We start from the raw sequence: 65,267 nt of genomic DNA on the forward strand, positions 1-65,267 counted from the left end.
ATTTATAAAATGATTCTTTGACCCGTTTTAATTCCGAAAAATGTTTAAAAATTCATAATAAATACCAGAAAAATCCTTGTGCCTTCAAACTTCTTTTGAAAAATATATTTTATTAAATATTTTATGCGATATGTGCTATGTGCTATCTAATTGACATGTTATGTGTCTACGTGATTGATATAAAATTGTTTTTGACATATCTTTTGATCCGTAAATCGGATTTGGGTGAAACGAAGGGTAGATAGAAGCTCGTTTCGAATGTAAGATGATGAGAATAGTATGAGATCACCTATTGATAATTAGTTGTGATGATTAGCAGAGAAGCGAGGCGTAATAAAAGGGAAAGCAAGTGGATATAGAATAGTATATCGAGCAGGAGCGATTGAAATTTGAAATCGTCAGTATAAGGCAAGTTTCCTTGATACTTTCCTCCAATTATATATATATGATCCTTGATGTGATTGCTTTGCGATCTATCTAATTCACTCATGACACTTATTGAGCCATATCATGAATTGTTTAATTCACCGATTCTTAAACCATCAACCAGATTCTTTGACTATCAATTGAACTATTCATTCATTAATTCTTGAGCCATTAACTTGATTCTTTGATATCTATTTTGGAAACCTTATTCAATTGTAAACCTTCAAACCTTGAGATTCTTGGATAACTACCATATAAACCTTATTTCAATGTTTTGACACACCTTTGATCTTCAAACCAATCGACTGGAAGTCAATCATACCTGGAATACCATACACCCCAAAATTTTTGTTCCTTTTCAATAACTTAATTTCTTTGGATTTGAAAATACCCTTTTTACCTATGAATTCTTTAATAAAACCAGAGACCTTCTTTCATACAAACCATGATTATTGTTCACTTGAAATCCAGATATGCTATATCTGATTCCTTGACTCGTGGAATTATTCCTGATTCTTATTTTGGAATATCCTTAAAATACTTCTGAAATGAATGCTGTTTCTGCTCCAAAATTTAATTATGTTCTTAATGATTCTGTTTATTGCATTATATTGTTATTCATCCTGATTTATAATAGAATTGGATAGTTTTTTTTTAAATGGACCAAATGAATGGTCAGACCAGATGAGTGGTCACTTTAGGCCAATGTGTGCCTTGGATCCAGTAAACGAGCATGGCGGGGCCTGCTCGGGGTTAGTGTCTGACTGATCAGCAGCCTAACCTTTGGTTTTAAAAAAATAAAATTTAATATCCAATTCTAATTGAAAATCTAAAAAGAAACTTGATATTGAGATTGATTCTCTTAAGTACTGATTTCCATCATCTTTTGATAAATGTTTAAATGGATATTGTTATACTTGCTGAGCTTGTTAGCTCACTCTTGCGAAACTCTATGTTCTTTCCAGTGAAAGCAGAGAAGGTTGGTAGCGATGACCCTCAGGCTAGTGGTAAGGCCAGGATTCCAGGCTGAGAGATGGATAGAGCTATCGGCAGCACTTGATGTTTATATATGTATTAGTTTGAGTTTCCAGATACGAATATTGTGTAAGCTTGTAAGAATTTAAGATTATATTTTGGGATTTGGGTTGTAATAATTAAAGTTGTGTTGTGGCTTGTTTTATACTTTAACCTGTTGCGATCCATGGACAGTTAAGGGTCACTGTATATATTATATTATTAATTACAGGTGGATGTTAAGGTGTGGACCCCAAACTTCTGACCCGGGTTTGGAGGGCGCCACAGTCTTCCTAAAAGGCGCCAAGTACGATGAGGTCTAATCATGGGCCTCGAAGCATGTTGATTGGCTCAGGGATTTTCGAATCTCACTCGGATTTGAATTCTCCCAAACTCAACGCAACCACCGCTACATGACGTACTCGAAATGCAAGGGCGTGTCTCTGCTCCTCAATGAGGACTACTCACCAGACTACAGAGATAGAGTCTTCCAAAATATTTTTCAAAAAGATTCCACAAGATTCCCGACGAGAACAACCCACTAGAATACAGAGCAAGACCTTCTCTAATCTTCATCCCCTGCTTCCCAATTAGAGTGACTCATTAGAATGCAAAGTAGGGTCTTCGAACATCAACGATAGATCCCATCCATACCTAAGGGTGTTCCCAGGTACAAGGTGTTCTCTATCGCCCTTCAAACTTGTTGATGATTCATTTTCTTTTTTGTGGGTGCACCCACCATCGACGGAGGGCGCATTCTTTTTCAAATCTTCCACGCTCGACCCAGATTATAATCCATTACAAGTCTTCACCCCTTCGTATCTTCGTAAAAGTCATTTCCATATTAAGCTCTCCAAATGTGTCTTATCTCCCATCAAGACGCGCCCTGATTGGAGGTCTTCCCTAGGGGCGTCAGATAAGTGAGCGCTGAGCAGTCCAATTTTGATCATGTCTCGACTCATTATCATATTTTCAATCTTTAAGTTTGCGTAGCACATCGGTCAAGCCCATGTTGAATTTGGGTATAACATTTAGCATATTTTGGAAAATACTACATCAAAAATAAGAATCGCATCAAAAAGATGGAAATCTAATTTTATTTTAATTTGAATTTTTTAGAAGTGACTATTATGAGCATCTCAGGCCCGGTCATCGGTCAATAGATGCAAGTTGTGTGTATATAAATTCACACGACGCATGCACAGTAAATAGAAAACTAGTCTTGTTATTGGTCCGAATTCCTGAAAATAGTTGCTTAATTCTGACCAAAAATATAAAAAAGCATATTATAGTAAATTTTCTTGAAATAAATGAGTTTCAACTAACCTATTTATTGGAATACCCATCTCACTGGTCCATCTCTGGATCTGAAACTGAAAGCAAGCACTTGCCCTGTTAAAGTCACAAAGTTGATGAAAATATAAATGGTAGTAGTGGCAGCCAGCCAACTTTCAACAAGATAAAAAGATAAAACCACATGTGCCTCATAATCCAAGTCATACCAGGCAATAAACATGGTTTCTTCTAAACAAGTTTCTCCATTCTTTCTCAACTTTCTTTTCTTATCTTTGTTCATGCTACATTCTCATTCTAGTCCAACCAATTTTACCAAAGTCAATGTCTCTCTCTACTATGAATCACTGTGTCCTTTCTGTGGAAACTTCATCGTGAATCAGCTCCGAAAAGTGTTTGAAACAGATCTCATTTCCATCGTCAATCTCAGGTTGATTCCCTGGGGGAATGCTCATCGCGTTAACAACAGCAGTTGGACATGCCAAGTACGTACCTGCCACCACCAATAATATTTCATTCAAATTCTTGTATGGCCCGTTTGAGAACTTGGATTTCATTTGAAATTCTGGATTTGATCAAATAACCTGTTTGGGAATTCGGATTTTCAAATATTAGTATAAACCTGAGTATTTGAAATTAGAACTCAAATCCTGTCATTTGAAATCCATCATTTCAAATGAAATGCATGTTTCTAAATGCCCTCTTATCTGCATTATATGCAAGTATAATTAATTTGCTTGATGTTTTTTTCTTCTTGTATGAACAATAAAATTTAAGCATGGCCCGAATGAGTGTTTGCTTAATACAGTGGAAGCCTGTGCCATTAGTCTCTGGCCTGATCCGGTGAGTTAACGTACAATTTTTTTGTGAGTGTGAGATATACTAGACAGACGGTCCTCTTAACCGCGTCTTGTTTTTGTTTACTGGCGAAGAAAGTTCATTACAAGTTGATTCAGTGCATAGAGCGACTGTCACTGGCTGGAAAACAGAATTTGTGGCCTTCTTGTTTAGGCGAACAGCGTTTGAATCAACCACACATGGACCAGTGCTACAAATCTGCAACTGGAAACGATGTTAGTAATCTTGCATTGTCAGTAGTGAAATTTCTTCATATGTCTAAATTGACTTTCCAATAAGCAATTATATGACTGTCAATTTTAAATGCAGCTACAACGAAGAGATGCTTATGAGACTGAGCGTCTTCAACCGCCTCATAAATTTGTACCATGGGTGATTGTCAATAACAAAACTCTAGAACAAGTCGGTATTCACTGTCCTTGTCCGCTCACTCTCTGTCTTTATGCCCTTTTTTCTACCTCTTAATTATCATTTAGCACAAGTTCTTCATATGTCCAGGATTACCAGAACTACGTTACTCATATCTGCAAGGCGTATACTGGCCCCAACAGACCTGAAGCTTGCAGTCGGCCACCGGAGATCATTCCATCTAATATTGAAAATTCAGACCCTCAAGTTTGTTATGCATGGAAGACTGAATATCATTGACACCTGATCAAATAAAAAATTTGGGGAGGAGATAAATTCAGGAACTGATAAGCGATAACTCATTGGCCCTTCTGATGGATTCTCAAACTAGCTAAAAAGTAGTGAATCTTTGTAACATGAGATATTAAGCATTAAGCACATGGCAAGCATATGATAAGTGCTCATATCGAAATTGAATTATAAGATTGCAACAATTTATATTCAGTCCAGGAAATTTCTTGGCATTGTATCTTAAGATCCTTCAGAGTTTGCTTCTCTTCTTGACAGGGTGCCCCCTTTGATGTTCTGGATTAGTGTTATGAACTTGTGGATGTTGAGACATGTTTATCAATCAGAAGCAATTAGGCGTGAACTAAAGAACCAACAAGCATCAAGCACGATATTGGTTACTTGTCTAAGTCCTTCTATTAGCAAATACTGTTTCTGCTGCATATTAAATAATATTTCTCTTTTGACAAATATGACTTATAGCCTTACAAGTAAATACCTGTTCTAACAAATTCTCGGAGTGAGTCTCGGAGTGAGTCATGGTCGAACCCAAGATCTGAGACTTAACCACTTGAGCTATGTCAAAATAAAATAAAATATTTTTCTCAAAATCTGATAAACGTTACGACAAGGCACTAGCTTCGGATCACTGAAACCAGTATTCTTATGGTACCATGAAAATCATACATTTGGGTACAAATATTCATGGAATATTCTTTTTCTGCACAATTAACATACAGATATTTTACCCAGAACTAACTTGTTTGCGGTTAATGGTTGTGGAGTTAGCCACCTGCAAAGTTGATCACATTAATTTTTGGCTTGTTCACCTGGAGCCGTTAAAAGTAGGAATGTTTACGAATCAATTCTGTACGTTTCAACTCGGCCGATTTAATCATTTCGTTATTAAATATGTCCGTTCATAAACATATTTCTAAATTTCAAGGACTAAAAGCTCAGTAAGACTGTTCACAAAATAAAGAGAAAATATTGATCAGTCTTTTAATGAAATGAAAGTTTACTTCAAAACTAGAGATATAATTTTTTTTTACCTTGAATGCAGGCTTATTTACAATTCTTTAATCCATAATTTTGATACGGTATTTTTTTTTTTTTGGCCAAATGATACGGTAATTTTTAAATGTAAAACACTGACATCTCTTCTTTTTAACAAATAAAAAACTAATGCTACGTCCACATAAAGCGCTGCAGAAAAGAGTCACAGAATGATCTGGCAGCATGAGGTGGACGGAGCATTCAATGCCTTGTCTACCACTTACCTAATTATCACTTGTATCCCCTTGTATATTTCATACACTTTATGTTATCTTTTATTTGTGCTATCTTCTAATATTTTATTTTTTGAGTAATTGCTAATTTCATATATTAAAATTTCAAATTTATACATATTATTTTAGATTTATTATTTAAATAACCCTTATTTACATAAACATATGTATTTGTATAATATAATTAATGAAAATGAAGAGTTTACTTTAAATATAACACATGTGATTTTTTCAAAAAACTAAAACAATTTCAAAAGAATTTAATTAATATGAATTATACTTTCATTTTCTATTCTATTTACTTCCTTATGTATTTACCTTTTAACGTTTATTGTCTTTTTTTAATTATTTGTCAGTTATTTTAACTGTATGATATTTTGATGTAAATTGATAACTTTTTATATATATATATATATATATATATATATATATATATATATATATAATAATAATATTTAAGGGGTTTTTTAGTTATTTTTTTTTGCTTTTTATATGTAATCACCTTTATAGTTTTTGTTACTCTATTTTTCAATGTTGTCAGTTATATTTTTCAATTATTTGTAATATTTATGTTTTGATTAAAATTAATAATTTAAATATATTGTATTCATAAAATTAGTGACAGAAATACATTAGAAAAAAAAGTAATAAAAACTAAAAAGAAGATTGCATAGAAACAAATAAAAAAATAACTAAAAAGTAAAAAGTAAAAGAATAATAAAAAACTCTCATATATTATATATATATTACGAGTCTATATTAAAGTCCTCAGTTTACATCAATATATTATACAATTAAAATAAATGACATAAGTAATTAAAAAAGAAAAGGCTATAAAATTAAAAGGTGAAATACATAAAGAAGAAAATAAAATAAAAACTGAAAATATAATTCACTTGAATTAAATTTTTTTGAAATTATTTTAGTTATTTGAAAAAATTACATGTGAAATGTTTAAATTAGACTCTTCATTTTCATTAATTATATTATAAAATTCATATGCTTGTGTATTATTCGATTAAGAAATTTGAAATAATATGTATAAATTTGAAATTTTAATTTATGAAATTAGCAAATACTCAAAAAATAAAATATTAGAAGATAGCACAAATATAAGATAACATAAAGTGTTGGAAAATAAAAGAGGATGCAGGTGATAATTAGGTAAGTAAAGCATTCATCCACCTCATAGTGCCTAGTCATTCTCTCTGTCTGTAGAGTTTTCTATAGGGGTGATCGCGGTGCGGGCGGTGCGGTTTTTCGCTAAAACCGCGAACCAAACCGCGTATGCGGTTTGGTTGAAAACTCAAACCGCAACCGCACTAGGGGTGAGCAAAAAACCGAATGAATCCGAAACCGAATCCGAAACCGCTAAAAACCGCTAAAAACCGAACCGCATAAAACCGAACCGAAACCGAAACCAAAAACTTAAAAACCAAAACCGAAACCGATTGTTCGGTTCCGGTTATAACTAGGAACCGATCCGAAAAAAACCGAACCGATCCGATTTTAAAATAAATATTATATATATTATATTTATAATATATATGTATATATATTATATTTATATGTACTGAAATGAATGCTTCTGCCAAACTGTTTATGAATAAAAGAGAAACAGGATCAGTTGGTTATAATATGTGTGTCTAAAAAAGAACAGAATGCTTATGCTTCTTCTAAGTCTGCTGCAATTGCTAATTCATAGTGCAATTATGTGTATGGTTTCTATTGCTTTTGGTACCATAATTTATTTCACAGTGGTGTCTCCAGTGAGGAGGTTTTGTGCATATATATTCCTGATATTAGCTGCCTACATTAATATCTCGAGCTGACTAATATTATGTGATTATGTTTGTAATTGCACGATGGTATATGTACTGAAATGAATGCTTCTGCCAAACTGTTTATGAATAAAAGAGAAACAAGATCAGGTTGTTATATTATGTGTGTCTAAAAAGGAACAGAATGTTTATGCTTTTGCTTCTTCTAAGTCTGCTGCAATTGCTAATTCATAGTGCAATTATGTGTCCGGTTTTTATTGCTTTTGGTACCATAATTTATTTCACAGTGGTGTCTCCAGTGAGGAGGTTCTATTCTGGACAGTGGATACATATGTGGCACAAACTAGCATTGCAGACTGGACCTGGCAGTGACAAATTCACAGTGCAGTGGATACAAATTAATGAGGCAGACCTGCAATCTTTTTGCCTTAAAATCATTAGCAGCTTATGCTTTCTGTAATTTCTTGTAGGAGACTTTTTGTATTGTATACATTCTATATTCCTACTGTATTAGAAATCTTGTATTTTTGTAATATCGGTTCCTCGTATTTTGAATGAATGAAGATTTTCATTTTTAATTTTTGTGTATGCGGTTTTGTAACCGAAACCGAAGTTTTTGTAACCGAACCGAGATATTTAAAACCGAAACCGAACCGAAACCAAACCGGCGGTTTCGGTTTTGATTTCTAAAAACCGAGGGTATGCGGTTCCGGTTGCGGTTTTATCTAAAAACCGCACCGAACCCGCATCCGCTCACTCCTAAACCGCACCACGCTAGCATAAAAATCGCGTAAACCGCACCACAAAAATGCGGTGCGGTTTGTGCGGTTTGTATGCTTAAGAATAAAAAATTTTGGTTGAAGTTCGAAATAAAATTTAAATATACAATAATTAAAATCTTTTCTTGTAATGAATTTATATGATATTTATCATTTTAAAATTACAACAACCACTAAAAAACACAAACAAAAGTGTAAATATGATAATAAATATGAGTACTAACTACAAAGAGACATATTATAATAATATAATCATTTCATACAAATTTGGTATAATAGTAATGCGAGATTGATTATATAATATTTAACTATTATTTGAAGAGATTTAACAAATACATATAACATAATTATAAATAATATATATATATATAATATAATTTTATTTGACAATCACTAATATATATATATATATATATATATAATAATATTGCGGTGCGGCGCGGTTTGAACCGCACTACTAATATGTTAAACCGCAACCCGCACCGCACCGCGCGGTTTGTGAAAAATTCAAACCGCAACCGCATCACGAAAATTAAAAACTACGTTTTGTGGTACGGTTTGGCGCGGTGCGGGCGGTTTATGCGGTTTGGGCGGTTTTCTGATCACTCCTAGTTTTCTATGTACATCTCGGGAGTGGATTACCACTTTCAATAAATGACAAAACTATTCAAAGCTGAAAAGATCTTTATATAAGAGAAGAAATCGAAGCATGTAAAGACGTCGATATGTCCGAGTGGTTAAGGAGACAGACTCGAAATCTGTTGGGTTCGCCTGCGCAGGTTCGAATCCTGCTGTCGACGATTTTTTCATTTTCAATTTACACACATCTCCATAGATTAATTTTTTTGTAAAATGATTAGGGAAAGAGGGTTGCTGTGTTGCTGAGGAGAGCTTGTTATGAGCAATCTGTTACTATGGTGCAAATGATTCATTGGGTTGTTTCATGTTTGTGCTTAGCAACAATGGGAGAAAAGAATGGTAGAGATACAATGGAGCTGATCATGTACATGAGGATTTGCACAGTGGATGGCCTTCTGTTTAAGTGGTATATACTTGTTGTCTTTTGTTTCAGTTTAATGTGAGATGTTGGTTTTTGTTACTTGCCTTGTGTTGCATTACCTTAGGTTTTTGGTATATTGTAATTCAATATAGCCTTGGGCTTCATTAGATGTTTGGGTACAAATTATTGTATTTTGTAGGATCTTTTTGGGAAATATACAAGCATGGCCAGTGGCCACTCATGGTTCTACGCTAGATATGTTGTGATATCTGTGATTTTTACGCGGCGTTTTAACTTTTTTCTCATCTGCAAATTTCTAATTTCTGAATCAAAAGTTACGCTATCTGCTTGTCTGCGTTTAAGTTGGAACAAAAGATTTCGTATTAATATGAAACATGTTTGTTTTTACATAGAAAAACCTTGTTCTTGCTGATGTCACAGGACTTTGCATGATCATGGATTATTGAATTTGTGGAATTCATCTAGCAACTCTTTTTTTCTCTCAGAGGATAAGGTGAATAATATTCATGCTCAACAATTATCTGCTTATTTCTTCTTCATCAATTGAACTGACCTTTCAATTTTTCAGGCAAATTTACATTCCAATGTTGTAGAGATTTGTGAATTTTTATCAGGTTTTACTTTAGTTAATCTATAGTGAGATTATTCGATTCTACCCTTCATAATTTTCAAGAGGCAGCTACAGATACCAAACTGCATTTTCTTTTGTTTGTAGAGTATCTAGCAAGTCTTGTCAATACTAGTATAGCAACTTTGCTTTTAATTAAACTACTCCGCTCCCCCATTTTTTAAATAGGCAGCACTTCGCTTTTAGAATTTATACACCGGCTCTTTCATATATTGAGATCTAAACTGTTATTGACTGCTTTTTACTGTTATTAAATGGTTTTGATAATGTTCACTACTTTCTTTTGTGTCTTTGTGACGAGGCGATAGGATTTATACGAGTAAGCGAGAAATAGGAACATTGTTATAACTCTACTCTGAAACACATGCATAGTCTTCCTCTATAGGCACCCTATACTAGTTACGTATGTTTTCTCTTGTACAATGTAGACGACATCTTATGATTCACAAGATACAACGTCAAACTATTTTAATCAAGCAATCAATTAAGTTGCTTATATTATTACCTTTGTGCTTGTTACCCCTAAATTTGAAATGGACTATTCCCGCAGACTTTTGTAGTCACTGCTGTCAGAATGAAAAAGGAACTTGAGTTCGATGATTATTGCTGTACACGTCAGCCTAAATTGCTTTCATCAATTTAAGGTGTGTTGCTGTTGGCCTTCACCTTTCCCAAGGATTCTGTTACCAAGTACTGGTACGCCAATCCCCTCTGCTCCAAGACATTTCCCCTCGCCCACTGCAATTCTCTTCTTTGGATCCAGATCACCTTTATATTGTTATGACATGTTCTATCTTACAAGCAGAGAGATACAACATTCTCATTCCTGACTGTTTTTAATCTCCTAGTAAGTTAGCCAACACTATTCACAAAGTTGTAGTCCCTGATTCCAGCTCGAGGAAAAGATGTAAAGATTTTCACTGATGAGAAATTCACTAGTCTTTCTGCAGATTTGTAGATGACAAGGACGTAAAGGGTCATGAAACTAGAAATCTGTGGGGAGAAGCTACCGCCAGGTTTAAAATGAATCCAATTCAGTTTGAGAAGGTTCGCCATATAGATGTCATTTTGTTTATTACACCTTGTCATTCTTTTCACGGAATTTATAAATATATGCATGTTTGGGTGGTATCAGTGGTAAGAAATTGAAAGTTGCAAGTTGTTGCAAATTTATCTGAAGTTGCAAATTGTTGACACTACCTTTCATTTGACTGCATGGTACCATGATCTGTTGTTATTAGACTCGCATATCGTACACAGGACCAATTATATCACAGGTAAAATTTTGAGAAACTGCTGCTAGCTGTTCTTTTAAAATTCTTATCTATACAATAAATATGAGAACCTTGGTTGTCATACTTAAAATTTGATCTTTCAGAGTTCACAATTTACTTGTATTTCTATTGTCTGTGAAAAGAAGAACACAAATTAACTACAAATATGAAAGCAATGGGTCAGTCTCTATGGAGTATATTATAAGATCATTTTTTTTGTGTAAAAATATCTGTTTGTGGAACCTGTACATCACATAATAAACACATGCTCTGTATGCCAAAATATACATCTCTATAACTCTATTCTTTCCTAATTAGTATGGTTTCCGCTATCTACATCCAGGTTGAAACTCTGAATAGTGGGCTTCCTCCCCATTCCAGAATCAATTCATTCTCATTCTGCCCCTCATTCCTAACAGCATATAAAGTGTCTCCTTCATTTATCATATCCTTCGCTTCCAGTAAGCTCTCTTGGCTCACTTTCAAACCTTGTAATCCAATAACCGACGCTGATACAGGGCCACTTTTCATCTCCTCCCACCTCTTAAAGCAGGAGGGGGAAGATACATAAGGGCCAAGGAAAAGGCTCTCCATAGCTAACCTTGCTTCTGCAAAATTATCTGGAAAATTACATTCCATGGACTCATAAAGTGCATGGTAGTGCCTCAGTCTGTCAGAGAAGAATGAACTGAATGTGGATGTATTTTTCATCATCTCCCCTTCTTCTCCATGTCCAAAAGTCAATATTCCTCTGTAGGTGGTGAAATTAACTAAAACTGCCTGTGCTACCCATAAAAACTTCATGATGTCATTCCTGCTTCTCCTACTCCCTAGGTGTGGAAGGTTAACCATACAATTAAAAGCTAACCATTCTCTTTTGTTTTCACTCTTTGAAATTTCTATATATTTCATCAAATCTTCCAATGTCATCTCCTCTATAATCAGCTTAATATTGTAAGATCTTGCGTACTCATGGAGCTGCCACTTGGTCTTCTCAAATTTCCAAATTGAGGATTCAGAAGCATAGTTATCTTCTGCTTTTACTGATGTCAATCTTAGCGTCTTATCTGTACTACCTATTGACTCAATAAGTGAAGGCCACTGAATTCCTGATCCCATTTCAAAGTCTACTATGTGTATGGTCTCAGCATCATCTGGCATAGCTTCAAGAATAGCCGAGTTAGCTGCAAAGTGAGAAAACCTCCCGTATGGAAAGATTTCGTAGAATGCTTTAAATGCTTCTTCAAGATTCTTGCTTGCTTCTTGTTTTATATAGCATCCTTGATTTTCGGTTGACTGGAATAGGTTGAATGCCACACGTTCCAGGGTCTTGCCAACCGGGCTTACCTTCTGATTTATGCGTGCAACTAAAGCATCTGCAAGTTGTATTTGTCCGTCATCCATAGCTTCTCCATAAGCTTGAAGCAGAGGACAAAGGCTTGATTGAATGTCAACTTCCATATCATCAGTGGGTAATATAAGTGACTCATTTCCTGGTTGAAGACACTCTGTTTCATTATAAGATTCTAATAAGAGATCCGGGCTCCATAAATCTTTTTCTTCCACAGAAGATTCGGTTAAGAGATCAGGACTCCATAAATCTTTTTCCTCCATTGAGAGTTGTGGCAAATTATAATCCTCACCTTCACTTGCATCTAACCAACCACATACTTTCCCAAACTCATGACTTGAAATAACCTCCAAACTCTCCATCGGGAGAATGTCTGGCATCTTATCATCTAATAATGTTTGATCAATAAACTCATCTGATAAAAAATACGGAACATACGAGTCTGAGGAATTTGTGTGTGAATTCTCACTGGTGGTGATAGCAGGTGAAAGCTGAGGATCGTAACTGCTAATTTGCATAGGTTGATCGAAAAATGAGCTGACGATGTTATGAAGTTCCCAGGAGGGCAGGGAAAGCTGATGTTCCATTTATTTTTCTGGTGATAACTTAAAAGTGCAAGTAGAGTCTTGATTTTGGGGATAGGTCTACTTGTTGCATATATATACACAAGAATACCGAATTTTTAAATGACTTAGACCAAAAGTTTGAACCAGTAAAACATATAATAGAAATACTAGGAATCTAGGAGGAAATTTACTCAGAACCCTTATTATGGCCTGTAGTGGATGGTATTTTCAGCATACATTTTCAGCAGCATTCCTCTGCAAGGTCGTAATCATTTCTTGGAGTTTTCTTGGAGGTTGGTAAGCTTTGCAGATTAACATGAATATATAAATAGCTATACATGTCTTTTCAGGTGTACCAATATTATTAAACTGGTAAATTTGATATCATGTCTTCCTGTGTATTGGTAAATCAATGTTGTTTTTCATGTGGAGTCGTAATATTTTGGCTTTTTCTTATCTAAAAATGACAGCTTGATCGGAGAATATCCTGATTATATATCTCTGATTATATTTCACCTACTATAGAAAAGACAAACACATATAGTTGCAGTAGTTGTCATAATTCTCACTTTTTTATTCAATTCTCAGGTAATCAATCTGAGAATTTGCACAGATTACTGTTAAATGTCTTAATAGTGTTTCTTGGTTTCTTCAGTTAATAAATAAAAAAATCTAAATGAGAATGTTAAATAACTTTACCTGGTTGCAGAAAACCTAATAGTTAAGGGCAGAAAATACTCTCAGAAGCCTAGTATAGTTTATTATGTGTATCTATCTATATATTTTGTTTGTTTTTATATAATGAAACAGTAAGAGAGTCGAGAATTACTTCAAATTTTCTAAGATTTGTGCCTGACGAGTTGAGCTGTTAAAGTGGTGTTCTTCGTAATTGACTAGAATTATTCTTATTTTGTTGGCAATTTAACTGCAATTCCAACATGCCTGTTGATTATCATCCATTTTTGTTGGAACATAGTACTCTTAAGCTACTGAATGTCAGTTAAAAGTCAAGTCCAGAAGGTAAGAGCTTGACGTAACTCTCTTGATTAAATTTGATTTTTAAAACCTTTCTGTCGTATAACTGTTGATTCATGTGTGTGTAGTTCGCATAGGAGGTGTCTTAAAGTCATTTTGCACGGCTTTGATTATGATATATTTGAAAATGCTGAACATATACATCTACCATGAGGTTGATGGAACTTAAGTACAAATATGAGTTTAATGGTTGATCGGAACTCTACTGATTTTGATTACAAAATTCTTTGCTATTTTAAATAACATCAACTAATAGACTATTTTGTTTGTTGATTGCCGTCTCAAGGCTCATTAAGATAAATACTTCTTATTTTTCTAATACTTTTCTGACAGCTGTTTAAACTTTGGATAGAATGTTTGATTTAATAAACATGTCCAGTGTTTTGTGACTTAACCTCTCTTTTTAAATATGTTATTGTTTTGTACCAGAATGTATGTGATGTAGATGTGAGTTTGTTGTTTAATGTTATCTATATCATATGTTTGATCTTATATTAAGTATTGTAAACCTGTACCTTCTTGGTTATCCTCTTTTTTGAGTTATATCTTATCTTTCTTTTAAGTTTTACTTCAACTTCTATGGTTACATGTGTTGACAAGTAAACATAATTTGTATGTTATGTGTTAGACTAAGCACGAAGAGTCTTCAAAATTCTATGCAGAGTATATGAGGACAAAGAAAACGTTGTGCTTGGCATGATATTCAAGTGCTTTTTTTTTTTGTTAATTGCCATCCGCTAGGTCGTGTGTTTGAACCCCAGCCCTTGTTTAGGAGGTGGAAACAATACTGTAGATAGTAATGGATAAGATAATGTTAATTGACTTGCTTGGCAATGTTTTCTTATCAGAAGATTCGTATAGATCATTGCAGGATTTGAAACTTGACTATATAATAAGGAGAGATTAGGCCTTCTATTATTTGGAGGGACCTTTAATTTATAGATTCTTTTGGGCAGAGTAGAGAAGATTCAGTGTTTTGTGTTTCTGATATGATAGTATAGACCAAATATTATACTGTATTGCTTTTGTTTCACACTGTCTTCAGACACGGTATATTATCAATGTTCTAGTGATATTCTTAAACAATTTTTTCGACCTAACCATCTAGAACTGTAAAAAGAATTAGAAATGTCTTCCAGTTTTCATATGTATTTGAAATTTTAAGTGTTCTGGACAGATTTCGTTGCTATCGGATTAGATCACTCATTCTGATTAATCATCTTCGCTATTGTAGTCGGTTAATCTCTGTTATATGGTTTCCCAGCCATAACGACACCTGATTTGTGTGTGCCTTGTTACGGAAGTAGACTCTTTCTTGACCTTTACAAGTATCCCATTCCTGTTTTATTATGTCAGGTGATGATCATCTGTTCAACTGGTACGTTGTACTTGTCGCAATTTCTAATGCTGTGATTGGATGCGAAATTAATATGTATTATGCATGTTTATTCTGCAACAGATAAGAAGATAAGATGTCTGAAGATAATGTTTACCAAATCACCTTGGTTATAAAATTGCCGAACAGTCTAGAAGAAAAGACAGTACTAGGGATAATCATAAATTAGTAAAACGCTATAGATATACAAATCTAATCATATCAGTTGTCCCTTGCTGTTAGTAGGTGCGCAGTACAGTATAATCAAACCTTTATATTTAATTAAGTACAATAATGCCCTGTTTGGAAGCATGGATTTCATTTGAAATTCTGTATTTGATGAAATAACTTGTTTGAGAATTTAGATTTGAATTTCATTTGAAATCCAGAGATTCAAATACTAGTATAAATCTGAGAATTTGAAATGATAACTCAAATCCTGTCATTTTAAATCCATCATTTGAAATGAAATGCTAGTTTCCAAACGGCCTCTTATATGATTTGCTGCACTTGTTTTCAGTTCCATTGAGCTTGTCCACAAATTGTGTTTATGCAGCTCTACGAGCATGACTTTCCATTCATAAGAACATCGTTTAATACAAGAACATTGTAAAAATTCATAGACTGCATTGCCTACATACTTGTTCTCTTTAAGGTTATTAAGATAGTACGCATCATAAAAGGTTTATGTGGTCATGATATGCTACTCTGTAAACTTACTAAGATAGTAGTCATCGTAAAAGGTTTATGTGGTCGTGATGTGTCATGTTACCTCTATTTTTCTTGATGACTCTGCATTTGTACAATAGGGCTATCATTCTGAAGATTCGGGTTAGTGTAACCCAAAGACCTTTTTTCTGAAGATTGTTAATTTTGAAATCACCACCAATAACTTTATATGCATGCTACAGAAATAAATACATATGGTCATCTAGATGAAATTGCTGAGGAGGATATCCGAATGAGATTCATATTGTTTAAGAAAGAACAGTTTTTCAGTTCAACTGAATTGCAAAAGCTTCACAATTCAAAGACTGGACTTATAAAACACAGAAGATTTTGAACTCTCGTTAAGAGACAGACCCGGATACCACAGAGCATTTGAAGATCAAAGTGCACTATGAAACTCTCTTTCTCCGGCTATGAAACTCTTGTTAAGAGACAAAACTTTTTTGTTATGTATAAGAGTATAATTATTTTACAGTTTGGACATAAGGGCATATGTAAACAAAAGGTTTCACCTTCTTCATCACATGATAATGAGATTACATAATATTGTTATTTGTTAGACTTCATGGTAGTTTTCCATGTAGGGATCAGCAGTGTCATGTTTATCACAGATCAGCTTGAACAGATTTTGAAGACTGAGATGGTATGTTACTCCTGAGGCACATAACATGCAAAAGTATTTGGTGGATGGTGAAACAAATTTTAAATTTGTTTACAAATTTCGCTTGATGGAGAAGAAAAAAGGAACCTCAGTTATTTCTTTTCCCATAAATGATCGGATTTCATTAAAATCTTAAATCATCCAACATTACACAACAAAAATTGGAGTGGACATCTCCCACCTCCAAAACAACCCGGTGGTTAAGGGTTTATCGTCTGTTGATACATGTCCTGAGTTTGACTCTGACTCACCTCGAGATTGTTTAAGATTATTTAAGAACAGATCCTCAATTATAAGACTATAAATCATATTAGTAAAAAAATTAAACAACTGTACCTCACTAAAATTTAAATCATCCGACATTATATAATAAAATTTGGAGTGAACATCTCCTACTCTCCAAAAAAGAGAGCTACTCTATCCGCGGACCATTTAACAAACCACAAACCTAAAACTTACTCCCTTCGTCCCAATTTAGTTGTCACCTTTGGTATTGTGCCGGTCAAATTGACCAAAATTTGACTAAAATTTATTAATATTTGATCAATTGAAAAAATAAAAAAAATATATCACCAGAAGCAACTTTTAATCTACTTTAAGATGTGATTTTCAGTTTTAAAAAAAAATGAAAGAATGACCTATAATCTTTGGTCAAAAGTTAGTCAATTTGACCAACAAAAATATTGACTAACAAAAATAGAAATGTGACAACTAAAATGGGACAGAGGAAGTATGTTTTAGGACTTATGTTTAGAGGTTTGACCACTAGAATTCGCTAATTTTAGTATTTGGTAATTAGCGGATTGAAATAGAGGTTTGAGTCCAAAAAGCTAATTTTGAAAAAATTACTTTGAGGAGCTTTTTGAATTAGAGGTTTTGGTTTGTGTCAGAAAAAGATAATCATTCACCTATTTACCAAACAGTTTCACAAGAAACAGCTAATCTAATCCGCTAGTCAAAACCTCTAATCTTATTTACCAAACAGTTTCACAAGAAACAACTAATCTAATCCACTAGTCAAAACCTCTAATCCAATCAGTTAGTCAAAACATTTAATTCAATCCACTATCAGCTAACTTCAATCCGCTATCAGCTAACCGCTAATTCACAAACAAACAAGGCCTAGTATAACCCAAAACTCCGAATTACAAATAGGGCCTTGTATGAATAAAAACTTAACCTTTAATCAAAATGAAAATTTAAAATAATTAGCGGAATATTTTTTAAACCATTAAATCTATTTTTATTTAAAATAAAGAGCGGATATTTTTTAAACCTTACAACACACGTAAGAAGTCATCTGAAACGGTAATAACAACTAACATGAATATATAACCCAATATTAGATGTTTATGCTGCAACAATAACGCAGAACACGGATGCCTGTAAGCTACTAGTAAGGCATGATAAGTTGAGATGATGGCAAAATGAGATATGGGTCTGTAAACAAGATTTGCATTAAATTAATGAATCTGCAGTTGTATCTGCAGTTGGTATAAGATGAAAGCAAATAATTGACGTTCAAGAACCGACCAATCACTATTGCATAAACTACCGTTCCCGACAAAAGAAGACCACCGACATTTAGTGACCTTTATGCTTACAATATAACCATTACAGTTTAACTTTGACCCCATAGAAACGGATCGAAAACTTACAGCTGAATGATACTAGACCAGAAGCATATATAGGTTTCTAAGATGAAGCAGGGATAGAGAAGAGGACTTTCTAATGAACAAAGCAAACATATAACGACTTCACCCAGATTAAAGGGCACGTCCAATCATCCCTTGGGTCCAAAGTCCAGCTTCTTTCAGTTGCTCATCGTCAGATTGAAGAAACTCTCTTAATAATTCATCGATCCAGATGGAATGCTCCTGGAAAAGCATCTTCAATTTTGGGCCAAGTGCATCTGCTAGATCACCCAGCGCAGCAACGGCTGCTTTGATCACAGTTTCATCCCTAAAATATACCATATTATGCAAGGATAGTTAGTAAGCAGTGTTGCAGAGATCCATTAGGTTACATTAAAACTAAAATCAGAAACTTGTACCTTGGTTGGTCTTTTGATACTAATGCTATGAACTGTAGCACATGTGGAGCATGGGGCAATATCAAATCAGCCTTGGTATTCTTGAATCCTTGCAATATACCAGAATAGGCCTCAAATATACTGCGCCTGAGCTGATTGCCATATTCCATCATCTCCTCATCTGTGTTGTCCAACTTTGCACAAACCTCTGCAGCTCCCTGCATCATTTGCACCACAAACTGAAAGTACTTCTCAAAGTGTTCTCCAATAGCAAGAGCAATATCCCCAAAACATGAGAATATGGGCGGCTTCACAGAACGGTGTAGTTCACCGCTAGACAGATCCTTTAGGAGAAGCGTCATGATTCCATCACAGTATGGCAAAACCTTGTCATCCAAAGCACGGCAAATGTCACCAACAACACCAACTGAGATTGAACAGACCTGGTATTCCTCAAAATTCTGCAGACCCATTTCCAAATACTTGTAAAATTCCTGCATATACTTCACAAACTGCGGTCCAGTTGCGTAAGCCAAAGCACCTATGGCAAGCATAGCTTCTTCATGTACTGTAGAGCTACGGCAACCAAAAACCATAAGGAACAGCATCATTATCTGGTCGGCCGCCTGCAGTATAACAGATTTTGTCTCCTCAGCACCACCAAGCTTCTGGATAATTACTTGAAGCACACCACAAAGAGAAGCTTGCAAATCTCCTTGCTTTTCCCTATCATCTGATGATCCAATTTGGAGTTCAGCAGTCTTTGCCAACTTAGACATAATAGCAGGCAGAAGTTGTGCAATAATTTGTGAAGATTGTGCAAGATCAGAACATCTAACCACCTCATTCAAGGTCTCATACGCAGAAGTTCTAAGCTTGGAGTCTCCTCCATCAGTTCTATCAGCAGTTTCAACAAGACACTTTATAATGTCTAAAAGATGACGTGTAAGCAAAGAGGAACTTGTACCAGCATCCTCATAACCCTGCGCAAGGTAGTAGATAGCTCCACATACCTTCTCAGATATATGAGGAGCATCCCTTAAGCTCCCCAACAACACCTCAATAACTTGTGGGAGGTTTGCTTGAGTAATCACAGAAAATCCAGTAGCAGGGGAGTGCAATAACTCAAATATACGACTAAGAGTCCATGCAGTTGTGTCCTTTACATGACTGTTTTCATCTTTCATGGCATGAAGTAGAAACACCAATCCTGTATTGACCATGGGGGAGAGTTTCTCAATGCTTGGGCCTTCAAGTATTGACCCAAAGGCATATGTAGCCGCTTCACGAGACCGCCAATCAGGTTTCGATATGTTCGACTCAACAAAGGGCATTACAAGTGGTACTATAGCATCCCCAACAGTCCTGGCCACAAGACCAAGACATGTACCACCAGCCATAGCAAGATTCCAAATCCCATCATCCTGGTCCTGGTCCTCATCCTGCTTGAGTAAGGTTTCTAGCAACATAGGAACTAGAGATGACAAAGCCTTCTCAATGAAGCGGGAGTGAGGCACTTCAGAATCACCACTATCAGGAACCTCATAATCTTGAAGCTCAATCTCTTCATCGCATATAGAGCTCCAAAACTCAATTGCTTGAAGGGCAACACCTTCCTCATCTCCTTTAACTGCATTAGCAGTTAGCTGAAAGATTGTCTGCATATAAGGTTCAAGCACATCATAGTACATTGATGCTATTGAAACAAGACACTCAAAAGCAGCCTGTCTAATTAGAGTCTCTTCTGCCATGGCTGTCTCACAAACAACCTTCATAATGAAATTCCGCTCCATCTCATTTTGAAAGTTAGTCTGTGCAAAATCCAGGGCATTGTTTAATGCCCTTGTAGCTGCAAGGCGAACGTTTACGCTTTGCTCAGCTCCATTCATTCCCTGAACTACAGCAGTAAGCACAGAGTTAACTTCATCTTGCACAAGATCATTATGGGATATTTCCTCACAAACATATCCCAGTGTTTCTAGTGTTGCCTGTTTTAAAGTTGCAGGTTTATCTTGCTCAGTCATATTCAAAAGCAATGATCCAACAAGTTCAGGCCACGCCTTTTGCGGAATTTCAATTGATGCTATTTTTGCTATAACTTGAGAAGCAGCATGCCTTGCTTCATGGACTGCAGATCCCAGAGTATTCAGGAGCAAACTTTTGATTTGGGATTTATAGGTTGTGTCAGTGCCACCCCACTGCTGAACAAGGTATTCTTTCATAGCTGCATCTTTAGCATCCAGTGAGTTCTTCAGGATGATACCAGCTAGGCTGCGACTCTCAGTTGGCTTTCCATCAGTCGACAGTTCAACTGACAAGGATAAAAGAAAAGATGGTCGGTTTTGCTCCTGAAACTGTTTCAATTTGCTCTCTGCATCAGTACGTTCCACTGCATTTGCCGACTGAGCAGATAGAAGAAACTGGGTAATATCCATAGCCATTTCTTCGGTATGCTGCGTAAACAAAGTATAGTACAAGTTAGCCATAAGCACAGACTACAAGGGTAAAGAATGAAACTGATAATAATATGAAATACAAGAACAAATAATGACGAATTAGACAAATGAGCAACAAGTACAGATATACTAACAAAATTATTTCAAATCGAACAACTCTAATCATTCAATTCAACCATCTTCTTATAGGAAAACAAATAATTTCCGTCAAAGCAAAAGATGGGTCGGAATCCAAGCCTTATATAATGTATCAATTTGAAAAAACAGAAGTATTGTGACTCTTATCGAATGCATAATTTAGGTTCTGAAAACAAAAACTTTCACAATCTCACATGGTCAAAAAACCAAACCAACATCTTGAACAATGTTTTATCATAGTCCTAATTAAAAATTTGAATATATTTTTATCACAGAACCTTAAAGATTCAACAGACATTTAATAAAAAGGGCAGTGACATTATAAACCCAAATACAGCTACCAAATTTTAAACCCCTCAATAATCTTAACATAAACAATCAAAAACAGTGATGCCACACAAACAGACAAGCCAAAAACAACGAAGCACGCTTCAAAAAACTAATCTTTGTAAATATAGAAATAAAAATGCAAAATGATATAAGGCCTGAAATTAATATCAACCTACACAATCGGAAACACTGATAGAAGGCAAGCAGAGAAACACCCAATAAAACCCTAATCTGAAAACATATTCAATTGAAACAAAAACAAAAACAAAAAAATAAAATCCCAAAATAAAGCACAAAAACCCAACACAAACAATCTTCCAAAGTAATCAAAAGCATCGCATAAACACGAGGCAAACACATCGATTCACACGCTAAAACCCTAATTCACACAACAAAACATCAAAGTGTACAACAAAATCACACAAATAAACACCTAAAATTCACCAGATCTAAGCAAAACACAAACCCTAACAAGTTCATTTGGTAGATAAACAGAAAATACAACCTGAAAAGTAGTAAGCTGAAGTGAATCGAAACCCAATCGGAGCTCTTGGAAGTGAACGCAGAGTAGAAATAAATGTATGAATCGGTGTAGTTTGTGTGTATGTGTGTGTATATATAGAGAGAGAGGGGTGCTCAGATTAAACGGAGGTGGATTAATGTATTTCGAATGAAATGGGCAAGCGGGAGGGGAGGCTTGTCAAACAAATATTAACGGGCAGGCTTTGTTTGCTGCCCGTGTAAAACCCTAGCTTTTTTGAATTCTTGCACGTGTGTGTATCGACTTCCTTTTGGGCCTTGATTTTAATCAGCCTACAACAGGCTTTGCTTATAGCCCACAGTTTGGCCTTTTATGTAACTTCACTATCTCACGCCTTAAATTAACTTTACAAGGAAAAAAAAAACCTTTCATTGTTTTTTTTCCCCACAAAAACCTTTCATTGTTTTAATTGTCAAAGAAGAGAAAATATTTCCATTAATGAAAAAATTAAATTATAAGTTCATGAATTATTGACATTTTATTGTGTAGGTCTCTAAACTAAAGATTCTGTATTTTGAGTCACTTAACTCTTACTTTTTCTAATCTAAATCCCTCCGTAAAAAAATTCCAACGACGTTATAATCAGAAAACTAGTGTCTTCATGTTCATACGGATAATTTTTTTTTCAAGCTGGTGGTGGTGATATCCAAACTTAAAGTTCAAGTAGTCAAGAAATTTGAATCACTATTAACACTCATATGACATCAATTTACCCAAACTAGGTCCAAATCAAAATTTCATAAATTTAGGTCCCCAATCGATTAAGAACCCTAATTTTATGGTCCAATTTATATTTTTTTTTGAATTGGACATAATTCATGAAAATTGGTTTCACATGAGTGTCCTTAGTGATTCAAGTCCAATTTGATTACTTGAACATTAAATTTGGATATCATTAACACTTTCAAAATTACTTTGATCCGTGTAAACACCAAAAACTTTACTTTTTTGATTATAACGTCGTTGGAATCTTTTTGACGGAAAGAGTTATATCGGAAAACGAAAAAATTATGTGACCCAAAAAATAGCAACCTAGACAATAAAACGTTAATAATTCAGGGACCAATAATTTAATTTTTTTTTCCATTATGAGATTCGTGCTGGTTAATAATTTTTCTATACTTGCCAAGCGGCCGTTTTGCTTCGCTTATAAGACATAAGTTACTTATTCATAAAAATTATTCCAACTTTTTTCTTTGAATAAATATTTTGATATTTACAATTTATTAGGCATAAAAGTTATGAATATAATAATAAATTACTATAACTTATTTTTTAAAATGATCCAATATATTTTTGTAAAGTTAAATTTCAAAAATAAAAATAAGTCATCAAATTTCTTTTTTTATGATTTTTTAACTTTCTAAATTTTAGATTTTAAATTAAAAATTGATTTATAACTTATTTACGCAAACGCCGGAAATAAACTCTGACTTTTAAGTGAAAAGAAGTTGGGTTTAAACACCCGCTAACAAGCAACATAATTGTTTTTGCAAGATGATGGGTTATATTGCGCGTGGGGAGCAAGTCTAAGTTACCTAAATTAGCTCCTTAGCTCGTATTTAGATAATGGGTTGAAAAAAATGATGCTCCAGCACTATCCCAGTGATTATCTAAATCAGTAACACATCCTCAACTTTTCTGCCCATTAAACCTCTGGCCATTGCCTATTTAATATATATGAATAAAAAATTCATCTATCTCCTTCTTTTTTATCTTTTTCATCTTTTTTCCCTTTCTCTCTCTCAAATTTATAATTAAAATAATAATAGGGTAGCAAATATAGGGATTGTTATTAAAGTTGATACAAAGTTGATTACCTGAATCACAAAGACTCGATTCATTCTTTTATATTATCAATAGGTAATAGGAAAGACTTGCTCAATACCAATTACGTTTCTTAGATATCACACGCCGTAAAATAGTACTCCCTCCGTCCCACCAGGTTCTTTACAGTTACCTCTTTTGGACGTCCCATCCATTTCTTTACATTACAAAACTTTCCCAAAATAGTTAATGGGTCCCACCACTTTATCACTTTTCCTTCCTTTTCACACTACTTTTACTCCACTATCTCTCTTTTATATATTAAAAATCAATGGGTCCCACCACTTCAACCACTTTTCTTCCTCTTTTTCACTACTTTATACATATTTCTTAACCTCCGTGCCCAAACCCAATGTAAACAATTGGGTGGGACGGAGGGAGTAGAAAACATACTTTCTCTTTTCAATTTTGACATAAATCGCGGACATACATGACTACCCAAATTTTTTGAGTTTTATATCAAACTGGCCACCTATTACGTCAAAATGTCTCATTTTACTAACCCATACCATCGTGGACTCGTTTGAGCCACCGTAAACAAAATATATATCATTTTACCTACAATACTATTCATACTTTTTTATTTAATCATTTATCAAAAATTAACTATTTGTTTTTTTGTTACAAAACCACCTCGAGTACCTTCATAATTGTCTCTAGTATTTATCAAAATAATTTGGAAATTAATAAAGCAACATAGCTATTTATTAAAAAAAATTTAGAAATAAATATATATATATTTATGTGATCACCTTAAGTATGTTGCCTTAGAAATTTCTAAATTATTTTGATATATAATAAAGACAATTATGAAGGTACTCAAGGTGGTTTTGTAGTAAAAAAACAAACGGTTGATTTTTTTATAAATGATTAAGTAAATAGGTATAAATAGGGATGTGAGTAAAATGATATATAATTGATTTATAGTGGCTTAAACGAGTCCCCGATGAGATGGGTGGGTAAAGTGAGACATTTTAACATAAGGAGTGGCCAGTTTGATATATAACCCCAAAATTTTTGCATAAGTTGATATAAAGAGGAAATGACACAAATTAAAAAAAAAGAAGAGGAAATGACACATTTTCTGCAGAAGTTAATATAAAGAGCAAATGACTTATAAATAGGTTGAATAAATCAAAAAAGATAGAAGATACACTAATGTAAAATAATCACGCGTTGAAATGTATTATACAAGTTTCATATAGCCTTGGACATGTTACAACCATTTCTATATGTGCAGATAGTCTAAAAACAAGTAGAACATGTTCAGAGCTGGAGCTATCACTGCCAAAAATATCGCTCCTAATTGATCTGACATTTGAGAAATGTGTTAACGAGGTTAGATTGAGTGTCATGCGTAGGAAAAATGGTTGGGTGCCACATAAAGGTCTCGAAGAAGGATAAATAATGATGTTGTTATCTGGTCCTGTTATGTTTCTTCTCTTTTAACCTGTTTCAGAGCCTTGTTATATAGCTCTAATGTATCTTTATGACTGGGATGAAGACAGAGGGCAGCTTCACAGTCCCTAATTGCCGAAGTGCTGTCACCCATGGAGTCGTGAAAAGTAGCTCGAAGATGCAGCAGTTGTAAATCACTCTTGAAAGCTAATGGCTTTGTAAGTTCTGCTATGGCTTCGGCTTCCTTCCGGTCATCCATGAAAACTGAAAAATTAAAAGGCCAACAGAATCTCTTAAATGAGAACTGATTCCCTTGATAATCATCACATTCCAATTTGAAGAAAGAAAGAAATTACAGTGGAAAGTCCAAAAATAAATTTGTCAGGCCACATTTCCCTCTAAATCATTTGAGGCAGATTAATCAGAGGCTTGCTTACGAGTAGTATGACATACTACCTAGCCAATTTGGTTGTATGACTAGGAAGTGACAGTCTTCAAAGAATACTGAAAGAACAAAATTTAGACTTTTCATATAGGAAGGTTTAGTATGAAAACATGCATCTGTAAATGGATTTGTATCACACAACAAAGATGAGGGTGGCTAATGAAGGCTACAAGGTGGATCAAGTTTGGACAATGAACACTATGACATGGCTACTGAAGTTGAAGAGTGAATAGATGACCGATATTGCAAAAAAGTTTTAAGGGAAACTCATGCTAATTTGTTTTGCTTAAAATGCAAGGGAAAAGAGGACCATGAAGATAAAAATAGAGAAATGAACTAACAATACCATTAACGTCATAAACAAAAGCCGTGTAACTTACTAGCTGCTCTGTATCTGTATGGATATGTTCGCAGTGGATCAAGTTTAGTTGCCATGCTGAGATCACTTTGTGCCAGGTCACGGTCACAATACTCTGACCTCTTCTCATAAGCAGATGCATTATATTTTGATTTTTCAATTAACTTTGTCATTTCGTCATATGCAGCATTTCTCTGATTTTTTAAATAATATACACGTGCCAGGCCTACATGGGCTCGTGAGTGCTTGATGTCGAGGGCAGTCATGTAGCAGTCAGCAGCAAGATCCAGTTTACCACTCTCCACGTACATGGCTCCCAGATTACTTAGTGCCTGGAAAAACATATTTTTAGGTTTAATCATGTTGTTGCAATGGACATAAAGTAATCTTTCTGTAGCAAATACTCACTTGTCCTTTTCTAAGACCATCAGATGGACATCTAAGGGCATCTTCAAGAAGTTGGATAACATAAGTGGAATTACTAGAATCAAGGCTTGAATCAGGATCACTCAAAGCATACGCTTTCAAGAAAAAAGCTTCAAATGATCTCTTAAGAGCAATAGCCTCTTCAGCCTTTGCTAATGCTTCGTCCCAGTGACCAGTATCATACAGAATCCACCCTTCATAGACAAGTCTTTCATGATCCGTGGTAGCATGGTTTCGAGCCATCCATAGGCATCTCATTGCAGCTTTGTTGCAGTTCAACCTGAAATAATAAGTTAGTACAAAGTGGACGCATGCTATGATTCCAAAGTTCAATCTTGCACTCAAAGTTAGCATTTTATTTTATTCACTATAATTTTATAGAAAAATTCATAAATGATGCAATTACATTATTAATAAATCCAAGCAATTAGAAACCCAGGAAGAACAACTTTCTATTATCGATCATAAAATTGTAAAAAAGCAACTCAGTGTAACTTTCAAACTTACCGTATAAGGAGTAGAGATTGCCGAAAAAGTAAAAGGCTTTTTCCTGGGTCATTGGATAGCATCTGGTGTACAACAGCCAGAGAGCCAATGTCGTCAACACAAGACCAGCGATCATATAGTTCCATCCAACATTCTGCTAGATTAAACTGCTGCACATGCTGGCGAAGGAGCTCTACCAAATGAGCACCATGCAATTTCCCATGGAACATCATGTAACTAGAATCCAAAGTTACTATTGCACGAACATCTCTTAAAGCTCCTTCATAATACTCCTGAGCAATTAAAAACCAAGCACGGAGTTCTAAGCAGTCGGGGGAAACTTTGAAATTAATCACTTTTTCAATCTCTGTAATGCTAGCTGCAGTGTTATTATCTTCCATCTGCATAATAGCCCTGTACTTGTATGGATATGAAAGAGTTGGGTCCAATTCAGTTGCTGTATTCAAATCCATCATCTTCTCTTTTCCATTACAGTACAAGGATCGCTCCTGATACATCCAACCCGAAGGTGTATAATTAGCAATGAGTGAATTCATTAACTTGTATGCCTTATATGTATGACCACCCTTGTGCTTCGTCCTGGCTACGCCTACAGAGGAATAAGTATGACCCGCTTCTACGGCTATTTTAAACCACTTCTGTGCGTCCTTATACTCGTTCCTCTCCATCATGATGCAACCTAACAAGTGGAATGCCAGTTGTTTCTGCCAACCATCAGCTGCACACTCTCCTAGCCTTTCCAATAACATCACTGTTGAATTTGCTTTCAGGTCTTCATTCATTGCAACTTGCGTTAACAAGTTGTACAGATCAAATGAAGCATGACCTGCCAGTGCTAGTCTTTCCTTAGCCTCTGAACTGCAAAATAGTTTCAGCACTACAGGATTATTCAATGAACTAGGCAGTTCTCTCAAAATAACTTGCAAGCAAGCCGCCACTAAAAGATATGATGTTTCCTCCAATCCATACTCGATTAGTAACATTGCAGTTTCCATGTCAACAACTTTATCCGCCAAAAAAACATCACAAGAAGACTTCATTTCGTCACAACAGAACTTGTTTGCCAATGAGAGGAGCTCCAAAACAACTTCCAAGCCAAACTTTTCTACAGATTTAGTCCGACTAAATATTTCAGCAGCCATCATCCCCTTTCCAGATATTCCATTTTGCGTAAAATTTACTTTCTCTCTCTTTGATTCCATGAAACCACCATACAACATCGCCTTGAATGGTCTTGAAAGGGACGACATAAAATAACGATTACACCTGATCTCTTCACTACCAATCCAAAACGACATATCACACTCTTCCGCTGAAATTGAGCATTCCTCTTCATCGACACTATGCTCAGCTTCATCCACTTCCATTGAAACCGGATGACACCCACATTTATCGTCAACAAATTCAGGACTATACCCAGGAACTAAAGTAGCCTTAGGACAATCCAAATATTTCCCAGAACATTCCACTGACGAAATCCCAAGAAGTTCCTCCTCTCTTCTCTCATACTTCAATGCCGCAGAAAGAACAACTTTGGAATGAACATCAACAGCATGCTGCCTTGCCAACCTAAGACTTCGTTTACACAATTTAGGATCAGTTAATCCCCGAAGCAATGCACATTGTTCTGTATACACCCTCCATCTCTCAGATTGAGGACAAGTTTCAAGTCTACGATAAACATCAGCTAGAGACTCAATAAAATCAACAGACTTCAAGTAAGGCTCAATATTTGGTTCAATAAGATCCTTTTGAGGGAGGCCGTAAATGGCAAGGCCTTGAGCTAACATACTATAATCAACATTTACATTTGGAATTTGCTGGGAAGACCTCGACCTAATAGAATTCACTCGAAGATGCTCATGTATGCGTTCTAGAAACTTCTCACCCATACTTCCACCACCACCAGCACTACCAGTACTAGTACCAGCTTGATTAAACGGATAAAAAGAAGAAAATGTTCCAACTTTATTGTTCTGCATTGTTTTGCATAAATGTATATTCTAAATCTACATGTAACCACACTTAGTTGTACATGAAATGGGGTTGCACAAAATGTAACAAAATCATGCATGCATAATATAAAAACTTGTCATCTTTCTCTGGCCTGCAAACACCACCGCTTCAAAGGTTTCAGACGAAAAACACACAAAATGATCCAACGATGGTGTTGCAAGCATATCAATCAAGTTAAATGAATTATGGGCAAAGGTTTCCCAATAAGAATCGGGAAAAAGTTTAGAAAGATAAGAATTTGCAAGTAAGAAAATAATGGAACCTGGAAAAAAGAGAAATGAGGAATGATTAATGGCCGTTGGAGATATTTCTCCTGCTATGTCTTCTTCATCATAATTTGCTAATTATTTATTTTATCACATTAAAAATTTGACATAATTATTTTAGTTTCTCTCTCGGCACCAACACTAGAAATTAATAAGCCCGTCATACATGGAAAGCCACAAAAAACTAAAAATACCAATTTGTTCCCACACCTATTAATCTTGTTATTGCTGGAGGCTTATTATATAGACAGTAGTGGTCCATTTCTTACATGCAGACATCGAAATATAGAATTCGAATCACAAATTTGGAGTTTTTAAAATAAAATTCCTATAATTGCCAAACTTGTAATTACAAGTATACACTAAAAAAGGAGGAATTCATCGATTCTCTTAATATACAATGTTCATAATCAACATTTAAAACTTATCACAACAACACAGCAGGCAACTTAAAAATGATCATCATCTTGGCTTGGCCTGAGTCACACACTCAACTGCTTTTTTGTTTTCACAGCTTGGGAGAGAAAATGAAACATAGCAATACTAGCCTCGGTAATCTCTATATTTGACAGAAATTTTAAGTTCGACTTTCGGTCAGTCCAATACTCTCGTAATATAATGCAAACATAAAAGCATAAATTAGACATAATATAAGATCCATTTATGCCTCTTTCTTACACTTTAAGATTTGATGAAAATCTTAACTTTGACTCTCCTCTAGTCCAATACTCTCATAATATAATATAAACACGAAAGTATTAACTAGGGACAAGAAAAAAACTAGGCTTAAATAGTAAACTTTTTCAAGTCATGACTTAAATATATACAATTATCCAACTCAATAAAAAAACTTGGAACCTTATCTTACTCATCTGCAGGCACCACCAAGTGAGCAAGTTGAGTCAGACGATAAAGTCTCCTCGTTTGTTGGCCGCGGCGTATCTCCGACGCTTGACATGAAGGTAAAGAAGAAGACAAGTGATGTAGAGGCCGAAAATGGAGATAAAGGTAACCATCATAATCTCTCCGTTAAGGCGATACCGTCTGTAATCGGATATTTCATCACCGTTTTGAGTAGCGGCCGGGGAGATAATAGACTTGGGGAGTTGAGGAGAGGAGGTGGGAGCTGCAAACATTGAGATTGATTCTGTCAAGTTACACTAGCTAGTTAGTCAATTGTGTGACACTACTTGCAACTTACAAGTTATTGGCAGGCCTGGCCAGGATTGTTTGTTTTAGCGTAAAATGCCACAACTCACAAGTCACATAATTCATTGTTGGGTCAACTTGTCTTCACTGCCTTGACTCCAATTCCTGTGTGACATTTCAAGAAGCAGTAGTCCAGAGGATTTATTTCCTCGTCCAAATTTTGTAAATGTGAACCAAACAATATGAATATAGGTTGTGTTCACTAAATGGAGGGAGAACGGAATGAATTTTGTACTCAAGAATAATGTTATCAAAGAAAATGTATACAATTTTCATTCCTTCAATCATTCCATTCCTACTATTTTAACTAGAATTCCGTCCCACATGTTTTGGAAGGATCTCATTCAATCTCTACATCATATTTCTTTACAATCTTAATCACAAAACAATTTAACTCATTCATATTTGATGACTATTAGCTCATACTTTCTTCTTTCTTCATAAAATTTCTATATAATTTTTCATTCTATTCTATCCAAGTGAACACAACCTAAAAAGTAATTGGTTCTGTTAATATTTTTTTATTCACTCGTTAACAAATGAGCCCCAATAAATGGTCCAAAATAAAATTAACGTGTTTGAAAATAAATTTACAATATGTATATTCGTCTATCATATTCATTTCATGATATGATGTCAAATCCAATAAATGGTCCAAAATAAAATTAACGTGTTTGAAAATAAATTTACAATATGTATATACGTGTATCAGAGTATTCATTTCATGATATGATGATGCCAAATCTTGTGCATTGAGATAAAAATAGTGACAGTCGTTTTGGATGCATGTACAATTATTTCAATAGAGACAAAGCGATGAACTCGTGAACGAGTTGGCGTAAGGAAACTGGTTCTCATGTGATCTCAAAATTCGAAAGTCCACTCAACGACAATTTTGAGATTTTTAATCTGTGGGCAGGCAATTTGAGGGCTAGTGTCACGAGCATCCATATGAATAAAATGTGACTTGTTTACCCCAGCGCGACCCAGTAAGTATTAAATAATCAGATATATGGATTGAGATCCATGTAAATTTCGATATACTTTATTCTCCTATAAGGTCTACAAAATTTCCAACAAAATAATAGTTTTATTATAATTTCTCCTGGGAGAAACTATCAAGGAAACCAGAAATCGCCTATCTAGGACTATCTGTTAACTCTTTCAAAAAAAAAAAAGGACTATCTGTTTACAATTATAAAAGTTCTTTAATCACCTACAACTTTAATTACTACTCCCCCGTCCCTCTGAATAGTTTACGTACACTGTTTGTACGTATTTTGATGCTCTTATAAAGTATAATTTCATAATTTTTTTTTGATTTTTTTTTCTTAAATAAAATTTTGAGTATCAAACTTTCATTTAGAGAAAAAAAAATAAAAATATATTATGAAATTATACTTAAAATGAACATTGAAAAACGTGTCAAAAAATAACGTAAAAAATAAGGAGCATAAGGAGTAATTACAGAAGGCAAATCTGTAATCATATTAGATTTTGCATCTAGACAGGTGCGATTCATAAACAGTAGTATCTTGTTTTGACTATTAAAAAGTCAAGTTGATTAAATTTTGACCACAAATTACACATACTATTCAACTTAAAAAGATTGAAAAAATTATTTTACTAGAAAGTATATCTAATCCCCATCCATATCCATTTTTCATATTTTTAAAATAATTAATAAATTTTCTTTAATTAATAGTCAAAATTTGGTCAAATTGACACCATAATTGTCAAAACAGGACACATAACATGAGATGGAGGGAGTATATAATCGGCATTTAAAACCCTTCCCTGTCCCACCAATTATTACTCTCTCCGTCCCACAATACATGTCTCTTTTGGGTTAAAAATTTGTCCCATAATACCTATCCACTTTTAATTTCCAATACAAATATATTGACATTATTCCAAGTTTATCTTTCTTGAAAGTTGTATAACAATTAATAAGAGTTGAATAAGAGTCCACATTTATGCATTTATTAAGGATACAAGTGAGAAAATATTATCTAATTAATGTTTTCTTAATATGAGTAATTTTTCTAAAAAGACATGTATTATGAGATGGAGGGATTAGTGCTTAGACACACATTTAGGTGTATACAATATATAGTTTCATAATTTATTTTTCATATTAACTTTTTTTAATAAAAAATTAAACATCAAGTAATCAGAAGAAAAAACAGCTTCCCCCATACGTAAACAATCAAATGGAACCGAGTGACTGGTAAAAATTTAAAAATTCAATAGTCGCACAACACCCGTAATAAAATGGAGAATTGCTTCTGGGTTCAAGTGTACATACAAGTGCTGAGAACAGTGTTATTTGCACAAGCTTGAACCTTCCATAGACATGCTTATAATTTATAACTCAAATTGTTTCAGCAAGCTCAAACTTTTAACAACATGACTGGTTTCATTAATGTGACAACTAGCAAGACCTTGAATCCAGACCATCGGGACAGCAAAAGGCTGTACACAATATCACAGATTCAAGGTGTGCAATTTGTGCTGGAAAATTTAAAGCCCAATTTCAGGAACAATTGGTAGTAGCATCATTTTATGATCGGTAAAGCCGTAATTCGGGCTGTCCACTGCTTACAAAGGAGCTTTATGCATTTCAGGCTGTCAACTGCTTTAAGAAGCTCTAGGTATGTGCCATTCTATTGGTTTTTGGGTTTTCTGTTTGTCACATCTCAAACTGTACAACTGTTTTAGCTCAAAATTTTTTAAGCTACTTTAGTTGTAGGCTTCTAGTCTTCTACCAAGATACGATTAATGAAGAGAAGAGACGCAGATATAAATAAATGTCATCTTGTTCAATACTTAATGCTAGTTTGCTTTGCTGCCATCACGGTCATGACAAAAGGTATTCATAATTAGAGTATATGGGTATATTACAAAAAGGCTTACCAGAACCTCAAACTTTGCTATATGAACTTTAGGGAAGACAGTGGTATGCACCGACTTACTCAAAGACTTCCCAGTCCTGAGTCCCTTTTGTAGAAGATGGCGATGAAGGTTGAGCATCATGATTTCCAATATCAGATTCAGATGCATCACAATTTGTTGTTTTCTGAACAGTGTCACTGCTCTTGGCTTTTGAGCCCAAATTCCTTGTCTTAAGCTCATCAGCTGTGTCCAAGAGGCTTTGAACACGTTGCACCTGAAGTGGAAATGACAAGGTGGAGTCGAATTGTTAAGTATTATCAATATGCAAGTGGGAGCAACATTTCTGATGAAATTATGAGGGGGCAAATGTCACACTTTTGCAGACTCCAGGGAACTTTGGGCAGAATGAATGACTATAGTAAGAACTTTCATTTACAAATAAAAATGAAAGAATAAAGTGCCAACTATGCCCTTACCGGTATATAAAGTTTAAGTCAATTAATAAAACAAAAGAAAATAAGGTAAACTGGTAATTAATCATAGTAACCTCCATCTTCCTCTGAACTTTCCCTTCTCCTTCAGCTTTGATGCCATCCAATTTCAGCAGCTGTCTTTCGAGCATCTCCACTGTGAATATAAGATCTTTCTGAAGAACCTTATGTCCTTCACATATTATCTTTTTCAAAGCACGTAGCTGCAAAGAAAAATTTATTGAGCCTCACAAAACTTTAAGAGTTAAAGATAACATTAATGAAGAATAAATTCATGTGTGCCTGTTCTGCTAGCTTATCAACATCTGCTTTGACTTCAGCAACAAGCTCAGAACCTTTTGATACTTGGGTCTCCTTCACCTCTTCAGTCTTATCATTGCTAGTTGAGACCTCTTCAACCTTAGCTATGTTCTCTTTGAGTAAGAGCTTCGAATTGTTCTTCAATCCGGCCATTTCCAAATGTATTTGATCGTCTTTCTCAATACCTCTGAAGAACAGCCTTTGAACATCAGGCTCCAAACCAATTTTTTCAGCAATAACCCCTTTCAGATCCCCTATACCAAATCGCCATTTTCAGTAAATATGACTTACTTTCCCATAAGCACGCAAGCTATAACTAAGCTAAATAGACAAATTAATTAGTATGGTTTGAATATTTATAGTCAAGCAAAATTTAACAGTAGCTCAATATCAGTGTAATAAACAACAAAGCAGAAGCTTTCTGCAAGGCCCAAAAAACAAAAACAAAATTGTAAACTAAAAAAGATTCATTACAAGTACTTGCCAAATGGTGAAACCATAACACATAAAATGTTGACGAACATGCAAATTACCATTTATAGCAAAAACACAGTTACATGATGAGTAATAGCAACACAGGCCTTTGATGAACTGCATAACACCAGTAGTTTTGGATCATCGAGAAAATGTAATTGATAAACAAAGTATTGTTATGAAGCGTAAGGGATAAAGAAAAAGATAAAAACCCTACATCTATAAACAACAAAGTCAGACTGAATATACCTTACAATGTGTTACCTTAGGAAAAATAGTTTATCATACTTGAAATTAATGGCAAAAAATTTGTACGCAATTTAAGTTCTTTAACTTTACTATACTCTGTACCAAAAAAGTTCTGAAGTTCAATACCACCACATGATGTATTTTCTTTATAGAAGTCGAAATGCCTTTACTTAAAGCCCATCGAAAAATTGACTTGAACCATCAAATTCCAACTCTCATTTGTTTCTGATATTTTAACAAAACTCTTTGAGAACGAAATAGGTTAGGTCAGTAATATAAGAAAAAAGAAGTGGATCATAAAATTGGCAATCTAATACTATAAGCCAAAAATCCTATAGAATGTCTGTGAACTTTTTTTTTTTTCTGGATAGATGGAGTCTATGATCTGAAAATTTCTCAAGATAATTAACAAGCTTGAATTTATAATAGTAGCAACTCACAGGTCTTGAGTGCACACATTTAAAAACGTCAACATGAATTTTTTGTACATACCATGTAGTTGCATGCCCTTAAATTCGATATTACAATTTTTAATACATGAATATTGCTTCCAGTCTTGCCCATAAAATTTCTTGGATGAACTTCAATATATACTTGACATGACTTTAAAATTGCAGATCATACATATGATACTTCAGAACTTTGTCATACTATAAGGCAATCTTCCTGAGGCAGGATCCCATATATATCATATGCTCTGTTGACATTATTTGTTATTCCAAATGACAAGTAGATAATTGTCCTCCCTTTATGATTAAATGCAAAAGCTTAGAAAATAGGACTGATAATTGATAAAATTATGTCATAAATACCCCTGTTAGGAAAGAACTGATAAGAAATTAGTTTACTTAATCAAGGTCCAGGTTGTATAAACAGTTGCACAGGGACCAGTTTGTGTACTACAGTTAATACTTAATAGTTAATACTTAATAAGTATGTGGAACAAAACAAGAAATGGTATAAACAAACTGATTTGACTGGACAACAATTACAAAATTGGTCCAAAACATACATAAGTTCCACATATAAGGAAGCGGAGGGGATAGCATAAGCCTTGCTTCAAAATTCTTATAGTAGCACACCGAAATTATATCCTATATATAATTTTTAAGACAATTTTGATGGTTGATCGTCACCGTCACTTATTGGGCCAAAAAGTTTAAAAAACCCATAATTTGTAAAATCCAGCCAAATAAAAACATCCAAAACTCATATAATTTGAGTAAGTATAACTTGAATAATGCAGTTTTGATGGTTCGTCGTCACGGTCACTTGTTGGGCAAAAAAGATTAAAAAGCCCATTATTTTTTAAAACAACAAAACTAATAGAGATTATTTTAATAAGGCTTCCCGTGCGAAGCATAGGTATAAAGCTAGTGAATGTAAAAGGATGTAGTCGATATAAAAGAAATGGAGAGGAAATAAACTTCCAGTGGTGCGCTTCCAAGAATTATCAGAGTATAAACGGCTTGGAAATATGATAAAAAGTAATCAACATTTTGAACTATTGTGACAGGCTTATCTTTGCAGGTGTAACTCACTAAATATGCGGAGTTCTCTGAAATTTGTCATAAAGATTTCATCTTTGTGACAGGCAAAGTTGTGTAGAACTACAAATCGAAAGAAATTCAATGGTACAAACACACACATAGGTTATTAGATGAGTAGCTATTTGGCTTTTTCATGTGCAATATATATGTTTAGGGATCATAAGATGGTTAACTCCTACCAACTCCTAGTTAGGATACAAGTGACCTGGACCTGTGGGCGATTGCGGGATTATGAAGAACAATACGATACAGGGTACTGAGTCATCTACTGATGTCGAAGAAGATGAAGAACCACTGCCTGAGGAATATGTTCTTGTTGAGAAGACCCGACCAGATGGTGTGATTTAACAGATTAGTTATTCTTCAGGTGGAGATGTTGATGTGTATGATCTAAAAGCCTTGTGTGATAAGGTCATTGCATTTGCAGGCTGTTTCATCTGTGGAAGCTTGACAGATTAATTTGAAGTGCATTTTCTTACACATGTAGATTTTATCACTTGGGATGTCTTAAATAATATATCAGACACATTAGAATTTTTGAAAAATTTTGTCGTGACCCTAGAAATCTAAGGTTTGTCATAAAATTATTACTCCGTCATGAATTACTAAGCTGTCTATCCTCTTCTGATTTAGTGTATATATAGGCCATCAAGATCTCGGCTACTAAAACTAGCAAGTTCTTATTGAGTTATTGATAAACTTTGCCTACTGGTTTTATTAGCTTGGTTGGCCACGCAGGCCACTAACAAAACTAGCCGCAGCTTTAAAAAACAGCTACATGGTAGTTGCACTGCACTCCACAACTGTATCAGCTGAAAAAGGTACTAAATTGTTTAAAGTTGCTCTTAGAAAGTGTTGGGTGCCCAATGTTTTAGGTTTATAATAATATACTTGCTCCAGAAACCTTCTAAACCAGTTGTGTTAATTTGTTTTTTCTATTTAAATATTTGATTAATATCTTAGTCTACTTGAAAGAGTTGCTTGGCAGAAGGGGATGACAGTAGGGTATAAGAGTCATACGACAGGAAATAAAGAAGACTATTAATAAGGCTTCTCATCTCGTCTCCATTTCATCACACATTTGGGGTGAGTGTTTAGGATGGAAAAGAAAGTCAATCACCTCCAATCAATTCCCATAGTACAAAAAGCTAGAAAATATGTCCAACTTGCAAGTTTTCACTAAGGTGTTTGATTAAAAACTCTCAAACCTTAAGCAAGCATTGTAGTTAAATATCACATTTTTAATGAGGCATTCAATTATATTGCTTAAAGACCCAAAATTCGATACGAAGATACTAGTCACTTTGCGACATATTAGACTACTAGAAATTTTGTCATCCAATCAAAGATTTCTTAAGACTCACAATAAACATCTTCTTTAAGTTAACATAGTGTGATAGTAATTTGCATAGAACCATACTATATCACAGACGAAGAATTTCTGACACAGTGCACGAACTGGATGGAACAGAAAGATAAGGGAACAACGTAATGGAAGAGCCTACCTCAAGGAGAAACAATCCCCCCCCCCCCCACCGGAAAATATAGATACACAGTTGAACATAATAATTGCCATACGACCATAAATAAAGATGCACAGTATCACGTTTTACCTAATATTAACATTAATAGCAGAGAAAAGAACGAGGAAAACAGAAAAGAAACAATTTTTTAATTTTCCTACTACAGGAAAAAAAGGATATAGACTGAAAATCATGAACTATGTAAAGTAGAATGTAAATCTTGGAAACAAACCTACCAATTAAACTTCACATAAACAGCCATAGCCTCGCAAGCGTAGGAATTTGAAAAAGCACATACAACAACAAATTCTAACATCCAAACAAGCACATATACAATAAAGACATTGCAACAAATAGAGATTTGGGATACACGAGTATGAGCAAGAAACAAAGCACCATCATATACAATCATTAAAAAAATAATAATAATGTAAAGATACAAACTTTCTTGTTAATAACTTAAAACAAAAAAGCAATGAAAAGAATCAGGAAAATACCAAAAGTAATATGAGAAGGAACAGTTAGGTCCAGCCAATTGGATCCATAAGAGACCTTAATCTTGATGAAGTTGGAGTTGGACCCACCATCATCTCCGGTATAATCCATGTCTTCTTCAACTAAAATTCTGAATACTTGTTGGAATCGAGAAGGAAGGAGATTCCAATCTAAAAGAAAACGTGGGTTTTGTAGAAGAATTCGAGGGCTTTAGGAAAAGGAGGCTACAATAACATATGGCAGTCCTCCGAAATATTACTCCCTCCGCCCCCCTCAAGGTTTACCACACCTACTTCGATAAATTATTTTCAACTTTGTTTTCTTTTGAATAAAAAATTTATTATCCTAAATTTTATAAAAAAAGAAAAATTTCAAAAAAAATTACGAAACTATGTTTTATATGCGTCTTAAAATGCGGATGGAACAGTTGAAAAAAAGTGTAAAGAAATGAGAGGGAAAAAGAGAGTACTATTTATTATATCTAATATATTATATACTTGTTTCCGATATTTAAAAATTAGAGTTAAGTTCCATGGAGTACACAAAAACATTAGAGTATTGGAGTATAAATCATAATTTTTTAGTTTGATCCTATATAATATCTTTGATTATCCAAATTGTGATATAATCTATCATTTATAAGTTGTCTTGCACATAATTGTCAATTAATCATTAATATTTTTCAACTTTAACAAGTATTAAGATTATTATTCTACTTATTAGTTATATTGCAGAACATAGAGTCCTACGATTTATAAAAATAATTATTCTACCATTTGATTACGATGTTTATGTTACAGAACATAATGTGCAGGTTGTCAAATATTTACAAATATTATTGGACAAAAAAAATTAAAATTTAGATGACTAGATTGCATTTTATCCAACTTTGTACTCCAATACTCCAATATTTTTTATACTCCATAGAACTTGACTCTTAAAAATTAATATAAATATTTAACTAATTATTATTGATCATTTTTAAGTCATATGAGCAAATATATAAATCTAATATTGATATTTGTTTTTATAACAAATCTAATATTTGTTAAAATCTAATATTGATATCTGTTTTTTAATATTAGATATCGTGAAAATTTTAATTTAGTTAAATAAGAAGAGTAGTTGCTGTTATAATCAAATTGATTCCTTATTTCAGATTTTGAATATTTTTAAATTGTTTTTTCTTTTTGGGATTAATGCATACTTTTTTGAAAATGAAAAATAATTCAATAATGAAAAGCCATACGGCATCTACAGATATAATCGAAATTGAACAAAAGCAGAATCATATTGCCGCTGAATCCTTCCTTCTTCGGTAGGTAACCAAGCGATATTTTGAAGAGATATGTACATGCTGTAATACTCCCAATGTTGTTTTGAGCAATCGACCATAAATGCATCACCATACAAACCTTTATCACTGAATCAACATCATGAAAATCCCGCAGATCTGTAATCCCAGACATGATGAACACACAAAACCCAAACAAAAACCAAATTCTCACAAAAGGAGAGAACAAACAAAACCCAAATAAATTAAGAACTTATTGAAAAAAACAAGAGATTAACTAATAGTAAGAAAAGAAGACAAGATTAGGGCTTTCCACCGGTAAAAGCCGATGGAAGCCCCTCAGATAAAAGAGACGGCGGCTACTTCAAGGCGAGAGAAATTTAGGGTTTTGTGAGATTGTTATTGTTAATTATATATAGCTATATATTTTATTAAATTTATGATGTTCAATGTGTTATAAACCTCATATAATTGTTTTTTAATATTCATAAATGGCTTTTAAAATACATTAATTTGTGAATGTGGGCAATTTGTTTATTGGAGATTGATAGAAAATTGAGTATCATTTTCTTGCCATCAAGCCTTATGAGTTGTTTAGTGACTTTTAATAGTCTATGTTGGGGGTCATAACTGATGGCATAATTACGTCTTTAAGAGATATTTTGGTGTCACATTTGATGACTATTAAATATTAATAATGAATGGGCAATGCTACGTACCCAAAATATTTTTCCAAAGTTTTTTATCAAATGATGTGGAAGAAAAGTAGAAAATTGTGATTGGGTGATTGATGTATATAAAAAGGGTCTTATTATTATTGAAATAAATACAGCCAATGAGACTCCGACGCATCATTTTTGAAAAAAATTGTGGTGATATTTTGGAGTACCTAGCGTTTCCTTACTGAATTTGATTTATTTAAAGTATTTATTGTATTAAATGCACTTACCACTTATTGGCTCTAATATTAATTTATTTTGTATTTATATAAATATAAATATCCAGCTTCCACTTCAAAGAAGCCGCATACGTAATGTAACACACATAAAACAAAATTTTTTTGTGATCTTTTATGTGTATTGAAATATCAAAACTTAATTCAATAACAAAAAAATAAGTAACAGATCGAAAAAATGAACTCATCATTTCTACTTTATATCAAAGCATTTCTAAATACATAACTTTTTATTACGAGTTTTGATTAGTCAGTTAAATTTTCTACCATTTAGAAGATATTTTGATATAAATGATTGAAAATAATATTCATTACTTAAATAAAGCGATTCTTTCAAGTAGTCACTCTTGTGATGGGTAATACAAGCAAATGATAAATACAGTACAACAATACAGCATAGCATAAGTTGGTATGAAAGATGTGATCCAAAAAATGATAAATACAGTACAACAATACAGCATAGCATAAGTTGGTATGAAAGATGTGATCCAAAAAATGGCCACATCGCCTATACTAAGCCTCAAATATAGTAGATTCGAAAGGTACTTTTAAAACTTTCTTTTTTCCTATTGCAAAGCATGAATAGAAAGAGAAACAAGAGCTTCACCGAAGAACTTGAGCCTAATTGTTGTACTCCCTCTGTCCACACTTTCTTTTCTCATGGCCAATTCAATTCTATACATTTTAAAACTTCCCAAAATAATATATTTTCATAATATAAAAATCTCACCCACTATTTTTATCTACTTTTTCATATTTATCAATTAAATATTGATGAGTCCGACCACTTTACCTACTTTTTTTTCTTTTTCCTATTACTTTATACTACTTTACACACTTTTTTTAATCTCCGTGTTCTTTCCATATGTATATAATTCAGAGAGACGGAGGGAGCATCTTGTAATTCTATTCTATTCACTTTGTGTTAGTAAATTGAAATGGAGGTCATTTGTAGCTGATCCGTCGGATTATATATCATAAAAATCTTGTGATTTATCATTGAAAATATATTTCCTGAATTATATTCTTGTTCTCAATTTCCGAACTTCAATTATATATTAAAAAGACATTGAAATTTTGATAATAACGTATTCAACTTCTTTCTATGTTATTTGGGCCTAACATACGTTTATTGTCGTCGTATTTATCAAGCTATACATAGTTATTTTTAGTTTATTCTTTAATTTAGTGACTTTTTACTTATGTAAAGTTAAATTTTGCATAAATTTCTTAATTAGTTTAGCTGTAACTATAATCAGTTAAATTGGAAGTAATATTGTTTCATTTTTATTTGTGTGTTTTAATATCTTTTATGAAACTTTTATCATAATGGGAGTTAGTAACAAGAAAAAATGATTACTCTCAAACTTACTAGTATGATACACCTATATTAAAAAATAAGAAAACATGAAAAATATATTGTCTGAGTGGGTCGGTATCTTAAATAATGTAATGAAACAAATTGTACACTTACATTTTTTGTAATTTCTTGCACATCGTGTAACTTAGAGAAGCATAAAAGAACATATGAGGTTTTATGTTCTAGAGTGATAACGAGTATAGATAAATTTTAATTAAACATGATATGTTTAGGAATTTATTATCTTTGATAATATGCACTAAAGTTTATTGAAATGGCTGAGATATTATTTAGTACACATTTAATAAATATGCGAAAAACTATTGCTATAACTACAGGGGATTAAGGATTGTGTTTATGATATTCAAGATATGAGCCCAAGCAAAAGTACATAGGAACCTAGTATATTTCATTTCATCATGTGATATATATTGTCATTCAGATTAATCTAGTTTTTTGTAGCAGCGTGGTTTGATGGGAGGGCAGGTGCAGATGCTGGGTCCAAAGTAGTAGAAGTTGATGCTGATTCAGATATCATGCTTGTTCCTGGTTTTGATTCGTATTGGGTAGCACAGTTGGAGAGGCCTCCAAGGCGACCTAATTTTCTGTAACCTTCAACTCCAAGTTGTTCCTTTCTTGTACGTCCACCATTTTTCCCCATCTTCTTATAGCCTTCTACTCCCAATTGCTCCCTTCTTTTCTGTCCGCCTCTCATCCTACCTAAATCGAGATATAAAAAAAATAATTAATATTTTTTGAATTATTAAGAATCACATATTAGATTATATGTTAATAAAAAGGAAAGTAAAAATTATGATGAATCTTCGTATCTGTAAATTAATATCATGAGAATTTATACATATAAGTGACTATATGTTGACAGTTACTAACTGATAGCAACATCTTAACTAGTTGTAATAGTTAATTTGTTATTAAAATTGAAATCTTGTAGTTACTAACTACTGTGATCCAGACTATTAAAGTATATTATGTGATCTCAAACCTTCAGCAAGTTGTTCTTGAGCTGCGAGACTTTTGCCCCCCTTGCCTCCTGGAACAACCGTCTCTCCACTTCTGGCCCTAGCGTCAAGTTCCTTTCGTTCTTCTTCGGTTGCCATTTTTGTTGCGGCCTTTATTGTCGCCATTGTTGTTTGATGCTATCGACTATTTTATGTATTATTATTAATATTATGATCTATGAGAAATGAAGCCGAGTTTATGCATGTTATATATAGTAAGAGATGTACAAAATAAACACGGAGTTCTGTTATTTTTGATAAGAAATAAAAGACACGTATACGGGGTTTGCATGTAAATTTGTCGGATATAGATTAATAGAGGCTTCATTAGTTGACACGCATATCCTTCTTTCGTTTGTGTTCGCATGTCTTTCAAGTACAAAAATGTCGTTCACCACACTCAAACTTTTATAAACTTTTGCTTTATGAACCAAAGGTTGTGTGTACCAAATAAAGTTGAATTATTATTTTTGTATTCTTAGATAAACAAAGTATTATTAAATTCAAGATCGATCGCCAAGTATTATCTAATATATATATATATATATATATATAGCAATATATATATATATATATATATATATATATGGCAATCAAAAAACTCAAAGTTCCATATACACCTGCAACTAAGACATTAATATGTAATTTTTTTTCCATATTCAAAGCGATCATTTTAAATACAAGTCATCATGAAATTGTTGAGACAAAGTTGTTATTATTTGTGGGAAAAGCATGTACAAACTGAATTATATGTAAATCTGCAAAAAACAAAAAAGAAATTGCCAAAAAAAATTGACATTAGCGACCGCAGGCAATAGCCAATGCTAGTAGCAAAAGGTATCTAAATTAGCGACAGAAATCAGCTGCAAATACATGTAACTGTATTAGCTATGGCAAGCGGTAGCGAATCGGTCATTAACGTTAGCGACCAAATGGTGTAGCGAATCCGTCGCTATAGGTAGCGACGACATACTGTAGCGAATGTCGTTCGCTAATAATAGCGATCATCGGTCGCAAATGTGGTCACTGTCACGTGGAATTCGACAGTCCCGTGGCGACTTAGATTAGCGACAACTTTGGTCACTAAAAGTCATTGTTGTATAATCAGTCGCAAAAGGCTGTCGGTGGAGTGCCTAGTGATGTTTATTCAAAAAGGCAATGAACAATCCACCATTATATCAAAATGCTATGCTAGATTTTAGATTTTATATCTCTTGATTTATAAGATACTAGTCCCGTAAACATACTAACCGGATCCTAACTAATTAGCATGTGTATGTTTTCTTAATCCAAATGAGATTTCTTATATTAGGCTACAAAATGCATTGACATGTACCCACAACAAATTCCAATCTTATGCTATATTAAAAGTCGAGTATCGTTCATGCACAAGTTATTTATGTTTATTATTATTATTTTATTATGTATGTTATATTTTTAAATATTTTATATAATTATATGCTTATAAATCTTGTATTGATTCAATTCAAATATATTAGTCTAATTATTTTTTCAATATTAATAAATTAATAAAAGTACTGGATGTGTCTTTAAGAAATTAGTTATTAAATAATATTATATATTGTCTGATATTAAGAATATGATAAAGTTGATTTAATATGAAGGTTAACAAATATCTTTGTGTTGACTTTTACAATTTTTTTTACATTTTTATGATGGAAAAGTATATGATGATATGATAAATTAATCAAATATATTTAACAAACAAACTAGAAACTAAACATACATTTTTTTATATTTTGGAAGTAAAAAAATTACAAGGTTGCCATATAATTAACCTTAACAAATAAATTACATATTTAAAACTTGTGGATGAGGTATTCGTATATAATTAGAGGTGGAATAGTATGATATTATATATTGACAATAAGATATCCGTAATTAGAATTGAAACACATCAAATTTACTTCTTGATACCCCTATAGTACCAATTACAATCTTGTGGTTTGGTCAGATTACCAACTTACATACTATTTGTCTTTGAAACAGACCGAGTTTATTTTGCATTGCAATAAACTAATCAAGATCCGTTAGATATTCTATAAATTTCTTATGTCCCACCTCAGATTGAAACCTACACAATTAACTTTCATACTTATTATATCATCTTATATTGAGTCCACGATCAAGACTATTAGGAAATAGAACCAAGGAATGGTCTTTTTCCCAAACCCTTTATCTTAACAAATATATTTATGAAGTGTCCTTGTTAGTCAAGTATTGTGGAAAGGGAGGTTGAATATTATACTACCAGGTTTTTTTCAATTTTTTTACGGATTATTAATTAATTTATTTGGTTCTTAAAATCTTAAACAACAGCCACAAGGTTCGGGGAATATATATTGTATATAAACCTTGAAGGTTGCTATAAATTTTAATACATAGGTAAGTTACAATAAAAAGATCTACAAGCTACTACAATCTCAAGCTTTTAACTATGTATCTTGCTTAGCTACGGGTTTGTGAGAGTTTGTAGAGTGTGTGCACAATGTTGTTGTCCTAATTGCGAAACAACTAACAACTATATATAGGCTCTCATTTCAACCATGGTTATTTCTATTCACATGGAAGCTTTGAATATTATGTTGCTCTAATCTACGCCAATATATATATATATATATATATATATATATATATATATATATATATATATATATATATATATATATATATAGAGGAAAGTTCTATGGAGACCGCATTTTTATCGGAGACCTCGGAGACCACGTATATTCTGCAATCAAAACACTGTAAAATACATTATTTTGTAAAATATGTTCTACAAATATCATGTATTCATTAAAATTGTTGAAGATCATCAATGTTTAATAAATAGATAATGCATGTTTTGCAAGTTGAACAAATGTTCTGCAAATTAAACATATTTCATAGAACAAAACATTTTGTAATGTTCTACATGTAAAACTTATATGATATTCAAGATTTTAAATGTAATAATGATTTCGGAGAACATGATTTGTAAAATTATACGTTTTGCAATGTTTTTATGAAATATTTTACTTGCAGAACATATGTGGTCTCCAAGTCTCCAGAAAAAATGTGGTCTCCATTGAACTTAACTCTATTATATATATATATATATATATATATATATATATATAGGGGGCTTCTCAGCGGGTAACCGGTTTAATTAGTAACTGAGTAACTTCCAATCTCAACTTTTAGATTATTAGATACACATGACTTATGTGTTACGCATGGTACAGGATTCCATCTGTTGCCCTAAATCATAGTTATTCTTTCTCATACGTGCACATACAACATTTATAACTGCTTTTTATACGTGCAAACAAGTGTTTTTCATACTAATTGTGTTATATTTTAAGTTTCATGATTTTTTCAAGTGTTCTGTAAATTTTAATATTATTTATTTTACAATTTTTTTTATATATGTGCTGTATATTATGTTATGTATTTTGTGAATTTTTTATTCTAATGTAAATATGTCTTTTATAAAGAGGTTATACATTTTACAAAAATTTATATTAATTAAAATTATGTGAATTTTTTTTTTATAAATCTAAACTAGAAAATTTGTTTAAAAAACTTCTTTTTAGTGTTATGTATTTTGTATAAAAATATGTGTACTGTATTTTAATGTTATGTATGTTGTATAAAAATATGTGTACTGTATTTTAATGTTACGTATGTTGTATAAAAATATGTGCATTATATTTTAATGTTATATATCATGTATAAGAATATATGTATTGTATTGCGGATTTTAATATGTGTACTGTATTTTAATGTTATGTATGTTGTATAAAAATATGTGTACTGTATTTTATTTTATATTTTTCTCACATGTTCAGTATTTTATTTATTTAATAAATGAAAAACATCATACACACAAAATGAATATACTGAATTGAAAGTGCAAATACAAGATAAAGCCATAAATATAAACTATAAAAAATTATGACCATCAAAATAAAAAAACTAGAATATAGAATCTTGTAAAAAAAAATGCCGCATAAAAATATTTGAATATTTAAATAATAGAGAAGAAAATTTAAAATAGAATACTTTTAATTAATAAAAAATATTATAAACTAAAACATAAGATTAACAGTATTATTTTATAAAATGAATGTACCTGAAGTATCAAGGATTGATACAGACGTGGGGAGAATTATGAGGGGCTGGGCCACGTGTTTAACAGTTTTATTGGATACATCTAAGGTACACTATAAAAAAATTTATCGTGCGGCTGAAGTTGAGTTACCCAGTTACCCAGATTAATAAGTTCCTCACTGAACCATGCCCTATATATATATATATATATATATATATATATATACCACATGTAATTTTGTTCCTTGCACCAAGTAGACTTCCTTTGCGCCACATCAATATCCAAGGCACAAGGGGTTTTGGCCTTGTATAAAATAAAGTTAGTCTTGTCCCTTGTGCCAATGTAAAATATTATGACGTCCCTTGTACCACCACAAGAAATACTAGGCGTGAGGAGATTTTGACTTCACATATTATGTACCTACAATCCTCTTGAGCTAGAAACCAACTCCCTGACGCCCTTGAGTATATGTATAAGGTGCAAGCATCTTGAACTTAGTAGAATTTTAACTCTACTACTTCCTTGCGCCAAGATGCCTCACTATGTACTAGTATCACTTTCATTTATTTATATTTGATTTTTTCTTTATCTCATTGGCACCATAATTTAAATATGGCTTGATTTATATTTATTGGCACCTGTAAATGATACAACCATGGGTTTTGACTTAGATGGTTTCTCGAGCTTATAAACATGCTTGACTTAATCAATTCTTATGTTGAAAAATAGAATAAACAATCATATATGTATTGACATTTATTGCACTGATCTAGTTCACAAATGACTAATATTGTTCTTGAATATTGTACCTTCTTTGTCAGCTTACATTGATCAGTCCATTCCTGATTTGAAATATTCCATGAATTGATTAGTAATAATTGATTCGACGATATTGAAATCCATTTGCACTTTATACTGAATCTACAAACCATTTTTAAATTCTAAAACATGTTATCCTTTAATCTTTACTAAGGCATTAACATGTTATGAACTTCTTCAAGTCAATCGTATGATTGCTTTAATGTCCCATAGCTATCTCGATTTATATATACATGTTAGTCATTCTGTCAAATTTTATATTAAACTTGTTATTGTTTTATGGATCTCGTTACTGTGTCGAGTTATCGTTACCTCTATTACATATTATGTTACATTGTACTTTACAATCTCCTCTTATTTGTTTGTTAGAGTTAGATAAGAAAATCCCTAGAGGATAACTCAACTAAAACAAAAAAAAAGGGTAAATTGTACTATAACGAGAAATAATAAATAAGTACATTTTAGATCATATATACATTCCCAGATTTCAAAAGTAAAATACAAAAATGAATAAGTGTTCCTCTCGTCTAAACTTGTCTTCTTCTATTTCTTTGCCATTATATTGCATTCTACATCCTGAGTTTTCTTCGTAGCAATCCGATCTTCCTTACCCTTTCTTTGCTTTTCCCTTAGTTCTTGAATTCTTGAAGCTATAGTATTGATTGTTGCATGTTCTATAGCATTCTATGTTGCGGGATCTTTGAGCCTTGCTTTTAGCTTCTTGAGCGAGGGGATACGTCTTATTTCTCGCAACTTCTTGAACGAAAACTTCAACTCCATACCTTCAATAGTCCTAATAACCCTAGATTGATGACCATGAACTCTTTTAGTATTTATACATTATTTCCATTATCTTCTTCCTTTTTGAGAGCTTCAAGCAAAGGTCTAAGAGCTTATTTATCTTTTATGATACATGAGATCTTGATTAGTTTGACAACATTATCAATATCGTTTAGGTGCATATCACCAATTTCATTTACTGTACAAGTCAAGGCCTCTTCATTCATTTTCATCCAAAAAACCATTCTTAAATAATCACACAAAACTACATGATCACTTTCTTCATTTAGTGGCTTAGTTGGATCCAATGAAATCAGAGGATATGTTGGTAGTAATTGATGGATATGTTGGTAGTCATACACTCCTCAATATTATCTCAGAATATTTGATTTACTTTGCTTCCTGTGGATATGATTTTTTTTCTTAATGATGAACAATTCAGTAAGAGACAAATTCTTGATAAGCTTGCAAGTAATTTGTTTGAACATATGACTCTGTCCCTTGAGATCTATCATGATATTGGTAATGACAAACCATCATTGTTCGGGTAACACACTAACACTTATGGAGGTGGTGATGTCATTAAGTACTTCATTATATTAATACAAATCTTCATATTTGTTCTCGAATAATCTAAACACCATTTTAATTCTCCTTGCATTTTCTCATTTTGTACCAATCTCCCCCCTTGCTGTTTCCCGCCTATCCCTTCTAACATTCCTTTGATTTTCAAGTTTTCACATGGCTTATCTTTTCTCTAGGAGTTCCTACTTGATATCTGATTCCATGAATAGATCTTCATCTTTTCTTTCAACGTTTGGAAAACAGTCAGCATGATAGGAAAGTTCATCACACAATTCATCATCCAAGAAAGCCATTCCACCCTCTTCTAATTTTTCTTTTTCGGTAGGGTCCCTCCTAATTTGCTCATGTTCTATACAAGGAGGAACATATTCTCTAAGTAGATTGAATTCAAGGTGCTTCTCCCCCTTAATATGTTCTCCGACACCTTCTTCTATGAGAATACCATTTCCCGTGTCCACTAGAGCTTTTGCTTGCATGTTTTCTTCCTCTCAGTTGTGTTATCCTCGAGTTAGAGTTAGGGTTGATTGAAAGGGCACATAAAATTGAAACTTTGTTTCCTAGGCAACTAATCGGGTTTTCATAAACTTTTGAAATCTTTCATTGACTAGAACCGGTTCCCATAATTGCATTTTAGTTCTTATGGTCATATTTTCAGCTTCTAGATATAAAAATTTGAATTTTAGAGCTTCATGTTCAGCAAAAGACACAGTAGGCATGATTGTAGGGGTTTGAGTTTGGGTCTGAATATGTGTGTGTGTGTGTGTGTGTGTATCTCACCAACGTGTTCTGTAGGTATTTCACTTAATCCACTCAAATAACTCAATTTAGAGGTAACGGTTTTAAATACTAGTTCTGTTTATATCCCTCACATTCCTTGAGCTTTTACCTATATAGAAGGTCACCATAACCTCTTCATGAGAGACCACTAGTGTTGCAGTAGGGTTTCATAAATTCCCCTCATTGATAGACTCATCGGCTGAATCTAGGTAATAGTCTATGAGTTACCTACTATCTTTAAAGTGTACTAAATCCTTGACAAGAGCCCGAAGTGTTGGTTCATCAACTACTATCAAGACTCATCAACAGTTAGTGGAGAATAAGCTATTAACTAATAAGTGTGAAAGCTACAATAACTAGTCAAAAAAGATCAACAACTACTTAAATGACTAACTTAAAGCTTATCAGTTGACAACTAAAGGGAAAATGAATAAATTCACATAGGTTGATCAAATAAAGTATGTTAGTCTCAAATAGACGTAGAAGGGAAGGGTTGAATACTTCTTATACCAAACCTTCATTTTCCAGTTTGATTGTGGAATAGTCCTGATTAAGTTCGTCTTCAATCGTAATTATATAAACACGGCAAGTTCGGAGAATAATCTTTATAGATATAATCCTCGAGGGGTGCAACAAATCCAACACGAGGTCTCCTACAAGACTACAACAAAACAACTCACGGATACGCTCGTCTTAACATATTTTCTTTCTATGATCTCGAGAATAATTGTCAATATTCTCCATCATCAGTTTATAGGCTTACCATATTAGCTTCACACTCTCACAACTAAAGATTAAGTGGGACATAGTATTTATCCATTGCTTCGACTATGATAAGTTGTATTGTAGTCATGTGTCTAGCGCGATGAATTTATTGTCTATATTAGTAAATTTGGTTGGTTCATTTGGAGTAGACCTCTGAGGAATCATAACTCTGCTCTCAACAGATTCAAGAACCATCTTCATGGGGACATAAGAACATTCTCAAGAATTCTAGTGTGCATGGAATTTGCAGTTTTAATAAAAATAAGCATCTTCCTTTTCTAGTTTATAAAAAAAATTCGAATCGGATATCTGGTCCGATTTTCACATAAATCTCCGTATTTTTCGGATTTCTTAAAACCGGATATCGGATAGAAAAATCGGATAATCCGATTTTCGTATTTTCATTCTCACCCCTAGGTGTAGTGTGAGTAAAGCAGTGGGACCAACTAATATTTATATTTTTAATTTTTTGATTGTTTTATTTGATTTAAATAAAAGTAAATAGTAGATTAATTTTTAAAAATCTAAAAATATTAACTAAAATACTAGAACTTAGAATTCTTCGTTTGGATGTAATACCATTCATAAAAAATATGAGAAACTCAATATATAATACTTTAAGAATTTGGACGGGCGATAGAGTGATATTTTTGATAAAAAATTTCAAATGAGTGACTCATTTGAGTCAAGTTTGCAATGAGTGACCTATTTGAATTTTTTGGACGCAGTCAGTAACCTACTTGATATTTAGCCCTTATAAAATTTTACTATTTTCGAAATGTTTATAATTGAATAATGGAATAAGACATATCAAAAGAAAACCGAATAGAAATGAATGGGATGGAGGGAGTAATAAAATAACTAATCCGCATAATTATTCTAAGGGTTTGTCTAGTATGTGCCCATGGGCACATGCTAAGCACTAAAATCTATGAATGTCAATGGTTTTGATTGGTGTGGTTGTTGTAAATGCAAGGGAGTCCATCATTATAAAAGAGGGTAAGCCAATCAAAACCATCCAAATTCATAGATTTTAGTGCTTAGTGTGTACCCATGGGCACACCATAGAAAAACCGTTATTCTAATACTTAAACTACTAGGCTGGTTCGTTGCTCAAAGTCTCAAACTAGTTTTGCAGAATTAATAAAGCAACTACTAAAGTGCTAGAGTTTTTTCTCACAGACTACTAGCCATTTTCTCCACCGAGAATGTCTGGACACTTAAGTTACAAGGGCAGATATCCTAAGCATGTTTGCCCATTCTCTGTGTTTTTGACATTGATAACAGTAGTGTATCTTTTGTATTTTGTATAATGTATTCCAGTCTTGGTAGAATTGTATGCCTCAGGTTTTAATTTAGTATTTTTATTGCATTATAAGATCCATTACCCTCCATAAAACTGCTTCTAATCAATGCCGGCCATTTGTTATCCTCACACAGTCTCACTGGAGTGGAAAAGAGTACTAACGGACCAGAAGGAAATGATATTTAGAAGACAAACATGCTTCACATTCGGTTAGAATTCCGGTCATTGATATTTAATTTTCTCTTTGCTTAGTAATTCTGATGCTAGCAATACACCAAAACAGATATTGATGGATTATAATAAGCTAAAAGCGTTGTACTAATTGAATCAGTTGCAAAGTGACACATATATAGACAATGAAATCTCATAGCTACAACAAATGTGCAAAAAATATTTGATTCCAGGTATCAGGAACTCCTGGCAAACACCAATGTATACAATCTGCATTGTGTAGTGGATCGGCCTTCTGTTCATCGGTTAACAATTTACCTCCAGTCTCGGTGTAAACTGAGGAATGTGCATCAATTCTGTACTCTGATAATTGTGTTATGTTTATTAATGAAACAGGTACTTTCATTTTTCCCACAACATCTGCAACAACATTCATTATCCGCTTGTCAGAGCCAGTTCCCCAGTGCCTCCTTTTCGTTACAGGTTTTGTCTCATTGTAGCATTTTATCCCTCCTTTGTTGTTCCAGTCTGCACTCCTGGATTTACAGACAGACACATTGTTAGAGTGCAAATGAGAACTCTATTCTGAAAGAGAAAAGTTTAAGAGTAAATGGACAGAGATAAGACCTCTGGTGTGTAGGGGACATAGTAGTGAAGAACACCCTTGTTTTGTTAGTATCGATAGTGGTGTCAACCCAATTGGCCCAAGTCTTCAATGCTATTCTGTATGAAACGGAAGCATCTAGTTCTTCATAACCATCCTCTCCGTTGGCAAATGAACCCCATCTGTGCCAATAAAGAAATCCTTTTCAAAATTTACTGATAATGATTCTACACATAAGAGCGAGTTTTTGAGTTATATATAGATTTATGGTAAGATGAATTTGAAGAAATGCAGAGAACTTACAGAGACTTGATTTTTAGACCACTCATCCACCAAACATAAGTGTTGAAAACAAGGATGTCGATTCCCAACCAATGTTTTGCATGCTTTGCAACTGAATCAACTTTTAAAATTCTCTGTTTTGGATCTCCTACTATTTTCAGATCAGAATTGGACTCAACTAAAAACGGCGCCCAGTAAAATTCAATTGTAGCGTTATACTCCTGCACAACACATATGGAAAAACAATGTTTTATGAAATATTAAAATCATATACTTTCCTCTTAAACAACATAAACATATTGACATGGCTTCCAGTATGCTTAAACTTCTGATGAAATTTATATCTTGAAAAATTCTGCTAATCAAGCTATTTTAGTATTCAGACAACTGCATTGCTGAATTTGTATGCTGTACCTTAGCTCTGAAGGTTGAATGGACACGGCCTCGACGCATGGACTTCTGATCTGCAGGTATGATGAACTCAACCAGACAAACAAAAGACTGCCACTGTCCTCTTTGCAGTGAATCCCCTACAAACATAAGCCTCTTTCCCCGGAGTTTCTCAAGGGCAATTTTCGGATCAAACCTAATTATCAAGTAACCATATATAAATGCCAGTGATCAGATACAATTAGCAACCAATACAACAGTACTGTGACAACATGCATGCAGATTAGCTTTCACAATCTCCGTTTAACAATTAAATTTGTAAGTTAAATCTGTCTTGTGAGCAATCAATTTGGGACAGACAGGAATTCCAACCTAGGCAAGTAACAGTCATCTGGCTGCCACTCCCAATGACGATAATCTGAGTCCGGTCTGCCGTTTTTAACACAAGATACTTGTCTATCAAGATACGGGCAGCTCCTGTCCGTGTATAGAGGCATGGTGGAGGTGTTAAACCTCCATTTTCCACTAGTAACACTGCACTCATGAGGATCAAATTCAAACCGATCATCGGCAAGGTAGTTCACCTCATCTTTGGCTGCACTTTTACCTGTCACATATATTGAAAAACAGAGGGAGCACACATTAGTATAGCATATGATTTTTATTTTTTTTTGCTAATTAGTAGCAAATAGTGTGGATGACCAAAGTTTCTTTCTTTTACAGCAACAAAAAAAGAAGTAGTGGAAAATGTTATGTGCACCTTTAGACTTAGCAAGAGCACGCTTAGCGCAAGGGCTAAGCGTGAAAATGGTGGTGGAAGAAAGAAAAGTGATTCTTTCAGTGAACAAAAGGCCAATGAAGGCAAATGCACAGATTGAGATTGTGATAATGGAAAATGGAAGCTTTGACAGAGGAGATTTGATTAATGTGCCCATAAAGAAAGATGGGTAATTAATCAAATTTATGAATGAATGAGACCAAAAGCTTGTGCATGGTGAAATAAAGGAAATACTTCCAACAGAATGATGAGCAGTTTGGAGAGTCTGAGTTTTTTGGGATTTGTTTATTGGTTTTGGAGTAGGAGTGAAGCTAAAGTCATGTAATGCTGGTTTTCATAATCACTTATACATAGAGGAGGTATCCATGTTTTTTTATTATTTGACATTTTTTTTAAGTGTTTTGATTGAGTAGATAAAAATATTATTTTTGATTGATTTTTTTTGTGAATTAAAATTTTGATTAAATATTTTTATTCAAAAAAAAATTGAAAAACAATATTTTTAACTACCTGGTCAAAAGACTTAAAAATGTGCGCCAAATAATAGAAAACAGAGGGGGAGTAGCATATTAATGTTGTGTGATGTCATATGTCAATTTTGTAACATTCAGGTGGAAGGCTCTAATCTTTGGAATTAGCTAGCTTCTCATGTATCCACAACTTTTCCGGAAACAATTGGTGCTTGCATAAAATAGAAACTTTTCAAAAGATATCAAAAGGGTTAGAATAAATGTTACAACCAATATTATAGTGGTGCTCATTAGGTGGAGAAAAGTTTGAGCAGGAATGCAGTCAATCTCTATCTCCCTCGGTACAGAACAGTATTCATGACTTGCAATAACAGGAACCTTATAATTTATTGAATAGGTTGAAATTATCAATCAGAGGATCTGATATTCGCTGTGACCGTATCCACAATTCGTTGAGTGGACAATTCTTGTACTCCTTCACATATCTAATCACCCCCAACTTTTTTTTTTACTAGACATTTTAAACAAAATTGGACAATTTTGGGTACCTTAAATGCGAAGTGTGCGAACACAGGTTGCTAATAATTTTGATTAATATGAGGGGATTGTGGGCGATGAGTGCAGGGTAAATATGAAAGAATTCTCTTTCTTCATCATCAATCGAATCACTGTTTGCGACCCGGGATTCGATTTTATCATCAATCCAATCCCCGTTAAAGAATAGTGCCCTCAGTTATAGGCCTTGCAAGTTAGAAAGCAATTGACAATAATCAGGACTAATGTGGCTCTCCTGAAAGTAGAACCTCCAAATGAAACAGAGTACTGCCAAGGCAGTCTAGTGTTCCAGTACCAGCGCTAGTGCCTACTCTTTGAATCTCGCCATAAGAAACGAATATTTAGAATCACCAGAGGTCTCTACAGCTACAAACTCCATCCTTAAACAAATGGAAGCGATTTGCATCTCCAACTAATAGTTCTCGTTGTGCAATCTTTGATATGTACTTGGTAAAAGTGTGGCAATCTCCACATACTCTATACTTTCATCCGGTCTGAATGGCATAGGAAAAAGGAACTCCTCAGCTTCAGCCAACAATCCAGATCGTGACAAAAGATCAACTACAGAAGCATAATGCTCAATTTGAGGCTCAATGTTAAAGTCTTTCTTCATCTGATTGAAGAAAGTCCGGCCTTCTTCTACCAAACCTGAATGACTACAGGCATGTATGACTGAAATAAAAATGACATGATCAGGACTAATACCTGCTTTCTTCATCTCCTCAAAAGCACTTATAGCTTTCCTTCCTTCACCATATATCCCATACGCAGAGATTGATGACGTCCATGTAACTACATCTTTGGTTTTCATATTCTCGAATACTACAAGTGAATTTCTCAAAGAACCACCTTTGAATACATCTCTATCAGCGCGTTCCCGATTGGGACATGTAGATGATATCCTAACCTCAAAATACAAGCATGAATCTCCTTTCCCTGTTTCTTCGCAGCAGATAGGAAGCACAGCTGGCATGGTAGCTTCATTTGGCATTGCCCCCTCCCTTTGCATTCGAGTAATCATTTCGGACCCAACGTTACATTCACATCCAAGTTACGATATCGCGACACTTCATGCTCTCAAATTGAGCAAATGAATCCTCAGTACTACATCAGCTTTCCTGAAAACAAGTTAATTTTATCAAGTCTACACACTATTAACAAAGAATGGATTTTTTGCAATTCTATCAGTTTTTTACAGGAAGACAAAGCTTTTGATAGTTGAAACTGTAAAAATTGGTGGCTTAAACAATTTAACTTTGAACTTGTCATCCACTAACAATTGCGCTGGATAAATATCGGTGGTGCTTGATGGGGCTTAAAACCACGTATTTCTACCATTTTGTATAAAAGGTAATGACGTAATCATAAGAAGGTGGGCACATTAGTTTTTGTCTCATAATTTCTCCTTTTTCAAATAATTTAATCACTTATAATTATTAACTTGTTTTTAATTTTATTGCATTTTTTTACTTTAAGCAAAAAATAAATATTTTAAACTCATCCAAATGCCCCATTATTGATACCCCATTAAATTAAACTTTTTTTTTTCAGGTTAAACCGAGATTCGGGCCAGCTTATGCGCACCTCGACTAATCCGGTTAAACATATTTGCACATTTACTATCAAAAAACAGACTCGTGACCTCAAGATAGCAAGTCTTAAGCGTTACTCTTCAACCATCTCTATCGAAAAACAAACTCGTGACCTCAAAGATAGCAAGTATTAAGCGTTACTGTTCGACCATCTCGAACACGCGAGAGTGAGTTAACTATTTGACAAATAAGTCCAATCTTTATCTTACACACGAAGCATCTACACTTTCAGTCTCCGCCCTCCACTCTCTCTTACCAAGCAACAGTATAAAATAATGATATAAAATAAGATATTAATTTTTCGCAAGGCATCACTTTTCCTTCATTCTTCCGTTTATCACTAAAATAATAAAAAACAAAGGTCCACTCTACTATAAATAGCGTATCTCCAGTTATTCAAACTGCCACCTGTTCCCTTAACATATCCTCCCATGGCCGGTGGTTCTTCTTCTTCCTCCTCCTCATCTTCCAATCCCAGAGCCTCATTTGAAACTTTCTTCGAAGGCTGGCTAGTTCGTCAAGAACACTTTCTCGAAGAACTCCAATCCGTCGTCGAAACATGCGAGGAATCGAGACACGAGGATTTGGAAGAGCTGAGTGACAGGGTCTTATCACACTACAAGCAATACTACGAGGAGAAATCAAGAATGTGTAGCCGCAATGTTTTTCTCGTGTTTAATCCCACTTGGTTCACTCCTTTTGAGAGAACCTTCTTCTGGATTGCTGGGTTCAAGCCGGACTTGGCGCTCCGGGTGGTTTCTGTCGCCGCCGGTGACCTCACGCCGGAGCAAAATCAGTCAATTGAGAAACTGAAGAAGGAGATGAGGGTTGTGGAGAAAGAGCTGAGTGCTGAGCTGGCGAGAGTTCAGGAGAGTGTGGCGGCGCCGGAGCTGATGGTGGTGGGCGGCAGGGCTCCGGTGGACGGAGAGATTGGGAATATAGATGGGGTTCTGGAGGAGATAAGAGCGGACATGGTGGCGGTTTTGTCGAATGCGGATGTGCTGAGAACACGGACGGCGGAGCGGCTTGTGGGGATTCTGAACCCGGTTCAGAAGGTTAAGTTTTTAGCGGCAGCCACGCAGTTGCAGCTTCGGGTTAGGACGGTTGGGTTACAGAGGGAAACAAGAAACAGGGCTAGAAATTAATAATCTCCTTTCAGGGTTTTACTTATAAGGAACTTATTATTGAATTGTGACGGTGATTTACGGGAGAGGATAGACTTTGAAAAGCACACCCGCGGTGTCATTTTTCTAGGCCAATTATTTTGAGACAAGTCTTTGCCGATGTTTTCTGTTTGTTTCTTTCCTGATTAAATTTTCTTTCTACTCTCTTCTAGAATATTATTTTGTCTCCTTTTTATTGCTGATAGCATATATGCAAACTCCCTTAATTGATTTTAAATATAATATAAAATTCATATTTTCTAATATATATCTTATTAATTGGCAGGTTTTTTATTAACTTCAATTTTTATTGATAATAATGTTTATTTATAACGTAAATTTCCACCAACTAGAATTTTCTAATAAATAAAAAATAGTTATTAATGTGTGCATAAAAAATCCTTTAAAATATATGATTTCAAAATTCGTATACACTCAAAAGTGTCAACATTAACTATATTATTTATATATTTTATATTTTTAATATATCAACTCAAAAATATGGAATGAAAGAGCAGAAGAGATCTAACATTTAATTATTGTTAATACTATTTAACCCGTGCTAAGCACGGGCGGGTATATAATTCGTAATTTATTATTTATAATTTAAATTTTAACATCATTTTATTAGTATTTTAATATTAGTAGATTGAATTTTAACTGACTATATTTTCTCCTTATTACTTGAAAATCAACAAACGCTAATATATATATATATATATATAGGGTCAAGTTCCGTGGAGACGTAACTTATCAAGAGACGAGAGAGACGCAACACCAGCCGTTGATTTCCATCAGTATACTTGCAACCAATACAGGGGCACGCTGGGGAAAAAAAATTATACGCTGATGTAATATGGAAACATACGAGCTGTATACGTCCCTTATAAGGCAACGTGAATATGCTACTAATTTAGAGATTCAATCATGGATTTTGTAATTTTGGAAGCTTTGTACGTCTTAATATATGATACATATATAACTCATAATCAAGAACAGAAGCGTTGAAAAGATTTTGCAGAGGTTTTGTAATATCAGTGTCAATGGAAGCTAGCATGGACAAACTAAGGTTCTGTTCATGATTTTGATCTCATCGATTCACAGTTTTTTTAGGAATTTTTAATAGAACACTCTATAGAACCCTAACTCTTGATTCTTTATCTGGTTCAGGCATCCGAACGATAGCGAACAGTTGCAGAACACCGTAAGGTCCATGTCAATTCATCCTGAAGTTCATATCTCAAGGTTAGTTGTGCTTCTTAAACTCTTTTTCAGAATCAACTAAGTATATAGTTGTTATTTTTCTGAGAATATGAAGTAGAACACCAACAATTTTTTGTTCTTGATGTTTTTGCCTCAGCCACGACAAGCCGATTGTTAGAATCAAACCTAGTATGCTTGTTCGTGTGTTGTCGTCGTTGTCTGATGATCAAAAATCATGGATTTCTTCAACCGGCTTTGATTCTATAATAAGTTTCGGACTTAACGAGTACCCCGTGAAGCTTTCTGAATTTCTGTTATCATCTTTTGAACCAAATCCTCAGGTGACGCAGGGTTTGTTCTTGATTTTCATCTGATTGAATGACAGTTTATATACGATTTTCGTACAGAACACTGCAAGGAACCTTAATTGTTCATGGTTTTTTGATGTTCTTGTTCAGGGATAAGAACTGTGGGGAAGAGTCGCAGAATTTAGTAAGGTCAGCGTCGATTGATCCTAACATTGTTTTCTCAAGGTTCGTGGTTATTCTTGATTTCTCTGAATCATGTTTGTAGACAATTTCGTTTAAAGAACAGTATAAAGAACAATGATTCTTCTTTGTTGTTGATGTTTTTTGTTCAGGAAAGAGAAGCTGATCGTTAGAATTAACCTTGTATGCTTTTTAATGAATTTGTCGTCACTGTTTGATGATCAAAAATCATGGATTTCTTCTACCGGGTTTGGTTCCATAATGAGTTTCGAACTAAACGAGTACCCCGTGAAGCTTTCTGAATTTTTGCTATCATCTTTTGAACAAAATCCTGCATTTTTAAGGATTAATTAAAAAAAATTTGAGATAGCGGAGGAGGATGTACATGAAATTATGCATGGGTTTTCCTCTCTGGGGAGTAGATCAGGACGACCAGATGCTGAAGAGCAAGAAACGGACATCCAAAAAATTAAGGAGAACTATATCTGGAAAGTGTGTGTGTTAGGCTTGTTTATTTCTTATAGAGATTCTAATATTATTAAGAGATTTGTATTAAAGTTTTATCATATCAAGTATTAAATTTTACCATATTAATATTAAATGTGTACATTAATACATACATTTACAATCCCATGATATATGCATTGTATTTAATGATTTTGAAATTTAAATTTTCTTTACTAGTTTCCTTATTTATGTTTCTACGATTTGTTTGCTATGGATGAAATCCTTTCCATTCTTTCAGGATTCTCTTGGGATTCTTACTTCCAAAGCTAATGTTATATTTTAACAAATAAAGAAACAACAGCTTAATAGAATTTTTGTTCTGAAATAATAAAATATTTAATCTTATACTATTGAATCTTATTGGAACACTAAAATGGATCAATGATAAGATAAGTGAAATATAAACAAATATAAAAATGGTATAAAATTGATAATTCACAATATTTACTCACAAAAATTATATTAAATTTTATATTAGAACAATTTATATATTATGCACAAACCTAAATATTTCGAGAAAAAAATGTTGTTAGATCTCTCATTAGAACCTTAGTATTTTTGAGAACACCTTAATGAATCTTCATATTAATCAAATAATAAATCTCTATTAGTAAATTTTATAAAAACACAACCATATATATTTATTGTATGGCTGCGTAACACTTTAAGGAATCTCCAAGAAATATTGAATTAATATATGAAAATTTTAAATTAGTAGGACATTTAATGAATTAATTTTTTTTAGATTAATCATCTAAATTAAATAAAACAAAAAGGTACAATTTTTAACGTATTCGTAAGTAACATCTTAAAGAATATATATGAAATCAATAAGAAAAAATTTGAAAATATAAATTATTCGATAATATATGTTACATTGGTGGAGAACCCATCGATTAATATAAATCTTATTTAAATAATTTAAAATATATATACCTTATTATCTAAATTTAATAAAACAAAGTATTTATGATTGTTGAATTATTATCTTGTGTCTAAGGAACACCGGAAAGAATCTAGTAAAAATAAGTTAGTAATTTAATATTAAAAAGATATAAATTAGTAGGAAAAATATACTACAAGGGTTAAGAAAGAATGAGGATTTCTCCTTCAACTCATAATAGTAATAAATACAATAAATTTTGCAGATATTAAAAGTAGACCTTATTAATATTGTTTTGATTTTAATTTTTTTAATTTTAATATTAAAATATATAATTATTTTTATTACTTTCACGAACACGTTATACAATCTTGTAAAAATATATAATTGTCTCAGGAACACCTTAAAATATATAACTGTCTAAGACCTTGGAACTTTATTGATATTATTATAATTTTAAATAAAATTTATTTTAATATTACAATATAATTATTATTATCATTTTTTATGAACACGTTATGGAATCTGCATATAATTTAAACAGTTAAATCTTTAATACAAATTTTTTCGAATCTCTATTCACCTTACCAAAAGTCAACATAAAGTTCCTCACATTTTAAATAATAATAAATTACTGAGAGATCAATTTGAATATCTATTGAAATATTTTATTTTTTAAAAATAATAATGTCAATATTTAAAAAAAATTTAAAAAAATATCTAATTGTAATGGATAGTAAAGGGACATTATTGATTTTACTATGTATTTGAAAATTATTCAAAGTAGGAGTTCAACTTAAATTAAACAAAAATGCCTAATTCTTAACACTCGCTTCTCCAACATTAAGAATAATATATCAATAAAATATATTCTAACAAAAAATTTAAATTGAATTTAAAAGTAAACATAATTGTATTGTATATTCTATTAGAATTTTAATTTTATCAAAAAAAATATAACTGAACTTAATATAGAATAAATATATTCAATAATAATATAGTCGAAATATGATACTAGTGAAATAACTATTATATTTTTGGTAATATTAAGGTAACACTTGCTAAAGTTTATATTGAAGGAACTTCAAAATTTTAACATACAATTTTTAGAAAATTCTATATTTCAACTACTTTTCCAAGAAAATGTTATTATGAAAGAGATATAAAATATGAATAAAACACTTTAAAAAATCTCATTTATAAAATAAAATACATTACGAAATCAAAAATTTTAAAATATGATGATGTAATTTGGAGGATAATTTAATATATGACTTCTATAAATTATCAAAATAATTTATAATAATATTTTCTAGTTATAAATATATTGTTTATGTCAAATGAATTTTTTTTATAATTTATGGTTCTTTAAAGTGTTTTTGATTCTTTAATCTTATAGGTGTTCTTTAAAGTGTTTTCCATTCTTTAATATCATAGGTGTTCGTGGATTCTTCAGCTTTTATTAACGTCTCCTAGTGAAGAATTTATTATTAAATTCTACAATATAAAATAAATGGAAATCTATTTTGGAGGAATATCATAATGAATCTTTTAGAGATCAAATTTCTAAAACTATCACATATGATTTGAGTTAGTATGATAGCAATCAAAGTCATGAATTTTAAATAATAAAATTTTTGAATTTTTGTGGTTTAGATTAAACATGTTATTCTTAAATTTTCTGGTTCTATAAAAACACCTATAAGAACACTTATGAGAACAATACATATATAAGAATTCGCAATGGGAGAATTAACGAGATTAAATCCAACAGCTTCTTCTTCGGGAAAATTAATTTAAAGATCACTGAACTATTGGTGTTTTATTGTCTGGGTCCCTGAAATAAAGATTCCAATATCCGGGTCACTTACGTTTTCAGTTTTCTTGCTTGGGTCCTTCCGTTAACTGAGATTCTAACAGACGTTAGAATCTCGATGACGTGGTAGAATTGTTGACACGTGTATATTAATTTTATTTTAAAGGTCCCTAAACTATTAGTAATTTTCTTATGTGAGTCCTTCCATTGATTTAAACGAAACTAAGCACTTTTTTCCTTTATCATTCGAAATTTATTATGTATTAAGATACTAACATTTAATCGGTTTAGAAGGTATTCAATTTTTAGTACAACTTAAGTTTTTTAATTTGTAATTATTTTAAACGTCTAATAGATAATATTATGTGTAACACCAATTGGAATTCTTGCAAAATTAATATTGATAGTTATTTGACAAATTAATATTGAATTGTAACATGGCTTTTAAGTTAAATAAATTCAAAATTGATTTGTTATTAGAGTTTTTGACAATGATCCTGTTTGGGGATTAGCTGTTAGCGGTTAACTATTAGCGGATTGAATCAGATGTTTTGACTAGCGGATTGAAATAGATTTTTTGACTAGCGGATTGAATTAGCTGTTTCTCGTAAAACTGTTTGATTAATAGCGGATTGATTAGTTTTTTCTGACACAAACCAAAATCTCTAACCCAAAAAACTCCTCAAAGTAGCTTTTTCAAAATTAACTTTGTGGGTCCAAACCTCTATTTAAATTCGCTAACTACCAAACATTTATATTAGCGGATTTTAGTGGTCAAACCTCTAAATCACCCTAAACCACTAATTTTGGCCCAAATCTCTAACTTCCAAATAGGGCCAATATCTTGTGAGGCCTTTTTTTTAATAGGACTATAACCTTTGTGTTTGTTATGACAATGTTCTTGGTAAGTCTCTTTTACATGTCATTTATTATATGATAAAAAAAACTAATAAACAATAAATTAAGATACATAGAAACACGAGTTAAAACCTAATATAACACAATAAAATAAATAATATTAATTGATTAATTAATAAACATTAATTTATTTATTGTGTAAAATAAACATTAATATATTTATTGTGTTATATTAATAAATATATTAATGTTTATTTTACTGTGTTATATTAATGTTTTTCTATTATCTATTAGACCTTTAAAATAATTCCGAATTAAAAAGTTTAAGTTGTACTAAAAATTGAATACCTTCTAAGTCTATTAAATTTTAGTATCTTAATACATACTAAATTTTAAATTAATGAAAGGACTCAGATAAGAAAATTATTAATAGTTCAGGGACTTCTAAAATAAAATTCATATACACGTGTCAACAAGTCTGCCACGTCAGCGAGATTCTAACGTCCGTTAGAATCTTAGTTAACGGAATGACTCAAATAAAAAAACTGAAAACATAAGTGATCCGAATATTGGAATCTTTATTTCAGGGACCTAAACAATAAATCACCAATAGTTCAGGGACTTTTAAATTAATATAGCCAATAGATCAATATACACAAAACAATATACACTTGATCTCCAGAAGAATCTATACCATAATAACCACAAAACAATGGCCTATCTTCTCCTCATAACACAACCAATAGAAGACAAATTGATATTGTTATTGCAGTAGCCACCAACATATGTCTTCAATATAAGGGGGAGGCTTTAACCAGAGGACCATTGTAGTGTAAGTTGTATAAGATGAATAAGATCTTTTACAACAACAAAGCAAGAACACGCATACAAGCATAAAACATGTTAGAATCAATCGACAAAGATCTTACAGTTGTATGCGTATATACAACTAGAACAAGTTGTATGCGTATATACAACTAGAACAAGTTCGGGAACATTCAGGGATCCTTGTAGAAAATAAAAGCTTGATCAAGATCACTAAAACGCTGATCAATGTATGGTTTCAATCCCTCAGAACATTCAGGGATCCA

At 33.1% G+C, this 65,267-nt stretch overlaps 8 protein-coding genes and 1 non-coding gene across 11 annotated transcripts; 4 read left to right on the forward strand and 5 right to left on the reverse strand.

Annotated features, from left to right (window-relative positions):
* The first annotated feature begins 2,857 nt into the window (after positions 1-2,857).
* LOC108195204 (gamma-interferon-responsive lysosomal thiol protein) lies at positions 2,858-4,525 on the forward strand. The gene is made up of 5 exons (XM_017362158.2): positions 2,858-3,218; positions 3,511-3,576; positions 3,666-3,806; positions 3,901-3,993; positions 4,090-4,525. Exons 1-5 carry the CDS (start codon positions 2,955-2,957, stop codon positions 4,237-4,239), a joined length of 714 nt encoding a protein of 237 aa, XP_017217647.1. The 5' UTR covers positions 2,858-2,954; the 3' UTR covers positions 4,240-4,525.
* Positions 4,526-8,716: 4,191 nt separating this feature from the next.
* Positions 8,717-11,141, forward strand: LOC135147763 (uncharacterized). Its single transcript, XM_064081184.1, has 4 exons — positions 8,717-8,855; positions 8,937-9,121; positions 9,518-9,590; positions 10,276-11,141. The coding sequence occupies exons 1-4, from the start codon at positions 8,802-8,804 to the stop codon at positions 10,366-10,368; spliced, it is 405 nt and encodes a 134-aa protein (XP_063937254.1). The 5' UTR covers positions 8,717-8,801; the 3' UTR covers positions 10,369-11,141.
* TRNAS-CGA (transfer RNA serine (anticodon CGA)) lies at positions 8,796-8,876 on the forward strand. Its single transcript has one exon. It is a non-coding gene; the product is annotated as a tRNA-Ser (tRNA).
* Positions 11,142-11,332: 191 nt separating the features above from the next.
* LOC108194570 (protein NODULATION SIGNALING PATHWAY 2) lies at positions 11,333-12,937 on the reverse strand. Its single transcript, XM_017361529.1, has one exon. It carries the CDS (start codon positions 12,935-12,937, stop codon positions 11,333-11,335), a length of 1,605 nt encoding a protein of 534 aa, XP_017217018.1.
* A 5,214-nt stretch (positions 12,938-18,151) lies between these two features.
* Positions 18,152-22,419, reverse strand: LOC108196500 (importin subunit beta-1). Its single transcript, XM_017363802.2, has 3 exons — positions 22,178-22,419; positions 18,770-21,201; positions 18,152-18,678 (listed from the first exon to the last, which is right to left on the reverse strand). Exons 2-3 carry the CDS (start codon positions 21,187-21,189, stop codon positions 18,483-18,485), a joined length of 2,616 nt encoding a protein of 871 aa, XP_017219291.1. The 5' UTR covers positions 21,190-21,201; positions 22,178-22,419; the 3' UTR covers positions 18,152-18,482.
* Positions 22,420-25,170: 2,751 nt separating this feature from the next.
* Positions 25,171-30,959, reverse strand: LOC108196591 (ethylene-overproduction protein 1). 3 transcript variants are annotated; one of them, XM_017363937.2, is made up of 5 exons: positions 30,658-30,959; positions 27,175-30,582; positions 26,650-26,947; positions 26,264-26,573; positions 25,171-25,702 (listed from the first exon to the last, which is right to left on the reverse strand). In XM_017363937.2, the coding sequence occupies exons 2-5, from the start codon at positions 29,154-29,156 to the stop codon at positions 25,470-25,472; spliced, it is 2,823 nt and encodes a 940-aa protein (XP_017219426.1). In that variant the 5' UTR covers positions 29,157-30,582; positions 30,658-30,959; the 3' UTR covers positions 25,171-25,469. The 3 variants fall into 3 exon arrangements, with proteins under 3 accessions (XP_017219426.1, XP_017219427.1, XP_017219425.1); XM_017363938.2 differs by having other exon boundaries at positions 27,175-29,104; positions 30,325-30,959; XM_017363936.2 differs by having other exon boundaries at positions 27,175-30,959.
* Positions 30,960-33,468: 2,509 nt separating this feature from the next.
* Positions 33,469-38,929, reverse strand: LOC108193576 (BAG family molecular chaperone regulator 4). The gene is made up of 4 exons (XM_017360294.2): positions 38,645-38,929; positions 34,334-34,605; positions 34,108-34,254; positions 33,469-33,834 (listed from the first exon to the last, which is right to left on the reverse strand). Exons 1-4 carry the CDS (start codon positions 38,751-38,753, stop codon positions 33,637-33,639), a joined length of 726 nt encoding a protein of 241 aa, XP_017215783.1. The 5' UTR covers positions 38,754-38,929; the 3' UTR covers positions 33,469-33,636.
* Positions 38,930-52,716: 13,787 nt separating this feature from the next.
* On the reverse strand, positions 52,717-54,901 carry LOC108195350 (protein trichome birefringence-like 3). Its single transcript, XM_017362313.2, has 6 exons — positions 54,624-54,901; positions 54,236-54,470; positions 53,888-54,059; positions 53,495-53,694; positions 53,215-53,373; positions 52,717-53,123 (listed from the first exon to the last, which is right to left on the reverse strand). Exons 1-6 carry the CDS (start codon positions 54,796-54,798, stop codon positions 52,787-52,789), a joined length of 1,278 nt encoding a protein of 425 aa, XP_017217802.1. The 5' UTR covers positions 54,799-54,901; the 3' UTR covers positions 52,717-52,786.
* A 2,633-nt stretch (positions 54,902-57,534) lies between these two features.
* Positions 57,535-58,631, forward strand: LOC108195206 (protein RESPONSE TO ABA AND SALT 1). The gene has a single exon (XM_017362160.2). The coding sequence runs from the start codon at positions 57,690-57,692 to the stop codon at positions 58,401-58,403; it is 714 nt and encodes a 237-aa protein (XP_017217649.1). The 5' UTR covers positions 57,535-57,689; the 3' UTR covers positions 58,404-58,631.
* Positions 58,632-65,267: the final 6,636 nt, after the last annotated feature.

Source organism: Daucus carota, chromosome 7, assembly GCF_001625215.2.
Source record: "Daucus carota subsp. sativus chromosome 7, DH1 v3.0, whole genome shotgun sequence".
NCBI lineage: Eukaryota > Viridiplantae > Streptophyta > Magnoliopsida > Apiales > Apiaceae > Daucus > Daucus carota.

What these genes read in the sequence shown, in the direction of transcription:
- LOC108195204 (XM_017362158.2), top strand. Translation starts at nt 2,955, where the DNA reads ATGGTTTCTTCTAAACAAGTTTCTCCATTCTTTCTCAACTTTCTTTTC. An exon ending in ACAGCAGTTGGACATGCCAA is followed by an intron (nt 3,219 to 3,510) that starts GTACGTACCTGC and finishes ATAAAATTTAAG; the next exon opens with CATGGCCCGAATGAGTGTTT. An exon ending in TTAGTCTCTGGCCTGATCCG is followed by an intron (nt 3,577 to 3,665) that starts GTGAGTTAACGT and finishes TTACTGGCGAAG; the next exon opens with AAAGTTCATTACAAGTTGAT.
- LOC135147763 (XM_064081184.1), top strand. Translation starts at nt 8,802, where the DNA reads ATGTCCGAGTGGTTAAGGAGACAGACTCGAAATCTGTTGGGTTCGCCT. An exon ending in GATGGCCTTCTGTTTAAGTG is followed by an intron (nt 9,122 to 9,517) that starts GTATATACTTGT and finishes CTGATGTCACAG; the next exon opens with GACTTTGCATGATCATGGAT. An exon ending in TTTTTCTCTCAGAGGATAAG is followed by an intron (nt 9,591 to 10,275) that starts GTGAATAATATT and finishes CTATTCCCGCAG; the next exon opens with ACTTTTGTAGTCACTGCTGT.
- LOC108194570 (XM_017361529.1), bottom strand. Translation starts at nt 12,937, where the DNA reads ATGGAACATCAGCTTTCCCTGCCCTCCTGGGAACTTCATAACATCGTC.
- LOC108196500 (XM_017363802.2), bottom strand. Translation starts at nt 21,189, where the DNA reads ATGGCTATGGATATTACCCAGTTTCTTCTATCTGCTCAGTCGGCAAAT. An exon ending in GTATCAAAAGACCAACCAAG is followed by an intron (nt 18,679 to 18,769) that starts GTACAAGTTTCT and finishes GGTATATTTTAG; the next exon opens with GGATGAAACTGTGATCAAAG.
- LOC108196591 (XM_017363937.2), bottom strand. Translation starts at nt 29,156, where the DNA reads ATGCAGAACAATAAAGTTGGAACATTTTCTTCTTTTTATCCGTTTAAT. An exon ending in ATGGTCTTAGAAAAGGACAA is followed by an intron (nt 26,574 to 26,649) that starts GTGAGTATTTGC and finishes ATGTTTTTCCAG; the next exon opens with GCACTAAGTAATCTGGGAGC. An exon ending in ATACAGATACAGAGCAGCTA is followed by an intron (nt 25,703 to 26,263) that starts GTAAGTTACACG and finishes TTAATTTTTCAG; the next exon opens with TTTTCATGGATGACCGGAAG.
- LOC108193576 (XM_017360294.2), bottom strand. Translation starts at nt 38,753, where the DNA reads ATGGATTATACCGGAGATGATGGTGGGTCCAACTCCAACTTCATCAAG. An exon ending in TCCTTCTCATATTACTTTTG is followed by an intron (nt 34,606 to 38,644) that starts GTATTTTCCTGA and finishes GATTTGGTATAG; the next exon opens with GGGATCTGAAAGGGGTTATT. An exon ending in AAGTTCAGAGGAAGATGGAG is followed by an intron (nt 33,835 to 34,107) that starts GTTACTATGATT and finishes TTTCCACTTCAG; the next exon opens with GTGCAACGTGTTCAAAGCCT.
- LOC108195350 (XM_017362313.2), bottom strand. Translation starts at nt 54,798, where the DNA reads ATGGGCACATTAATCAAATCTCCTCTGTCAAAGCTTCCATTTTCCATT. An exon ending in TGCTCTTGCTAAGTCTAAAG is followed by an intron (nt 54,471 to 54,623) that starts GTGCACATAACA and finishes TATATGTGACAG; the next exon opens with GTAAAAGTGCAGCCAAAGAT. An exon ending in ATTCAACCTTCAGAGCTAAG is followed by an intron (nt 53,695 to 53,887) that starts GTACAGCATACA and finishes TGTGTTGTGCAG; the next exon opens with GAGTATAACGCTACAATTGA.
- LOC108195206 (XM_017362160.2), top strand. Translation starts at nt 57,690, where the DNA reads ATGGCCGGTGGTTCTTCTTCTTCCTCCTCCTCATCTTCCAATCCCAGA.